We start from the raw sequence: 72089 nt of genomic DNA on the forward strand, positions 1-72089 counted from the left end.
ATAAAAAGCTTTACTCTAAACTATGGTATATCTTATTTAAACACTTAAATAGATAGAGCCCGTAATAAAAACGAAACAAGTCTTTTATTAATATCAATGAAATCAAAACAGATTACACAGGAAGTTATTCCTAAATCCTAATACATGATTGGACTTAGGACATATTCCTTTCAATCTCCCACTTGTACCAAAGCCAATCACTCTGGTATCTAATACCCATCTTGTCTTTATGACGATCAAAGTGACTTTCATAAAGTAGCTTTGTGAGTGGGTCTGCTGTGTTGTTATGTGTGTCAACTCTAATTCAATACAATATAAGAAATGTTACCGCGCTCCCACTAACCCTTTTGTAGACGCATGGTTCATCTACGTTTTTGATAAAATCAAACTCTTTGATTGTCTCATCAAAATGAATGTTCCATCTTTCGAGAGGCCTGCTTTAAACCACATATGGTTCGCAGCAGCTTACACACTAGGTTTTTATTTCTCTTGGAAAGAAAACCATCTGGCTAATTGCCAGATCTCATAATCGTAGTAAGCAGCAATCGCAAGCAAAATCCGAACTGATTTTAACAGGGCTACAGGTAAAAGGTTTCATCAAAGTCAATCCATTGCCTTTGTTTGAATCCTTTTGCCACAAGCCTGGCCTTATAGGTCTCCACCTGGCCATCTGCTATAATCTATCTTTTGTATACCGTATACATAGATTCCATTCTGGATTTCATGGCACTATGCCATTTCTCTGAGTCAACACTACTCTTAGCCTCATTATAGGTCACAGGGTCGTCATCATCAATGATGGACAACTCATTGTCATTCTCAATGACAAGGCCATATTACCTCTCAGGTTGGCGAGACACTCTCCCTGATCTATGAATGGGCTGTTCCACAAAAGGTTGTTCAGTCAGAACAGGTGTTTCCACTTGAACCGTAGTAGTTTGTGCTTCTTGAACTTCATCAAGTTCAATTTTGCTCCCACTATTTCCTTCAAGGATAAACTCCTTTTCCAAGAAGGTAGCATGTCTGGAGAAAAAACACCCGATGATCGGTGCAAAAGTAATACCCTAAAGTCTCTTTAGGATATCCCACAAAACTATATTTTACGGATCGATATTCCAGCTTATCTGGGTCAACTTACTTGACATAAGCTGGATATCCCCAAATCTTAACGTGTTTAAGACTCGGTTTCCTTTCTTTCCATATCTCATACGAAGTTTGAGGAACAGATTTGGAAAGCACCTTATTCAGTAAATATGCTGAGGTTTCCAATGCATAACCCCATAGGAATACTGGAAGATTTGCATAGCTCATCATGGACCGAACTATGTCTAACAAAGTTCGATTTCTCCTTTCAGATACCAATCTGGAGGCGTCCACTGAGAGACTATATAATTTACTTTGAGATAATCTAGAAACACTCCATTAAAGTATTCACCACCTCGATCTAATCGAAGAATTATAATACTATGTTTGGTTTGTTTCTCCACTTCATACTTATACTCTTTGAACTTTTCAAAGGGCTTCAGACTTGTATTTCATCAAACACATATCCGAATCTAGATCTATCATCTATGAAAGTAATGAAGTATGAAAATCCACCCATGGCTTGCGTAGACATTGGTCCACATACATCTGTGTATACCATTCCTAGCAAATTTGTAGTCCTCTCTCCATGTCTACTAAATGGAGACTGCAATGCCACTATAAAGTGAGATTTTCATCATCCCTTTTCTTTTATTAGTTTGTTCAATCTGAAGTAAATTATGTCACATATATACAGACCATTATTTAAAGCACCACGTCCATAAAGAATATTATCTCTAAGAATAGAACATTCATTATTCTTAATAATAAATGAAAATCCAGCCAAGTCTAACATGGGAATAATATTCCTCACAATCGAGGGAACAAAATAACAATTATTTAAAACAATAGTCTTGTCCATAGGCATATGTAAATGAAATGATTCTACATCTTCAGCAGCAACTCTTGCTCCATTTCCCATCAGTAGAATCACCTCCTCTTCCTCAAGAGTCCTACTTCTCCTTGGTCCCTGCAACAAATTGCAGATTTGAGAACCACAGGCGGTATCTAATACCCAAGTAGAAATTTGATTTAATGACATATTCACTTCTATCATGAACATACCTGAATCAGAAGCGGTAGTCTCACTACCCTTCTTCTTCTTCAATTTTGCAAGGTAAACCTTGCAGTTCCTCTTCCAGTGCCCCACCTTATTATAGTGAAAGCAAACAACTTTGCTCTTGGGGTCTTCAGCTTTTGGTGGAACCGGCTTTTCTTCACCTACTTTCTTCTTCTTGGAAGAGTTCCTCTTCCTTTTCTTAGGATTGGAACTTTCACCAATTAGAAGAACAGAACTCTTCTTAGGGGAAAATTCGATTCCGCAGTCTTCAACATGTTGTGGAGTTCAGGCAGGCTGACATCCAACTTATTCATGTGAAAGTTCACAACAAACTGCGAGAACGAACTCGGAAGCGATTGCAAGACCAAGTCTTGGCTCAGCTCCCCATCCATGGCAAAACCAAGTTGTCCAAGACGTTCAATTAAATTGATCATCTTAAGTACATGGTCATTCACAGATGATCCCTCAGACATCCTACAACCGAACAACTCTTTCGATATCTCATATCGAGCTGTCCTCCCCGCCACATCATACAACTCTTGTAGATGCATTAGGATAGTGTGAGCATCCATATGCTCATGTTGCTTCTGTAGCTCAATGTTCAAGGAAGCTAGCATGATGCATTGAGCAATATTTGCATCATCCATCCACTTACGATACACAACATGTTCATCATTATGCGCATCGCTAGCAGGTTCAGTAGGTTTAGGTGAGTCAATCACGTATTCCAGCTTCTCAATCCTGAGAACAATTCTCAAGTTTCGAAGCCAGTCAGCATAATTAGGACCAGTCAATTTGTGAGCATCCAGTATGCTCCTGAGTGATAGTGCAGAAGACATAACGTACAAAGTAAATATGTAAATGATAAACACATAACAACACTTAGCAAATAATCGATTTCATTTCAAAACACTATATGAATCGGGTCTTTATTCATAAGTGGCTCCCACTAGTTTACCTAATTTATTCAACCCCCTACCTGAAAAATTAAGCATTCATAATGCTAGTGGGAATAGGGATCCTACATTCCATTACACAACCCCGGCTGTGGCACGAAACGCCGTGTAATGTTCAATAGGCAGACAACTCTTGTCAATTACATCTAATGTTATTCCCTAATCAAACTTTAGCCTCTTGAATAATTGAGTCACGGCTGTGGCATGACAAACTCAATATTCTAAGTCAAGTCTAACCCAATATTCCGTACAATTGAATCAGTCCCCAAAAGCCCACGACCGTGGCACGTAACGACCTTTAGATTCTTATTCAATGTACACATCTCTATGTAATAGACAAGTATTTCTTATTTCGAAATCAAAGCCCTCGGCTGTGGCACGAAACGACAATGATTCAAAAATAAGAACTACTTTCTATCATGTTGGAAGGCTATGACCGACACAAGCCCGTTGTATCATTGGCCAATTACTACTTGATATTATTTAATTTTAGAGGGATTATATTACGTTACAATCATAATCATATTATAAAGAGATTCTTCCTTTTAAATTAAATATTTCAAATCAATAATCAATAATCAGATGATTCCCAGATCGGGTGGAGCATTGTCAAGAAGCGTCACTTAATAACCCTTTCTTACAGATAGAAATCTGTTATTGACAGAATCATCCTTTCTCTCATATCGAAAATTCATATTCAATTACGTGTTTTATAAACACAAGAATCTCATGATTGTATTCATAATATTGTTATTAAGGTTATGAAACAATTTCACTATACCAGGTTGTCTAACAAACGCCTTATGTTCATTTAAGTTCACCTAAATCTATCATCGCATGATAAACTAAGCATATATCACATATATAAACATGAATAAACATCAAGGTAGGCATGTTACATCATCTAGCACATTAGTCTAAGCATTATACATCTCTATGTATCACATGAAGCATTTAAAAGCAATTAAAACAGTCAAAAACAGCTTTAAAACACTTTCGGAAATATAAACAGTTCAAAAATTTTATATAAACTAAAATTGATCACTCCATTAGATCCGTCTCGGAAAAACGAATCCAATGGTATATTGCACGCCCAAAACGGAGTTACGAAACTCCCAGAAAATCAATTTTAATGTAAACAGTCGGGCTGTAACGCATTACAGGAACGCGTTACAAGCCCTGTAACGCATTCCGGTAATGCGTTACAGCCCTTTTAAGCCATTAAAAGGTGTAACGCATTCCGTGAATGCGCCACAGGTGTGTAACGCATTCCCGGAATGCGCGACACCCCTATATTTTTTTTTCTTTTTCAGCAGCCGCCGCTTTTTCCTCGAACTCCGTGCGCCGTCCTTCTCTGTCTTCTTCCGTGCAGAACAACACAGACAACAGCACAGCAGATGTACTAATAGCAGAAGTGCAGATGTACAGATAATACAAATATATATATATATATATATATATACTATATATACATATAATTATACTTATTAAATTACGAATTTTAATTATAAGAACTTCAAAAATTCATAATAAAAAATCTATACATCATAAAATTATGAAAAAAATACCCAGACGATCTACAACACTTGTAGAACCCAGATCAACATTCAAAATTATTCTGAGAAACGATTTTTCATCAGAAAAAATTAATCCATGATATAACTTGTAAAAATCATAATTAATTCATACAAGCACATAAAATTCTAAAATTTTTACCACAGATCTATATGCATACAACCTATGCTCTGATACCATTGTTGGATTTTTAACGTAGCGGGGCATGGAAAAACACTTTACACATATAAAATCCAAATAAAAGCATATAAATCGTGGTAAAAATATAGGAATCGAATCTAACCTTTTAAATAATCCGGAGACAACGATCAGAGATCCTTAGCAGTTGCTCCTCAAGTGTGAAGCACTCCACCGGTATCCACCAAGAAAACGATGTTAAGGAGGAGGAAGGAGGTGGAGAGAATTGGGTTTTCAAAACTTTTTGGGTTTTTGGGGCTCTTAGGTTCCAATAAAAATAGGCTCTATAATAGTGTATTTATAGGCAAAATTTTCAGCTGAAATTTTCCCATAAATATTATTATTATTATCCCATTTATTATTTTCATTAATAATTAAAACACCTTTTAATTATTAATCCTTTTTCTAAACACTTTAGAAATAATTCTCTCTCTTGATTTAATTTCCAAAAATTAAATCCTTAATTAATAATATTATGAACATTTCTTAATTAATTTATAATCAATTAAATCTCATTTAATCAATTATTAAATTTTCCAATTAATTATTTATTTCACAAATAAATAATTATTAGCCATTATTAATTAATTCCTCCACCATTAAATCATTCTCTTTTTATGGTGTGACCCTGTAGGTTCAATATTAAGTCGGTAGTAGAAATAAATAATAATAAAACTACTTTATCATTATTTATATAAATTCTCTAATTTATTAAATATGATTAATTAATTAATCACATTTATTCTACATCGTGAGGGATACTTCTCAGCATATCGCGACTATCCGGATAATATGAATTCACTGCCTAGAATACCAAGAACCTATTCAGTGAATAGCTATCGTACAATAAACTCCTTCTACCCTACAATGTTCTGATTAAATACAAGGCATGGATCTCGTGTCAAGCCTATCTAATTCAATCACTTGCTTACCATTTACTATGCGTAGTTCTATGCAAATTAGAAACTCATTTCTAATTTCATTCACTCTGGCCAGAGATTCCTGAACTAGCATAAGTGGATCAGCCTTGAACATTCGATTCCTTCACTGGAAGGGGTAGATCCTTTATTGATCATACACTATCTTCGTGTACAAATTCCTATACCCAGTAGAGCCCTAATAATTGTCTCTGGAGACTAAGAACTAAACCAAAGCATAGTTAAGTGTACACAAGATTACTATGATGACCTCAAGTCTAAGGATACTTGTACAACTATCACTATGTGAACAAATGCTGACACGTGAGTGAACTCCATCAGTTGTTCAGTTGTGCGAATCATGTTCAGTGAACTTATTTCATAATAAGCACCTACATACTAGCTATAGTGTCACCACACAAATGTCTATGAGAACAGACATCCTTCATAATGAAGCAAGCATAGTATGTACCGATCTCTGCGGATTATTAATTACCAGTTAGTAATCCTACGACCAGGAACTATTTAAGTTTAGAGTTATCATCTTTTAGGTCTCACTATTATGATCTCATCATAATCCATAAAAAGCTTTACTCTAAACTATGGTATATCTTATTTAAACACTTAAATAGATAGAGCCCGTAATAAAAACAAAACAAGTCTTTTATTAATATCAATGAAATCAAAACAGATTACACATGAAGTTATTCCTAAATCCTAATACATGATTGGACTTAGAACATATTCCTTTCAAACTTGTCCTCAGAATTTATGCAACTGACACTTAAACTGTTCATCTAAAACAACATTGATCACCACAGTAATTTTCATCATTTATATGGAGTGTAAGTGTGTGCTTTAAGCTAAATATTAGACAAAGAGTAAACTCTGATTCACTTCAGTACATCTTAGAAATAAGGCATAACTAAGAACTTTGCTCAAAATCTGTCATTAGTCTGAAGTCTACTATAGAATGAGTTCATGCATGAGTCCACCTCAACTGTTTTGTGCTCATTTTATGCATCTTTTCACATTCTTTTTCACAGTGGCTTCTCAGTGTAAGTGAGTCACAACTTCTATCAGAATTTATGATATTATCAGAGTATTTCTCCAGTAATCAGAGAATGTGAAAAGTCACCAAGAAAATTTTATTTTGCTTTTCCAATGCATATTACTTAATACCAGCAATGCACTTGGGTCTTCCCTTCCACATATATTTTTCTCTAGATCTCAAAGGAGTAACTGATATTTATTTCTTTTGATAAGTGAGACTTATCAGCACTTAGTACATCCATCAGATTTACAAACATCAGAACTTAACAGATAAGAAGCACCATTCTAGTTTTTGACTTTGTAATAAGATACACAAAGTAAACCTTACAAAGCTCAATATCAGAATTTGCTTGTGTTAAAAGATTTCCACATAAACAATTACTTCAACCATGGGATCTTTACTATATTAAAGACTACTAGGTCAGCATCTAGCACAGTTATCCTCATTGGATTGAATAGTCACAGAAACATTCATATCACTATTAGAGTTTAGAAGAACACATCAGACAACAATCAACACTTAAGTAAATTTCACTGTAAGCACAGATTACATAAAGATAATAATATTTGTAAATACTGATCATAAAGTTTGATGTATCAGAACATAAACTAAGTAGATTTAGAGAAAGAACCTGAAACCATTCCAAGTTCATTTACCAATCTTGTAAAAGTAGCTTCACACAGTGGTTTTGTGAAGATATCTGCTAGTTGTTGATCTGTTGGAATGCAATTCCACTGTACCTTTCATCACATGTTCCCTTATGAAGTGGTACCTAATGCTGATATGTTTTGTCATTGAGTGCTGCACTGGATTACCTGTCATAGCAATAGCACTTTGATTATCACAATAAATAGGGATTTTAGAAAATTCCAACCCATAATCCAGTAACTGATTCTTCATCCAAAGAATTTGTGCACAACAGTTTCCTGCAGCAATGTACTCCGCTTCTGCAGTTGATGTGGAAATTGACTTTTGTTTCTTGCTAAACCAAGAAACTAATCTGCCTCCAAGAAATTGGCAGCTTCTACATGTGTTTTTCCTGTCAATTTTACACCCTACAAAATCTGCATCTGAGTAACCTATTAGCTTAAAGTCTGATTCCCTAGGATACCACAATCCTATATCAGCTGTACCCTTAAGGTACTTGAAAATTCTTTTCACAGCTGGTAAGTGACGTTCTCTTGGATCTGCTTGAAATCTTGCACAAAGACATGTAGCATACATAATATTAGGTCTACTTGCAGTTAGATAGAGTAATGAGCCAATCATACCTCTGTAATCAGTAATATCTATTGATGTACCAGTATCCTTATCCAATTTTATTGCAGTGGCCATGAGAGTGGATGCACTTGAACAGTCTTGCATTCCAAATTTCTTCAACAAATTTCTGGTGTACTTAGATTGACAAATAAAAGTTCCTTCTTCATTCTGCTTGACTTGAAGGCCCGGAAAATAACTAAGTTCTCCCATCATACTCATTTGATATCTTGACTGCATTAGCTTGACAAACTTTTTACAAAGTCTGTCATTTGTAGAACAAAAAATGATATCATCAACATATATCTGCACCAAAAGTAAGTCTTTTCCATGGTTGAGATAGAATAAAGTTTTGTCAATAGTCCCTCTGTTAAATCCACTTTCCAGAAGAAACTGAGCTAATGTCTCATACCATGCTCTTGGAGCTTGCTTAAGGCTATAAAGTACTTTATCATCAAGTCTGTAGACATGATTAGGAAATTTTGAATCTAAAAAACCTGGAGGTTGTTCAACATATACTTCTTCTTCCAATTCTCCAGTAAGAAAAGCACTTTTTACATCCATTTGGAAGACTGTAAGCTTTTGTGAGCAGCATAAGCCAAAAATATCCTTATGGCTTCCAATCTAGCAGCTGGTGCAAATGTTTCATCATAATCAATTCCCTCCTATTGAGAATATCCTATTGCAACCAGCCTTGCTTTATTCCTTGTAATTATGCCATCATTATCAGTTTTGTTTCTGAACACCCATTTTGTACCAACAATTGATCTGTTCTTTGGTCTTGGCACTAGGGTCCAGACTTTATTTCTTTTAAAATTTATTTAACTCTTCCTGCATTGCTTGCACCCAATCAGCATCTTGAAGAGCTTCTTCCACTTTCTTTGGTTCAGTCTGAGAAAGAAAAGAATGATAGAGACATTCATTTGATGTTGTTGTTCTAGTTCTAACACCAGATTCAGGATTTCCAATAATCAAGTCAGGTGTATGTGCTTTAGTCCACTTTCTTGCAGATGGAAGGTGATCTCTAGAACTAGATTCTCCCCCATGATCCATGCTGTCTCCATCAACATTTTCTGATGCTCCCCCTAAAATTATGCTCTATGAGTTGGATTATTCAGAATTTGAGTTTCCAGAATTATCAGAACTTGGCCCATCAGAACTTGATCAATCAGAATTTGAGTTTCCAGAATTATCAGAACTTGGCCCATCAGAACTTGATGAATCAGAACTTGAAGAGCCTGTTCTAGGTTCTGATGCTTCTTGAGATGTGGTTGGATCTTCAATATGCTCCCCCTGCACAGGTGCATTTTCCTTTGGCGTAGTCACCACAGTTTTAATAACATCAGAGTTTAACCCATCAGAGTTTACAGTATTAGGATTTAGACTATCAGAATTTACAGAATCGGAATTTAAAACTTCATTCTCAAATCTCAGCTGATCATGATCATTGAAATCTTCAAGTCCAGTAATCTTCTTATCATCAAAAGAGACATTGATAGATTCCATAACAACCCTTGTTCTTAAATTGTAGACTCTGAAGGCTTTTGTGGAAAGTGGATATCCAACAAAAATTCCTTCATCAGCTTATAGATCAAATTTGGATAGCTGTTCAGGATGACTCTTAAGAACAAAACACTTGCATCCAAATACATGAAAGTACTTCACATTTGGCTTCTTTTTATTCACCATCTCATATGGTGTCCTTCCATGCTTGTTGATAAGTGTTGCATTCTAAGTAAAACAAGCAGTCTACACAGCTTCAGCCCAAAAGTAGGTTGGTAACTTTGCTTCATCAAGCATAGTTCGTGTAGCTTCAATAAGAGTTCTATTCTTTCTTTCAACAACTCCATTTTGCTGTGGAGTTCCAGGAGCAGAAAATTCCTGCTTTATTGCTTGGTCTTTGCAGAACTCTTCTATAATCATATTCTTGAACTCAGTATCATTATCACTTCTAATGATTTTCACAGAGTCTTTGACCAATTTATCCAGTTGTTTGACATGATCAATCAAGATAGATGCAGTTTCACTTTTTGTGTGCAAGAAATACACCAATATGTATCTGGTAAACTCATCTACTATGGCCATAGCATATTTCTTCTTTGCAATAGACATGACATTCACTGGACCAAATAGATCAACATGTAGTAGGTGATAAGGCTCAAGAATTGAAGATTCAGTCTTACTCTTGAATGAAGATTTTCTTTGTTTTGCCTTTTGACATTAATCACAAAGGCCATCAGGAGCAAATACTAATTTTGGCAGTCCTCTCACAAGATCTTTCTTGACTAGTTCATTTATATTGTTGAAATTTAAATGAGAGAGTTTCTTGTGCCAATCCCAGCTTTCTTCAATTGATGCTCTGCTTAACAGATAGATTGTAGAACCATCAGAACTTGTTGAAAGCTTGGCTTCATAAATGTTACCATGCTTGTATCCCTTTAGAACAACTTTGCCTGTAGATTTGCTTACAACTTCACAGTGTTTTTCAAAGAAATCCACATGATAACCTCTGTCACAGATTTGACTAACACTCAGCAGATTGTGTTTAAGTCCTGAGACTAGAGTTACTTTCTCAATGATGACATTCCCAAGATTGATATTGCCATATCCCAGAGTTTTTCCCATGTTGCCATCTCCATAAGAAACTTCTGGGCCAGCTTTCTCCACAAAGTCTGATAGCAGGGCTTTATTTCCAGTCATATGTCCTGAACATCCACTGTCCAGAACTAGGATGTTTTTCCTGTTGCCCTGCAATCACAAAGACTACTAATGATTAGTTTTAAGGACTCAGACTTGCTTGGATCCTTTGGCCTTATTAAGTTTATTAACATTTGCAGCGGATTTAACATCAGAGTTTACGTTAACATTTTGTTTATCAGAATTTACAATATCAGACTTTGCATCAGAACTTACACTAGAAGGAATTAAAGCAACTTTCTTCAAAGAAGGTTTTATTTGATAATAATCATAGTACAAACTATGATATTCCTTACAAGTATAAATGGAATGCCATAAACTACCACAATGAAAACAAGGATTTTGTGGCTTAAACCTAACAGACTGACTCTTAACTCCTGACTTAGAAGGTAAGGAGTTTATATTCTTATTCTTCATGCAAAAAGAAGCCAGATGGTTAGAATTTCCATAATTATAGCATTTCTTTCTAGGAGCATTAGGAACAGGCATATAATTATTGTTTTTATTCACACCTTCCTTTTCATTCCTATTTTTCATAGGTGGCTTTACCTTGTTTACATTCTTAATCTCTTTCAGCTTATACTTAAGCTGTTTCTTTGTCATTAAGCTTATGTTAACTTCAGCTGGCTTATCATGTTTTAATTTGTCAGAAGTTGACTTTGCCTTAACTTCTGTCTCAGTATCTTTCATCTTTTCAGAATCTGACTTTATAGTTTTTGCTGCAAACTTAACAGTATTTATCTTTGGCTTATTAGTATGTTTAACAATAATTGGCTTAATTTGTTCAGTTCCTGTTTCACTTTTATCATCTCCATAACCTAAGCCCTCTTTCCAGTTTCCACTACTTAGTAAATTCTGAGTTGTTCTTCCAGAGTTAGTCCAAGTCCTGATAATCTCTCTTTCCTTTTCTAACTCAGTTTTTAGAGATTGATTCAATTTTAACACTTCATCTCTAACATGAAAAGCATCATCTCTTTCTTTCTGAGTTTGATGGAACATAACTAACTCCTTTTCTAAATAGTCATTCCTTTTCTTAAAAGCCAGATTTTCAGAAGTGAACCTATCACATGTTAAAGTCTGATCTCTATAGCTAATGAACATGGTTTTAAGATAAGACCTCAACTCAGTAATATCATCAGTATGAAAAGCATAAGTTGTTTGAGGTACCTTTAATTCAGCAACATCAAAACTGCTATCAGCATTTGCCATCAAGGCATAGTTCACCTCATCTTCAGAATCTGAAGTGTCTGTCCAGCTTTTCTTCTTAGTGACAAGTGCCTTGCCTTTGTCACTTTTTTCTTTCTTGCAATCAGAAGATATTTGGCCTTTCTCACCACAATTGTAGCATTTAAAATTTGAGTAATCTCCTCTGTCAGACTTTCCTGCTTTGCCTTCAGATTTTCTGAATCCCTTCTTATCAGAACTTCCACTTTTCCTGGAAAACTTCTTTCCCTTTCTGAATTTCCTGTAGGCTATCTTTGTGATGCCCTTCACCATAAGAGCACACAATCTCATCATCTCTTCATCAGCATCCATCTCAGATAGACTTTCAGTTTCTAAATCCTCATCATTATCAGAACTTGATGACTCAGTATCAGACTTTGTGATGAGAGCCTTTCCTTTGCCTTTCTTTGAGACAACCACTTTGGAGGATTCCTCCTCAGCCTTAAGAGCAACTGTTCTTGACTTTCTCCCATGTCTCTTGCTTTTTTGATCCATCTCAAGTTCATGGGTTTTGAGCATACCATAAATTTCATCAAGAGTAGTTTCATCAAGAGCATAGTTATCTCTTATAGTGGTTGCCTTCAAATCCCAACTTTCAGGAAAAGCTAAAAGGAATTTAAGATTAGTATCTTCAAGATCATATTCCTTATCCACCAGTGACAAATCATTCAAGAGTTTGACAAATCTGTCATATAAACCAGTTAATGACTCATCAGGTTTTGAGTCAAAGTGCTCATACTCTTGAGTGAGTATAGTCCTCCTGTTCTTCTTAATTGCATCAGTTCCCTAGCATCTTGTCTCCAAGGCACCCCATATCTCCTTTGCAGTCTTGCAGTAGATTACCCTGTTTGACATGACATTATCAATGGCACTATGCAGCAAGTGCCTTACCTTTGCATCCTTGGCAATAGATGAGATATCTTCAGCTGTATAATTCACTTATCTCCTTTGGTACGATCTTTGCTGGCTGATCTGCAACTACAACAAAGAGCTTGGTTGGCTATATGGTCCTTCTTTAATTCTGTCAAGGTATTCTGGATCTGTAACTTCCAGAAACATAGTCATCCTCACTTTCCATATGGGATACTCAGAAGGTCTCAGCATGGGAACCCTAATAGTCTCATATCGACTGTGGATTTGAGTCTTTTGAGTTTCTTCAGTTTTGGTGGGCTTGGTTGGAGTTTGTTCTTCTTCAAACATGATTATTTTGGATCTTTACTGTATATGTGTTAACAGATAAGCTCTGATACCACTTGTTAGGTCTCACACACTGTAGAAGGGGGTTGAATACAGTGTATAGTACAATCAAATCGAATTAAGAACACAAGTATGAAACACAGAATAATCTTATTAATAAAACAGTATTGCAATGGAACCGTTCTCTCTCAGTGATGAACAAAAATCACGAGAGCTGCTAGGGTTACAAAGAATAATATTCTCGATAATGATAACACTTCTAGTGTAAACCCTATGCTGTGTTTATATAGACACACGGTTACAAGATAATCTTCTAATTGATATCGAATATGATTCTATATCCTAAAATACATCAATTAGTTATCTTTTCCTCCAAGTCTTCTATTCTTCATAGAATTCTTCTCCATGCATATCTCTACTTGTTTTAATCTTGATCTTCTTTCCTTTCAATCAGCTGTCTTCCTTATCTGAAAGTCTTCTTAAGTCTTGATATTATCTCTTGATGAATATCTTCTGATATCTTAAGTTCTGATAACTTAAGTTCTGATATCTTAAGCTCTGACTTCAGTATAAGTACTGATTTTCAGTTAAGTCCTGATTTGTCCTGTTAGCTAAGATCTGAAAACTAAACACAAATCATTATTAGACATGACATCACAAATATATCTAAGAATGATAATCTAATTGTATTCTGTAATTGTATTTCTTTAGTCTGTAAAAATGCTAAGTAGATTAGACTGAATGATTTTTTATGAACAACCATCAAGATAAGGAATAAACTTTGGAAGAAGATCAATCTTGCTCATGCTTTAGAGAGAAGTATAAAAGTTTGGAGTTGAATAATTTTGTTCTAGGAAAAATGTTTTAAGTCAGATATCAACAAGTCACATATCAAGAAATGTAGAGAAGTATGTCGAGAGGTCTAAAATGACTTATAAAGAAGTCCCAAGAGATATCGACAAGTCAATCTGCATATAGAGAATTGAAGATATCGACAAGTCAAAAAGTCCATGTAGAGAACTAGAGATATCGACAAGTCAATTTCTCATGTAGAGAACTAGAGATATCGATAAGTCAAATCCTCATGTAGAAAATTGGAGATATCGACAAGTCAAAAAGCCTATATAGATAACTGGAGATATCGACAAGTCCTTCTCCTTGTAGAGAATTGGAGATCTCGACAAGTCAAAAGCCCATGTAGAGAACTTAAGATATCGATAAGTCATTTTACTTATCGATATGTGACATCTCTTCACAATAAAAGAGATCTCGACAAACAACTTCATAATTCAGAATGCAGACAACTTGAAGATCCAAGATTATCAATCAACAAACAATTATATCACTATGGAAAGCCTACAAATGCAGTTTGAAGAATACAAGATCAAGGGACTGGACAAAAGAGGGTCACAGACCTGATAGATTCTGCACATATAAGCTTAACACTAGAAATGGAAATAGACAAAACAGTTTTAGAAAATGTGTTAGTCTATTTTAGTATAAGTTATGTAAACCGTGAATATTGATCTATAAAGCATGTCACAGGTTCTTTGTTTAAGATGTAACAAACAAATCTAGAAAATCTTGTAATTCTCTCAAGAAAAATAGTTGAGTTCTTATTTTCAAGAACAACAAGACAAATTTGATTTAATACAAATCAAATGAGTTTTTGATAATCTGATTGTGTGTCTACATCTAGTATTTTATCACTACAAATTTATATAAATTGTTTGTTCCATAAGCCAAAAACCATCACAATATAAAATCAAGAAAACATATTCACCCCCTCTGTGTTGCACTTCATACCTAACATATTCTCTCAAATTTCTATCTTTTCTTTTTCAATCCACTTACCATCTTGATATCCTCCTAATGTTTTTAATACTATTTCTCCTCTTTCTTCTAAAAGCAACTTAATATTATATATTTTTCTATTTTTTTTTAATTTGTAGCTTACAAAATATTATGAAATATTACAAAGACAAATATCTGTAAATATATTTTCTCAATATTTTTTAAATTTTTTATATCATTATATTATATTGATGTAAAGGAGAATACGAGGGTGGTGATTAATATTTCATTGGTTATTGACTAATAAGTAATATAATTTTATAATATTAAATTTGTGAATAACGAGACAGCGGCTCATTGGAGTAAACGTGTTTAATGAGAGAATAATTTTTAAACTTCTTGATTTTTTTTTATTTATTGATGATTCATAATTTCAGAATGACCAAGATTAGATACAAAATATAAAAAAATAAAATATTATTTTAGAAGAACGGTGCGAAGTCCGGCTCAGATACTAATATTCTAATACAATAAGAGATGATGTGAAATTTCGTGTTACAGCTCAGTAATATAATCAATAAATATAGTCAATATCAGGTTGGCTACAATTTTATTGAGGAAAGCACTTGGTTGTAGTGAAAAATATTATAACTATTATGTACAATTTTGATTGATGTTACCTGTTCTTCTTAATAAAATTTACTTTATTTTAATATTTATTTAAATCGAATGTAATCGGGTAGTCAAATTTGGTTCACTTGAAATTTACTGAATAAAAAGGGGAGGGTGGTTAAAACACTACTCCTCGCAAATAACATTGTCCTTGGATCCAACTCATCCCAATACACAAACTCTACGTACAAACTAAAAACACACACTCAGGTCAGTTGCTAATTATAGAACTCAGAGTTTAACGAATAACCGGACTTTTTGGCACTATAACTACCCCCCTCTCTCGTTGTCCATCATCACAACAACTAACTCCCTCCCCTTCTCAGCCATTCCCACCATTTGTATGTATACATTGTCTCTATATCTCTCCTCTCTCTTAACCAACTTAACCACCTGGGTATGCTAACATATTTAAACCCTCTCTCATTTCCCACTTTTTACACTCTCCCAGATCTGATCTTAGAGTAATTTATATGTTTATGTAAATTTATTTATAATGATTTGTTTTGGTGCTCATTTGTCTTATTGTTTCTTTGTTTTTTGCAGATCATTTACATTTGCATCATAAAGTTCTTTTATTCCTGGTAAACATCGAGCCTTTATTTAAATTAGCATTAAATGCAGTTGTAATCCATCAAGATTATACTTGGGCTTTCACAAGATTGTATTTTTGGATGATTGGATCTCTATTTGGTTGTTTCTGATATTCAATAGGATGGTTGCTTGATGAGTTTCGACTTTTTCGTAATTTAGTTGTGTAATTATGGTGGGATGATTAGTAGGCTTTGTGATTACAACTTGTTTTAATGCCTAAGGAAGTTTGTGATGAGATACTTCACAGCATTTATGTTATGATTGGTTATGGTTTTGATACTTTCTGGAAATTTAGGGTGAAAAGATAGTGTTTTTTAGGGGTTGTCCAATTTTGATATGAGAGGCCCCTGGTTCAAGAAACTCTCTCAAGTTTTCGGTCCTAGACCTCCACGTACCTTGTTAATATTATGTGTCGTTTGTGGTTTTGTACTTATTGCGTTGTTGGGGCCATCAACATCTAGGGACATTGACCGTATTACTTCTACTGCAAGACTAGATATTTACTCTGGTTATAGAAGGTTAAAGGAGCAAGCAACAAGCGATTATTTAGAATTGAGGTCTCTGTCGTTCGGAGCTAATCGTTTGAAGGATGTTCCTCTTTGTAATAAGGAAAGAGAGAATTTTGTACCATGCTATAATGTGTCGAGAAATTTATTATGGGGTTTTAAAGATGGAGAGGAGTTTGATCGTCATTGTGGTATATCAAGTGATCGTCAAAACTGTTTGATTCGTCCTCCGTATAACTATAAGGCCCCCTTGAGTTGGCCAGCTGGCAGAGATATTATATGGAGTGCAAATGTGAAGATAACCAAAGATCAATTTCTTTCTTCTGGAAGTATGACAAAAAGGTAACCATAAGCACTTTGGATATTTTTCTCGACTTTAACTTTAATGGAATAATGACCTTATCCTGACCACTACAAGCTTAGGATTTCAGGTTGCTTATACTCCACCACATTAGTCTTTACATTTTTTGTCTTTTGTACTTTTAAGGCTAATGTTGCTAGAGGAAAATCAAATTGCTTTCCACTCAGAAGATGGATTGGTCTTTGATGGTGTTAAAGATTACTCACGTCAAATCGCAGAGATGATAGGCTTGGCGAGTGATTCCGAATTTCTTCAGGCTGGGGTAAGTACTACTATCTCTTTTTAAATATTTCTGCATCCTTTTCTTGACATTTTATTTCTTTATGGGGTCTGGAAATTTTCTGAAAGTTCGTAATTAGAAATCTAGAGTACTCGATTTTCCACTTAAATTGGCTAATATAAATAAGTAATTTAGCATAGAGACGTGACCTATCACTTATTTCCGGAACTGCGGTGGAAATGTCTGTATATTGACGGTCTCTTCTTGACACTTATCACAGGTTCGCACTATATTGGACATTGGCTGCGGGTTTGGTAGCTTTGGAGCCCACTTGCTCTCACTTAAGTTGATGGTTGTCTGTATGGCGGCATATGAGTCAACTGGTAGCCAAGTTCAATTATCTCTGGAAAGAGGTCTTCCTGCTGTTATCGGAAACTTTATTTCCAAACAGCTTCCATTTCCATCTTTGTCGTATGACATGGTTCACTGTGCTCAGTGTGGCATAATTTGGGAGAGCAAAGGTATTGCTGTAGGTATTTATAGGGATTCCAGTCCTGTTTCTTTGATTGAGATGTATCATGTTTGGATTTACTTTGCCTCTGTGATACTAAAATCCTTTCTTTGTTGTGTACTCGTTGCCTCTCTTTATTACTAATATTGTCTTTGTGGTGTGTCTTGGTACTTCTTTATTACTGATATTAATTTTTGTGGCGTGTCTTGTTTTTTCAATTTTTTGAAAATTTACTACTCTTCTTCTAGCCACAACATTTTCAGAAGTACAAACCTACTTTTCCGGCCTACCTGTACATGAACTCCCTGCTTGACTTTTACCAGAACATATAGTTCTCCCAGTCTTTGTGCCAACCACATTGTCTTTCTGTCTATAGGTTCTTTAGGAGCATTTAGCACCCAGAAGTCCATGACCTTCTGCATGTATACAAATCGGCACAGAAGAAGGAAGTATGGAGTAGATCTTCTGATAACTGTGGCATTAAGGTAGTGTTGGATATGGGGACTTTAAGGAGATTGATATTTAGACTAGATACAAGGAAGGAATGCAAAAACTTAAGATACATATATAGTGACACATCCAATTATTAAGTATTTTGGGATCAATCATTCGGTGCTTACAGTTCATGTCAAATCGTGGGGAGTTGATTAATCTTAAGTCTGTACCAAAAAGTTTTGTTGACCTCTTTGCTAGTATTCTGTAAAAGATGTGTTTTAGCATGAAAATTTATTTATTCGCGTAGGGGAGTTCTTGGTAATCGTCGAGCAATTTTAAATATTTGGTGGGATACACTTCTGAGAGGCTTCTGAGAGGATCTATTACTCTATCAGAAAGACAAATACGAGTTCTATACTTGTTTCAATCATTTATAAGAAACTTGACGGTTTGTTAAAATTAGCCTCAATTACAATGACAAGATCTCACTTTTACATGTCTTCAAGCTGGAAATCTATAGAATTTACGGAATGTTGAGGGGAATAACTAATGGGGGAATGCAGTAAATCACTGTGAGTTGCACAGCCTGGATTCTTTTTATTAATAATGGAATAGGTAAAGTGGATTCTGTTGTCCTAAATCATGTTTCTTATTGCTAAATATAGTAATCAGTCAGTCTATCTAAAAAGGTGTTGGTGAAACTTTGCATTCATCTCCTATCTTAAGGTTCAGGCCGGATTGTAGGAAGTGGGCGATCCGTTTTTGTATTTCTATGAGAAGCTCTACGAAAGAGTTTCATATGCTGAACACTCAAAATGGGTAACGACATGGAACAAAAAATCTTGGAAATTACTACTTACTCATCCTTTAGAATTATATAGATTTTGTGAATTAGTTGTAATTGATTTATTAATAGATTAATTATTGTTGAATTGGATTTTTTTCCCCTTATTATATTAGTGGATATAGTTGCGAGAATTTTCAATCTTATCACCGGAGTCTCCATTTTTCGTTCATATTTATGTCAAAACAACTAGAGCCTACCTTTCCTTGTTTTTCTAATATTTAGATTTATTACCTTTGTTTCCGTTTCTTAAATAATATAACTAGTGGATTTGGTAGTTTAAATTTATGACTTAACATGTATAGTGGTTTGTGATGAATGATATTGTAGAATTATCTTGATTGCACGTTCAAAATTTTTGTATGCATAAGTTATTGCATTTGTTTATTAGTAACATGCATTAAAATTATTCAATAAGCTACGGATGTTTAAAATTTACATGCCGAATCTCTGTACATGAGTCCAATATAGGACCTTATCCAAGATTCATAAATTTTCTTACAATGAGATGCTGATACTAGAATCCGGGTAACGTAGCCTCTTTTTAATAATTTCCTTATTTTCAAGTTTTTGGAACTTCTTTTTCGACTGTTGCGTAGTCTCCCTTAATAGAGAATGGTCATAAAAAATAGATGAATAGCTTAAAATAACTTTGAGTACTAATTATGTTTTCTTTCTAACTATTCTCTGTCAAAATATAGGTTCTCTAGCTTATTTTACCCCTTTGTGGCCTATCTTTACCCTTTCAGAAACATGTCCTGTCTCGGATATCAGAAGCTTTTTATTTGAGCAAAACGACATCTTCAGATTCTCAAGCGGTAGTTGGAATTCGCTATGTTATGGGCGAACATACAGTCTAAATAAAGTAGAAATTGGTGTAGAAATTTTAGATTTAGTCGCCATCATTTATTAGAAAGCTCTATTTAATAAATGGATAGATATTTGAGAATAACTGCGAGGACTTAATGGACTTTTTTTTACCAATTCTGTGCCAGAGATAGGCCCTATAGCCTTCCTTTGGTGAGTATAGTCTGGCACAGAGCAAGAAGTTGCTACTTTACGCCACTAGCATAAGATGAAGTGTTTTTTTCTTAACTTCTTCCAGTTACTTCACGGATAATTGACAAGCTTCTTTTAATCAGATGGCATGTTCCTTATAGAAGTTGATCGCCTTTTAAAACCTGGAGGTTACTTTGTCTTAACCTCACCAACAAACAGAGTACTAGGAGGTTCTTTAAGACGAATTGAAGTCTTCACACAGAATCTTTGTTGGAATCTCTTAGCTCAGCAAGAAGAGACTTTTGTCTGGCAAAAAACAGCAGATGCTCACTGCTATAGTAGGTGAGTCTACTAATGATCTAATACTTTTGTCATGAATTCAAATATCTACATATTCAATGTAAACATTGATGAGTAGCTTTGGTTTTATTCGAAGACCTTAACAGAAATCATAATTTTTTCTTTAGTTCCTTTACCTTATCCAACCTCTTCCCTTTATTAAAGATTCAACGAAATCATCTAATATGCTTTCGACACAATGTAGCAAGCTGGGTGCCATAACTACTTGTGAAGAAGAACGTGAAATCACATCGTATTACCAGCCACTAGCATCTTGCATAAGCGGGACTGTTAGTCAACGATGGATTCCAATTCAGAATCGGTCTTCTAGCTTCGCATTGAACTGTACTGAAGTTGAAATTCATGGTAACTACTTTTCAATTTTAGCCTCATACTTGTTTGATTTTCTTCTTTGGTTTTGCAAAGTAATATTGTGCAATGTCTAATGTATCGAATTTTCTCTTGTTAAGTAATCCTTGGTCACTTATCGCTCATATTATAGATTATCTTCTACTATTGCAGGAATTCTTCATGAAGAATACCTTGAAGACTTGGATTATTGGAAATCAGTGCTAAGAAATTACTGGTCTTTGCTTACACCCTTGATTTTCTCAGATCACCCTAAGAGGCCAGGTGAAGAAGATCCATTGCCTCCATATAACATGATAAGGAATGTGTTAGACATGAATGCTCATTATGGAGGTCTAAATGCTGCATTTCTTGAAGCTAGAAAGTCGGTGTGGGTGATGAATGTTGTTCCTATTAGGAAACCTAATACACTTCCTCTTATAACTGATCGAGGCTTTGTCGGTGTATTTCATGACTGGTAATGACCTAGTTTTCTTTTCACATTTGAATTCAAAATCTAATGTCAAGTGTACTTGCATACTCATGGCCAGGTCTATTTGTCAATAATATAAAGAGAAACTGTGCTCCGCGCTGTAGTTGTTAGTCAAAGATATCCATTTTACCTTTATAACATAAATATTTTCCCTTTGTAATTCAGTCTTGCATTTTCATTGTATTTGTGCATTTTCATGCTATTGTAATCACTATTTTCATGTTTTTTGCAAGATCTCTAAGCTAAATTGAATTTTTGCTATTAACCTCCATAGGTGTGAGCCCTTTCCAACCTACCCACGAACATATGACATGCTCCATGCGAATGGACTCCTTTCACACCTCGAGTCGGAAGGATGCAGTTTAATAGATCTACTCTTTGAAATGGACCGTATTCTGCGGCCTGAAGTAAATTACCTTCTCATTCTTTATCTATTGTCTTTTTCAATAATAATCTGTGTTTTAAAGTGAAATATTGTTTCCTGAAATGATTTTATGCTATTTTCGGTTTTTTTTTCTTGTTTACCAATGAAACAGCTTGTCAAGGGCACAGTTTAGGTGGATTTGCTCCTGACATATCTTTTTGTTTTTTTATTCCTACACTTCATATGACATTTTTTGACTAATTGAGAATCATTGATTGGCAGGGGTGGATAGTTCTTTCGGACAAATTGGGGCCTATAGAGAAGGCTCGCATGCTTGCTACAGAGATACGCTGGGAAGCAAGGGTGATTGATCTTCAGAATGGCAGCGACCAACGGCTGCTTGTTTGCCAAAAGCCGTTTGTGAGGAAATAATTGTTTAATTTAAGGAAGGTTGACTTCCTAGAGCTCCTTCAGTTCTTTCGTCTCTGGTAAGTATTACTTGAGTCAACGTTCATGAGCTTATGAATTAGTATTGTAGCTACTAGGGGTTGATGCACATGTCTCTTGTTCCTTTTGGAGTATTTATCTGTCTCTATGTCCATTTATAAATTGGTTCTGAGCCTTCTGGCCCTCTGCATAGTTTATTAATATAATGATAATTTATAATAATAATAATAATAATAATAATAATAATAATAATAATAGGTAATTGATTAGGCATGAGACCTGCACACCGTTGCTTTCTCTCAAAGTGAAACCTACACTGCGCTGTTTAACGTGGTCAAGATTCTGAATGAAACAATAAAGTCTGAATTATGTCTCCTTTTCATTACTTGAAGCCAAGTGTGGATTTTGGGCTAGCTATGGGAAAGCTAAGTGCTTGACATCTGAAGTTCATATCTGAAAGCATGCGGGATTTATATCTCAATTCAGCAATATGAAATTCTTCAAGGCACTGGTAGATATGGGATCTATAATGACAATGTATAATGATTACTGAACGACAAAGTCGGACTTGCCAATCGATCGTTTTGCTTGCACAGGCTCGCCATGATCTTTCAACACAAGGTTTTGCATATATTATAGTTTCAAGCAGAAGTTTGTGAGAATCTTAGTAGAGGGAAAGTTTTGCTTCAGATGTAGCTGCAGTTAATTCTTCTCTGGAGGACTTTGTAGCAATATCTTTCATCCATCCATTTTTCTCTTTTGGCTTTCTTTGTATGGGTTTCCTTTAAATTGTTTGATAGTTTAGTAATTCAAGTCATTTTTTGTACTAAAAATATTAATAGAGTTCGACAAGGTGTAATGAGTCGGGAGATGTACTGATGATAATTGCCAACATGATCAAAACACAGCTCACAATAGACATTTGCACATGTAACTTATTTTTTTACCAAGAGCTGTAGTCAAATATATTATCTATCTCTTCTATATATAATAAAATAAAAGAACAAGGAGATAATATTTGAAAAGATCTATCTCTTCTATATATAATAAAAGAACAATGAGATAATATTTGAAAAGACTAAAAGATGTGATTTGTGGGAATCGAAATTGAGACATACATAATATATAATATGTACGCGTGCTAAATGAATATTTTGTTTAACTTTAAAGATAGTTACTTGAATTGCGCAAAAAAAAGGATAGATACTTGAATATTTGTATAGTTAATTTTAAAAAATTGAATTACAGATATAAAGTTAGGCATAGTACATTAATAAATTATTATCTTATTTATTAATCAATTTTTAGTTTTAAAATATATCTCATATATTTTTAACATATTTTTTATTATAAAAAGTAATTAAAATGTAAATATATAATTTTTAAAAAAACGTCGAAAATAAAATCGTTTATATATAAATAATCTATATTGGTATTACATATTTAGATAAGTTCGAGTCAATGCATTTTAGTTTATTTCGAAATTGAAATCCGAACTTGGCCCATTTTTCAAAAAATACTCGAAATTTGACTAAATGACCCAGCCGAAAAATATCGTCAAATTCTACGTTTAGTAAATTTAAATTAAAAGCTAAGCGAGAATATCATACCAATAATGTGAATTTTTTTAATATCTCATGTTAATATAAATTAATGTGTTTGAGGTATTTATAAGATCAAGTCAATTGATTATTTATATTAAAATGACTATTTTCACTCGTAACGCATTATTATTTTTGGGATTTGACCCGATTTTAAGAATATTCGAAATTTGATATGGGATCTCACAAGATTTGTTAAAACTTTGATGATAAATTAATTAGATTTATTTTTTATTTTTCACTTTAAAAAAACTAGCTTTTTAAAAAGAATTATTTTAGATAAGCAATATTCATTGATCAAGATAATATTGTACAAATATTTTGAATTATTTTGATATTTTAAAATTTTCAAATAAAAGTTATATCTATACTATATTGTAGCATTTGATTCAATGCATTTTATATTATTTAAAGAAATATATATATTTTTCATTAAAATCAACTTTAATATTAACAGTAATGTAAATTTTACATTATTTTATATTATGATTGCAAGTCATTCTGATTTCAGTTATACATTTTTTATCTTTTAAAATTGAGTAAGTTAATTATAAGTTAGTAGCGAACTCAGTAATAATATAGACCAATACATGTAGTTTATTTAAATAAAATTCAAATTTTTTTGTTAACTTTGTATTCAACATATATGTTATTTTTTAACTTTTTGTTTGTAAGCATACTACCGACATTCTATATATTAAGTTTAATCGTTTCGTTTTAAACGTACACTGACTACCCTGTTTATATTCATTCATTAAATACAAATTATACAACAGAAATAAGAATATATATATATTCTTATATATATATATATATATATTGCTTAATGAACTATATTAGAAATGTTTTGTAATTTGGTAATGTCTTATATGAAAATAATACACATTGATAAACAATCAATTTGTATTTGATATACGTTATACATTGTACAACATTTACAAATAAGAAAACAACGAAGAGCAACTCCAACAATCTCCTTACATTTTCACTTCAAATAATATAAATAAATGAGCTCCTAATTATTTAGAAGCCAAAATCAAACAATTTATCCAATAATTCTCCTTAAACTCACTCTCTATCTATCTTTTTACTCATTAAAGTCATTTATGTTAAATGGACGGGCAAAAAAAATATAATATAATAATAGTTGAGGAGGAGGTATTCACTCCTAAAAGTGAGGAGGCATTCTAAGCTCCTAATGTTATAGGGGGGCAATGAGTTTGTTGGAAAGAAATTTTATCTTCATTTCTTCAAAATTTGACTTAATAACCTATACAAGGATAATGTTGGAGTTGCTCTAAGAACATTATAATTGCATGATGCATAAAAAAACTGAGACACGGGTTATTATGCTGGTTATATATATAATAGAGCAACTAGGGGGTCAATTGAGACAATTTAATAATTTGAAATTACTTAAGTACCCCTCATGAATATATTTAATAAATATCAATTTAATAACATATATGTATATATTAATTACATCTATCTCATTAATTAGTAAATTTATATATTTATTACTACTCCATTATTGTATATTAAAAAGTTATAATTATAACTACATACATATTTTTTTTATAAGTATAGACTAAAATTCTAATATTATTATAAATTTATATATTTATTATTATTGCATTTAATATATCGTGTGTAATATTTTAATTATTCTGATTACAGTACAAGAAATTCTATTTCAAACGAAAAAATAAATATCGTATTCTTATTTAGATACGTATAATACTTGAATTATAAGTTCATAACACATATGTACTCTTATGTCAAACTAATTATCCTATAACTCATTTTCACATAATTAACATTCAAATACATACGTACATACATAGATACATACATATATACGTACATACATATAAACATACATACATATAATATATAAAAAATTAAGGTAAATAACACAAATGAACTCAATTTTTTTGTAATCGATTAACATGATCTTGTCAAATAAAGAATTTCCATGTTCTATGGTACCAAATATGAAATTTAATTTTTTTAAACATTTTCAAGTATATCTTTTACGAAAATACAAAATTGAAAAGAAGTGCATATCACATTATACCATATTTTTCACTTCTATAACATTTATGCATTTCATTAACATATGAGTTTTAAAATGGCTGTATCACATATGTGTTATAGAATACAAAGACCGAAAAAACTCATCCTTACAGCAAATACTATACAAAATTAATAATAAATTCTAGTAAGAGGAAATATATTTTATTTCATAAACACATATACAAATTTTATAATAGTTGACGTTAGATTATGCCCGTACTTCGCACGAGTTATAAAGCTAGTTATACTTATTATAGGCCAACATGGCATTTCAAGCTATTTAGTAAATTAATCATTTACCCCTCTTTCATATTAATTGTTGAAAAAAAATGTTTGTCATGAGAATTAAACCCATGACCATTTCATTATGAAAGGATTATGTTCATATCTCCAACCACTACGCCAAAAATATTAATGATACTTTTTTAAAAATCATTAACTACATTCACAAAAGACTCACTAACTACATTCAATTTAATAAATATAAAATTATCATAACAATTTTTCCACTAATAAATAATATTTTATTTAAATGAATTATGTTGCCTATATATTATATGTAGTACAGGCCGACATGTTTTTTCTTATCAGTTATGAAAATACTATTATACACCTTATATTAATTTACAACTTGAGTTTTTGACCAATCACAAAACAACTGAAGTACTCAGACTATTTTTGCAAATAACTTTCAGGTTATAGCAACTTTAATGTTCAATTCAGATAAAACGATAATATATTATATATAATACACAAATAATGATAATTGATAATTTGAATTAATATATAAGTATATTAGTTGTACTTGAAAAGATAAATTCTAAAATAACCAATTAATTTTATTTATTAACTTTCAAGATTTTAGGTTAATATAAGTGAATTTTTAATGTAAGACTATATGAAATATATATTTACACACATATATATAATTATTATAGAGTTTTAGGGAAAAAGAATTATATGTAAAATTATATATAACATATTGTATTATTCATTATTATATAATAAAAAAACTATATATAAGTTGAGTAATATATTTGTAAATCATTTTTTGCGAATATAGAAATATCACCACCCCTTTCACCATGACTATCACACGATCACTACCAAGCAGCACTGCCAAAATTGTCAAAATCAAACTGAAATTGACAAATATTTTTATTAAAACCACGTCAACACCACCTAAATGAAAGTAAAAGCACTAAAATCTGAAGTCAAGTACCTAAAATTTGAAAAACAAATTACCACAATTTTTCATATTTGGAGGTGCTGGTTATAGTGATACTGATGGTAGAGGAGGAGAAATGGGATTTAACTCATATATATTATTGGGGGTACGAAAAATGATATAAATGAGCTTACGGAGGTGTGGTCTAGAATGAAGCTGAAATTCGGAGACAAATTTGACCGTAAGTTGTTAGGTCACACACACACTGTAGAGGGGGTGAATACAGTGTATAGTACACTCAAATCGAACTTTAAGAACTTAAGTAACAGAAAACAAACTTTATTGAAATAATAAACTCTGTTACAGTATGGAACTGTTACCTCTCAGTGATGAACAAATATCACGAGAGCTGCTAGGGTTACAATGAATAATATTCTCTAATAATGATAACACTTATAGTGTAAACCCTATATCTGTGTTTATATACTACACAGTTACAAGATAATCGCTAATTGATATGGAATATAATTCTGCTTCCTAAAATATATCAATCAGATATCTTTTCTTCCAAGTATTCCATTCTTCACGGAATTCCTTCTTCATGCATATCTCTTCTTATGTTTATCTTGATCTTCTTTCCTTTAATCAGCTACTATCCTTATCTGATCGTCCTTCAGCACTTAAGTTCTGATATCTATCTTCTGACGATTATCTCCTGATAATATATGTACTGATATCCTTAAGTCCTGACTTCCAGTATAAGTACTGATCAACAGTTAAGTACTGATTTAGCCTGTTAAAGTAAGATCTGAAAGCTAAACATAAAACATATTAGCCATGACATTATCAAAAATATCTAACAATCTCCCCCAACTTGTAAATTAACATAATATACAAGTTTAACAGATATTTGATGATGTCAAAAACATTAAGTACAAATGCATGAGAATTAGACTAGATAACTACAACTTACAGTCCTTAAAGCTTTTACCAATTTCAACTTCTGATAACAACTTCAGTCTGTATAAATATCAGAATTTAAGCAGTTGTAGATCTTTGACTTGGCTTCATCATTTTCTGATCTCTCTGATGTCAGGAGTTGTTATGAGATAGTTCTTCAACAAATATTTCTCAGCATATCTGAGTTCATCAATCATTCTCCTTTTGACATTTTTAAGCTCTGCAGTATCTTCACCAGTTTGAAAGATTGCAGCTCTGAGATCATTGATCTTTGCTTTTCTCAACTCCTGATCTAGTCTTATGACATAAGCTTTGTCAGACTCTAGATTGAATTCAAGTCCCTTAATACCAAGATATGTTCTGATCTGTGCAGTATTAGGCTTCATATCCACAATATCACCATTGTGATCTCTGTACTTTGGAACATATATGCTGTCAGACTTAACAGAATAAAGCCTTTTCTGTCTCTGAATCTGTTCTTTTAAGTAGTTTGCAGCAGTCTCTGTTATCCTGTCATCCACTTGAAGTAAGAAAAGTACATGCTCCAATTCTTCAAAATACTTCAATGGAATGGCATTTTATCTTATATGATAAACCCTACCATCTGTCATGAAATACAACATGATGTATTCTTTCAAGTAGGTATGGTAAACCATATGTACAGATTCCAGTTGATTCAATCTCTCAGGAGTTGCTCCAATACCTGGTTCACTCAAGGAAGTTGGATCATTGGTAGTGTTGTGTACTCTTCTTTCATCAGTACTTCCCAATCCAGTTTTATCTCTAGCTTCCTTTCCAGTAACTACTCTTGCTTCAAAACCACTTGCAGTAGTCTTCAAAGACTGAGTCTGTTTTGCTTTAGTGAATCCTGGTAGGAGTGTCTTTGATCTATTTTCTGATATCAAGTTAACTTGAGCTCTGTCAGAGGTTACTTGCTTCTTCTGAATATCAGAACTTACAATTTCTTGACTCTGAACAACTTGAGCCATGTCAGAGGTTGTTTTAAGAACTTTTCTTGACGTCAGAGCAAGATCATCTTTTTCATCAGTAATTTCTTCTTCCTCAGGAGGTACATAAACCTTGATAGGTTCACCAACCTTTTCTTTACCCTTGGATCTTGGATCTATCTGTGGTTGTGATCTAGCCAACATTGCTTCAGTATGTGTCCTTTCTTTGATCACAATGCCTTTGATTTTTGGAAGTGACTTTTTACCAGAAACTTCAGATTTAGATGTGACTTTCTCTGATTTAAGTCTGGCTTCTTCTTCCTTTAAACTTTTCAAGTTCATTCCTGGATTTTCTTGAAGAAATAATTGTCTTGACATTTCCTCATCAAGATCTAGAAGTTCATCAGAACTTATCCTTTTACCAGCAGCAGAACTTATTCTTTTACCAGTATCAGAACTTGTCCTGTGACTAGATTGTCTTGATGTAAACCTTCTACCTTGACTATGACCGCTACCCATTCCAGAGTATCCTTGATCATCATTTCCATCATCCTTTCCTTGCAGTGTCTTGTTAGTGTTGCATTTGGACTTAATTACCTTCTCCCCCTTTTTGGCATCAGCAGGTAGTAAAAGAGAGATAAGTAATTCCACTGAGGATTGGATTTCAGTAAGTTGCGATTGCTGAGAAGCTTGATTTGTCAGAATGTCATCAATCTGAGCTTGTTGCTTCTCTTGAGTTTTCTCAATATAAGCAATCCTGTCAATGGTAGGTTAAAAGAACTTTTTCTTATCAATTTTCCAAACTTGTTCTTGTTTGATAAAGTTCTCCTGAATCTTGTGTAGCTCTGCATGAGTAGTTGAATGAAGACCTTGTAGATGTTTAATACTCAATGCAGTGACTCTAAGCTGGGTTTTTAAATCATCAGAATTTAACATTTCATCAGCTTTAGTCAAGTGCTCAGCAAGATGTATTGCAGTTGGAACACATGAAACTGAGTTCCATTCCTTAGTCTACTCCTGACCTGCAGGAGTTTCACTCCAAGGTACTGGTGCAGCCCCGGTAACAAACTTCTCTACCAGTTCAGACTTAGGAAGAGTTTGTTGAGGAGTATGTCCTGAAGGACCTGCTTCATCAGCATCTACAGTTGGAGTAGCATCACCAGTATCTCCAGCATTTGCAGCATCAGAACTTAAAGAATCAGTATCTTCTGATAAGACAACAGTGTGAGTAGCAATGGAGGCTTCAACATCCTCTAATTGCTGATCTGATACTAAGTTCTGATCAACAGCCATATCCTGATGCTCACCTAAAGTCTGATCATCAGCATCGTGATGCAGAGAAGGTGTTGTTGATAACTCTAGAGTTTGAACAACATCAGTAACAGGTATTGTGGAAGGATTATTTGCTGTTGGAGCTTCTAAGAGAAATACTTCAGACACAACCAAGTGTTGAACATCAATATCAGCACTTGTGCCTGGATCAACAAGAGACACAGATGGTGAGTTAGCCTTGTCAGATACAGCTTCCTGAGATGGAGTTGATGGAGAAGAAGTGACTGGAGCAAATTCCTTGTCTTGTGAGATCAGAGATTCCTGATCCCCTTCCTTAGCTGCTTCCTCTTCATCATCTGAAACTGGCCTTTGTGCCCTCTGTTTCTTGTACTTCCTTGTTGATTTGGATTCCTTGGGAGTTTCAGGAACTATCATTCGTCTAAGCCTCTTGAGAAGCCTAGAACCCCCAATTTCAGAATCCTTCTGAGAAACCTCTTTCTCAGCTTCAGAAACAGCAGGTTCTCTAGCAGGAACCTGTTCCTCAGAATCAGATTCATCTCTCAATACAATCCTCCTTCTCTTTTGAGATGTTTGAGGAACATTCTTTGTCCTCTTTGGCTTGGAAGATGAAGGCTTCACAGTAGGTGCTGAAGATGAAGGTTGAGCAGTCTGTGAAGTGGAGAGATAGGATTTGAGATATGTTCTGAAGGTAGGTTGAGTAGAATGAGAGGTAGGTACTGAGGTTGATGGATTTTGGGTGTTTGGAGTTGGTTGGACATCAGAGTAAACAGATCTATAAGTATCAGGATCAGCATTTACCAGGATCTGTTTTACAGACTTAGGAATCTGTAATGGTCTAACCACTTTTTTCTTAGTATCAGCATTTACCAGGTCATTAAAGTATCATTTTGTAACCTTAAAAGGTGGGGTTGAGTGCTGACTAAATGAGGTTCATCAGTACAGTAAGTGTAAATAAGTTGATAGAATCTAGCAAAATAAACAACATCTCGATCCTCTGTCATCCTATCCCCAATAAAACCAATTATTCCAGTTGCAAAATCAAAATGAGTTTGATGAATAATAGCATACCCTATGTGCTGACTCAGAATTGGGATAGCATCAAAATTTGAACATTTGTTCCCAAAAGCTTTGGTGATGCAATCAAAGAAGAAACTCCATTCTCTTCTGATATTAGCCCATTTTAACTGTCCAAGTTTCGTCAGACTTTTTTCATATCCCAATTCATCCATTAACTCCCGAAGGGCTGAGTCCTCTGGAATTGAGAAAGTACAATCTTCTGGAAGATGTAAAGCCCTGCGTACTGTACCGGGAGTGACTACAAAGGATGAATCATCCACTTGGAAGATAATACTAGGAGTTCCACGTTGACCACCATCATCAAAAAGTCCAGTCCTCCAAAACCTCAGAACTTGTTGGCTTGAAAAGAATTCAGGCTGTGTTAATGCATACCCAACCTCACTATGTGCAAGAAGATCTTGCACAAAGTGCAATTCAGATGGAGCTTCAGTGTGATCAAGAACTGCAGCATAGTTGTTGGGGACAAACTTAGCTCCATCAATGATTAAATCCTTTGGTGCCATGTGAAAAAAAATTGAGATTCAAATATGCCTGTTAGGTGTTTGAGATAATGTCTGTATGAAAAACCAACGTGAGAAAGAAAGAGAAAGAGAGTAAAAGTAAGGAGAGAGATAAAATATAAAGAAAATAAAAGATTAAAGAAATCTTCTCTCTGTTGTACTTATACTCTGAACAAAAATGTTACCGTTGGACACCTGTCAGACATGCAGTAATAACGGACAGTTACTGGGCTCGAGAAAACATGAATCATTACTTACCCAGTTGCCTAGTTTCAAGGAAAAACCGTTCCATTTATCAAGAGAAACAGTTTTAATTCAAAATTTAAACCGTTAGCACTGATTGAATTATTTTTCACTGCATCATTGATATTCTGAAAATACATCACATGAAAATGACCAAGAGAAATTAGATAAGTAAGTGCTGAAAATGAATCAGAACTTAATATAAAACAAAATTTATATGGTCATCAGAATATCAATCAGGATTTATCAACACAAGATAAAATAACTCAGAGACAAAATCTTGAAGTAAAAATAACTTTCATTAATATATCAAGACAATACGTTTATGAAATGGAAATTACATCAATACTTATACAAGATTTTCCCTAAGCTTCTAATCCTAACATCAACAGCCTTAGTCCTAGCTAAGAAGCCTGACAAAGCTGATGATGAAGAAAAACAGGAAGAAGACGAGATTAAGTCATCTTTTTCTTCCTACTCTCGACAAACAGAATGGCGAGTCGGATGATTCGCTCTTGCTGGCGGAGAGCTTCCAGCCTTTCCTCCTCCAATCGCTCCAGATGGCGATGGTAGTCCATATAAAAGAACAGAAGGTGTGTCAGTACCTCCTGTGGGACAGAGTCCCATATCTCCTCAGGAATGGCTGTGACATGCCATTCCTGCTGCCACTCGGCACAACTTAGCTCAATATTGAAGTTTTGGTAGTTCAAAAACATGTTGTATCTGACCATTATGTTTTTGAAAGAAGAAGTATGAAGATAAGTGTGTGAGAAGAATTTGATGGAAAGACTGATGTGAAGTGGCTGCTTATATAGGCAAGAGAATGCCAGGAGACGCAAAGAAATTGAATGCTGACAGGTAGAATTAATTCTACCTCGTCTCCCTAGACTTTGAAAAAGAATAACATTCATTGGAAAGAGGAATCATGGTTTAAAACGTACAAGAAACAAGAAACAGTGGACTGTTCAAGTACGAATACCATTAATCCTAATCATAGTGACTATTAATCTTCCACTTCAACATATTCTAGTTCGAACTGAGACTGTTATCAAATTTTATTCACAGATAAGCCAAGTAAAGGATTAGACTGAGAAATCAGAACTTAGACCTATACCAGAACTTAACAGTCATCAGAACATAATTTCTTAACTCGAAAAAGGAATGCCCATCTCAGTAAATCTTCATACAAGTTCTGAGTTATAGAGTTCAGAACTTAATCATCAGAACGTGTAACTAGAACTTGTCCTCAGAATTTGTGCAATAATGACACAATGACTGTTTATCTAAAATAACATAGACCACCACAGAAATTTTCATCACTCAGATGGAGTGATTAGTGTGTGCATTAAGCTAAATAACAGACAAAGAGTAAAGTCTGATTCACTTCAGTATATCTTAGAAATAAGGCATAACTAAAATTGTGCTAAAGAGCTGTCACTGTCCTGAAACCTACTGATGAATGAGTTCATGCTTGAGTCCACCTCAACTATTTTGTGCTAATTTTATGCATCTTTTGAAATTCTATTTTACAGTGGCTTCGCAGTGTAAGTGAGTCACGACTGTGTATCAGAATTTATGCTATTATCAGAGTATTTCTCCAGTAATCATAGAGTGTGAAAAGTCACCAAGAAAATATTTTGCTTTTCTAATGCATATCTACTTAATACCAGCAATGCACTTGGGTTGTCCCTTCCACATTTTTACTCTAGATCTCAAAGGAGTACCTGATTTTATTCTTTGATCTTTTTGCTTTTTCTTTTGATAAGTGAGGTTTATCAGCACTTAGTACATTCAGCAGTTTTACTAGTATCAGAACTTAACAGATGAGTAGCATTATTCTAATTTGTGACTTAGTAAAAAGATATACAAAGTAAACTTAACTAAGCTCAATTATCAGAATTTGCTAGTGTCATAGGGTTTCCACTGAAATAATTACTTCTTACATGGAATCATTTGTTTATTGAAGACTACTAGGTCAGTATCTAGCACAGTTATCCTCATAGGATTGAATAGGTACTTGAACAGACATATCACTTATCAGAGTTTAGAAACATATATCAGACAACAGTCAGTACTTAAAGACATTTATCAATTAAGCATAGAATACACAATGAGATTAATTCTGTAAATACTGAGCATAAAGTCTGATAACACAGAACAAGACTAAGCAGATTTAGAGAAAGAACCCGAAACCATTCCAAGTTCATTTACCAATCTTGTAAAAGTAGCTTCACACAGTGGTTTTGTGAAGATATCTGCTAGTTGTTGATCTGTGGGAACAAAATGCAATTCCACTGTACCTTCATCCACATGTTCCCTGATGAAGTGGTACCTGATGCTGATGTGCTTTGTCATTGAGTGTTAAACTGGATTACCTGTCATAGCAATAGCACTTTGATTATCACAGTAAATAGGGATTTTGAAATATGTTAACCCATAATCCAGTAACTGATTCTTCATCCAAAGAATCTGTGCACAACAGCTTCCTGCAGCAATATACTCTGCTTCTGCAGTTGATGTGGAAATTGACTTTTGTTTATTGCTGTACCAAGAAACCAATCTGCCTCCAAGAAATTGGCAGCTTCCACTTGTGCTTTTCCTGTCAATTTTGCAACCTGCAAAATCTGCATCTGAGTAACCTATTAGTTTAAAATCTGATTCTCTAGGATACCATAATCCCAGAGCAGCTGTTCCTTTAAGATACTTAAAGATTCTTTTTACAGCTGTTAAGTGAGGTTCTCTTGGATCTGCTTGAAATCTTGCACAGAGACAGGTAGCATACATGATATCAGGTCTACTAGCAGTTAGATAGAGTAGAGAGCCAATCATACCTCTGTAGTCAGTAATATCTACTGATTTACCGGTATCCTTATCCAGTTTTGTCACAGTGGCCATTGGAGTGGATGCACTTGAACAATCTTGCATTCCAAATTTCTTCAGCAAGTTTCTGGTGTACTTGGTTTGACAAATAAAAGTGCCTTCCTCATTCTGCTTGACTTGAAGGCCCAGAAAATAGCTAAGTTCCCCCATTATACTCATCTGATATCTTGACTGCATTAGCTTGGCAAACTTTTTGCAAAGTTTGTCATTTGTAGATCCAAAAATGATATCATCAACATAAATCTGGACCAGAAGTAAGTCCTTTCCATGGTTGAGGTAGAACAGTGTTTTGTCTATTGTCCCTCTGTTGAATCCACTTTCCAGAAGAAACTGAGCTAAAGTCTCATACCATGCTCTAGGATCTTGCTTAAGTCCATAAAGTGCTTTATCAAGCCTGTAGACATAATCTGGATGTTTGGTATCTACAAAACCTGGAGGTTGTTCAACATATACCTCCTCCTCCAATTCTCCATTGAGAAAAGCACTTTTCACATCCATTTGAAAGATAGTAAACTTTTTGTGAGCAGCATAAGCCAAGAATATCCTTATGGCTTCTAACCTAGCAACTGGTGCAAATGTTTCATCATAATCAATTCCCTCCTGTTGAGAATATCCTTTTGCAACCAGCCTTGCCTTATTCCTTGTAATTATGCCATCACTGTCAGTTTTGTTTCTGAATACCCACTTTGTACCAACAACAGATCTATTCTTTGGTCTTGGAACTAGGGTCCAGACTTTGTTTCTTTCAAATTCATTTAACTCTTCCTGCATTGCTTGCACCCAATCAGCATCTTGAAGAGCTTCTTCCACTTTCTTTGGCTCAGTCTGAGAGAGAAAAGAATTGTAAAGACATTCATTTGAAGTACCTGTTCTAGTTCTGACACCTGCATCAGGATTTCCAATTATCAAATCAGGTGTATGTGATTTTGTCCACTTCCTTGCAGATGGAAGGTTTTCTCTAGAACTGGATACTCCCCCATGATCCATGCTATATTCATTTTCATTTTCTGATGCTCCCCTGAAACTATGCTCTCTGAGTTGGATTCTTCAGTATTTAGATTTTCAGCACTATCAGAACTTGGCTTATCAGAACTTGACGAATCAGAACTTGAAGAGCCAGATGCATGTTCTGATGTTTCTTGAGATGTGGTAGGATCTTGAGTATGCTCCCCCTGCATAGGTGCATCTTCCTTTGACGTAGTCTCCACAGTTTCAATAACATCAGAGTTTAATCCATCAGAGTTTACAGTATCAGGACTTAGACTGTCAGGATTTTCTGTATCAGAATTTGAGTCTTCATTATCAAATCTCAGCTGATCATGGTCAATGAAATCTTCAAGACCAGTAATCTTTTTGTCATCAAAAGAGACATTGATAGATTCCATGACCACTTTTGTTCTCAAATTATAGACTCTGAAGGCTTTTGTGGAAAGTGGATATCCAACAAAGATTCCTTCATCAGCTTTTAGATCAAACTTTGATAGCTGTTCAGGATGAGTCTTGAGAACAAAACACTTGCATCCAAATACATGAAAATATTTCAGATTTGGCTTCTTTTTCTTCACCATCTCATATGGTGTTTTTCCATGCTTGTTAATGAGTGTTGCATTTTGAGTAAAACAAGCAGTCTGCACAGCTTCAGCCCAGAAATAGGTTGGAAGCTTTGCTTCTTCAAGCATTGTACGTGCAGCTTCAATGAGAGTTCTATTCTTCCTTTCAACAACTCCATTTTGCTGTAGAGTTCCAGGAGCAGAAAATTCCTGCTTTATTCCATGGCTTTTGCAGAACTCTTCCATTATCAAATTCTTGAACTTAGTACCATTATCACTCCTTAAAACTTTCACAGAATCTTTGACCATTTTATCCAGATGTTTGATATGATCAATCAAGGTTGATGCAGTTTCACTTTTTGTATGTAAGAAATACACCCATGTGTATCTGGTGAACTCATCCACTATGACCAACGCATACTTCTTCTTTGCAATAGATATGACATTTACTGGACCAAATAGATCAACATGTATTAGATGATAAGTGTTAGGTCACACTTTCACTGTAGAGGGGGTGAATACAGTGTTTATCACAATCAAATCAAACTTCAATAACTTATGTAACAGAAAACAAACTTTATTTAAACAATAAACTCTGTTACAATCTGGAACTGTTATCTCTCAGTGATGAACAAAATATCACGAGAGCTGCTAGAGTTATATTAAATAATATTCTCGATAACAATAACACATATAGTGTAAACTCTATTTCTGTGTTTATATACTACACAGTTACAAGATATTCGCTAATTGATATGGAATATAATTCTGCTTCCTAAAATATATCAATCAGATATCTTCTATTCCAAGTATTCCATTCTTCACGGAATTCCTTCTTCATGCATATCTCTTCTTATGTTTATCTTGATCTTCTTAACTTTAATCAGCTACTGTCCTTATCTGATCGTCCTTCAGCACTTAAGTTCTGATATCTATCTCCTGATAACATAAGTACTGATATCCCTTAAGTTCTGACTTCCAGTATAAGATCTGAAATCTAAACATAAAACATATTAGCCATGACATTATCAAATATATCTAACAATAAGGCTCAAGAATTGATGATTCAGTCTTGCTCTTGAATGAAGATTTTCTTTGTTTGGCTTTCTGACATGAATCACAAAGACCATCAGGAGCAAATACTGTGTTTGGCAATCCTCTCACAAGATCTTTCTTGACCAGTTCATTTATATTGTTGAAATTTAAATGAAAGAGTTTCTTATGCCAATTCCAGCTTTCTTCAATTGATGCTCTACTCATCAGACAGATTGTAGAACCATCAGTACTTGTTGAAAGCTTAGCTTCATAAATGTTACCACGCCTGTATCCTTTCAGAGCAACTTTGCCTTTAGATTTACTCACAATTTCACAGTGTTCTTCAAAGAAATCAACATGATAACCTCTGTCACAGATTTGACTTATACTCAGTAGGTTGTGTTTAAGTCCTGAGACTAGAGCTACTTGTTTAATTATGACATTTCTAAGATTGATATTGTCATATCCCAATGTTTTTCCAATGTTTCCATCTCCATAAGAAACACTTGGGCTAGCTTTCTCCACAAAGTCTGATAGCAGGGCCTTATTTCCAGTCATATGTCCTGAACATCCACTGTCCAGAACTAGAATATTTTTCCAGTTGCCCTGCAATCACAAAGACCACTAATTATTAATTTTAAGGACCCAGACTTGCTTGGATCCTTTGGCCTTATTAAGTTTGTTAACATTTGCAGCGGATTTAGCATCAGAGTTTATGTTAACATTTTTCTTATCAGAACTTACACTATCAGACTTTGAATCAGAATTTATACTAGAAGGAACAATGGAAACTTTCTTTAAAGAAGGTTTTATTTGATAATAATCATAGTACAAACTATGATATTCCTTACAAGTATAAATGGAATGCCATAAACTACCACAATGAAAACAAGGATTTTATGGTTTGTATCTAACAGACTGACTCTTAACTCCTGATTTTGAAGGTAAGGAGTTAATATTCTTATTCTTCCTACAAAGAGAAGCCAGATGGTTAGTACTTCCACAGTTATGACATGTTTTCCTAGGAGCATCAGGAACAGGTTTATAATCATTGCTTTTATTCACACCTTCCTTTCCATTCCTATTTTTCCTAGGCGATTTTACCTTGTTTGCATTCTTGACATCTTTCAGCTTATGCTTAAGCTGCTTCTTTGTCATTAAGCCTATGTTCACTTCAGCTGTCTTTTCCTGTTTTAGTTTATCAGAAGTTAATTTCTTTGTAACTTCTGATTTTTCATTTTCATACTTTACAGTTACAAACTTAACAGGTTTTAACTTTGGCTTTTGTTTATCAACAGACTTAATTTCTTCAGTTCCTTCATCTTTCTTATCTTCTCCATAACCTAAGCCCTCTTTCCAGTTTCCACTACTTAGCAAGTTTTGAGTTGTTTTGCCAGAGTTAGTCCAAGTCCTGATAATCTCTCTTTCCTTTTCTAACTCAGTTTTTAGAGATTCATTTAATTTTAGCACTTTATTCCTAACATAAAAAGCATCATCTCTATCCTTCTGAGTTTGATGGAACATGACTAACTCTTTTTCTAAGAAATCATTTCTTTTCTTAAATGCAAGATTTTCAGAAGTTAATCTTTCACATGTTAAAGTTTGATCTCTATTGCTAACAAACATGGTTTTAAGATATCTTCTCAACTCATTAATATCATCAGTATGAAAAGCATAAGTAGTCTGAGGTACCTTTGTTTCAGCAGCTTCAGAACTGCTCTCAGCACTTTCTCTATCAGCATTTGCCATCAATGCATAGTTTTCCTCACTTTCAGAGTCTGAGGTGTCTGTCCATCTTTTCTGCTTTGTGACAAGAGCCTTGCCTTTGTCACCCTTTACCTTCTTGCAGTCAGGAGATATGTGGCCTTTCTCACCACAGTTATAGCATTTAACATTGGTGTAATCTCCTCTGTCAGACTTTCCTCCTCTGCCTTCAGATCTTCTGAAATTCTTCTTATCAGAACTTATGCCTTTCCTGGAAAACTTCTTTCCCTTCCTGAACTTCCTGTATGCAATCTTTGTGATTCCTTTCACCATAAGAGCACACAGCTTCATCATCTCCTCATCAGCATCAGTCTCAGGCAAGCTTTCAGAATCTGAGTCATCATCACTCTTAGAACTTGATGACTCAGTATCAGACTTTATGAAAAGAGCTTTACCCTTGTCTTTCTTTGAGGAAGCTGCTTTGGGGAATTCTTCTTCAGCCTTAAGAGCAACTGTCCTTGACTTTCCTCCTTTCCTCTTGCTTCTTTGTTCCATCTCCAGCTCATGAGTCTTGAGCATTCCATAGATTTCGTCAAGAGTTGTTTCATCAAGATTGTAGTTGTCTCTTATTGTCGTTACCTTCAAATCCCAGCATTCAGGAAGAGCTAACAGGAACTTAAGGTTTGAATCTTCAAGATCATACTCTTTATCAACCAATGACAAATCATTCAAAAGTTTGACAAATCTATCATATAAATCATTCAATGACCCATTAGTCTTTGAGTCAAAGTGTTCATACTCTTGAGTGAGTATTGTCTTCCTGTTCTTCTTAATTGTGTCAGTTCCCTGACACCTTGTTTCCAGAGCATCCCCTATCTCCTTAGCAGTCTTGCAGTTGATTACCCTGTTTGACATTACATTATCAATGGCACTATGCAGTAAGTGTCGTACCTTAGCATCCTTAGCAATTGATGCTATGTCTTCAGCAGTATAATCACTCTTCTCCTTTGGTACGGTCTTTGCTGCTTCACCTGCAACTGTAACTGCGAGTTTGGTTGGTTTGTGAGGGCCTTCCTTGATTCTATCAAGGTATTCTGGATCTGTTGCTTCCAGGAACATGGTCATCCTTACCTTCTATATGGGATATTCAGATGGTCTCAGTATGGGAACTCTGATGGTCTCATACCGACTCTGAATTTGTGTCTTTGGTGGTTCCTCAGTTTTGGTAGGCTTAGTTGGAGTTTCTGTGTCTGACATGATTATGTTTGGATCTTTAACTGTATGTATGTTAACAGATAGGCTCTGATACCAATTGTTAGGTCACACACACACTGTAGAGGGGGTGAATACAGTGTATAGTACACTCAAATCGAACTTTAAGAACTTAAGTAACAGAAAACAAACTTTATTGAAACAATAAACTCTGTTACAGTATGGAACTGTTACCTCTCAGTGATGAACAAATATCACGAGAGCTGCTAGGGTTACAATGAATAATCTTCTCTAATAATGATAACACTTATAGTGTAAACCCTATATCTGTGTTTATATACTACACAGTTACAAGATAATTGCTAATTGATATGGAATATAATTCTGCTTCCTAAAATATATCAATCAGATATCTTTTCTTCCAAGTATTCCATTCTTCACGGAATTCCTTCTTCATGCATATCTCTTCTTATGTTTATCTTGATCTTCTTTCCTTTAATCAGCTACTATCCTTATCTGATCGTCCTTCAGCACTTAAGTTCTGATATCTATCTTCTGACGATTATCTCCTGATAACATATGTACTGATATCCTTAAGTCCTGACTTCCGGTATAAGTACTGATCAACAGTTAAGTACTGATTTATCCTGTTCAAGTAAGATCTGAAAGCTAAACATAAAACATATTAGCCATGACATTATCAAATATATCTAACATAAGTATTGGATGGAATGGTGGTCAATTCCGTGATATGAAGGAATGGTTAAGGGAAGATGGTGTACACACATAATATACATAGGTGTGTAGCAGGAACGATAATGACGATGAGGATGTACAAGTTGATGATATGTAATGATAATGTCACTGTTGTCGAAAATGGTATAAAATTTGGAGGATGCGCGATGATGAAGGTGAAACATATATAAGATTTGAATATGTTATTATGATTAAATATATTTATAAAGAATAAGAGCATATGATTAGTTCTTAATTGTACTTTGAGCATTTAGACACACCAACACACGTCAATCTACTAACTCAAGGATATGCCATAAGTTTTTTAAAAAATGTGTTTTTTTTTCTTTATAAGTTATATTTTTTAAATGATATATAAGATTCCTTAAAAAATCTGACATTAGAGTATATCGTTGTGATTACATATAAAATTCATATAAAAAATTCAAGTTAGTATCACTTTTTATAAAATAATTTTTTTTACCAAATATATCAACTAATAACGTATAATATTTCAAAAATTACGAATCATCTATTTCAAAAATCAAAATGATCAAATTATAGGATTTAAATGGATCCCGTGCTTTGCACGGGCTATGATGCTAGTTTATTGTTTGTACTACAGCTATGCTTTTAGTGCACTTGGTATGCCTCAAAATTTAGAGAGCACTTGCACCTAAATTTAAATTGTTTGTATTGGTATGCAAAATTGCACGGGTGATTAGAGATAGGGTAGAGCATGGTTCATGTCACCTTCATTGTGGAATAAAACCTAAACCAAAATGATAACATTTATGAATTCATGGTTCACATTTAGTTTTGTAGAGTAAAACCCTTTTACAAAGATATTGTTGACACGCACAAATAAGTGCATCTATTCCATGTGTTCATTTTTTTTCTCGAAATCTCAAAAACACTGGATCCAAGTAGACTAATAGTATTGGGCCTGATGGGAATGCTACCGGGCTTTTTTTTTCTACCAAGAACGCATCAAAAGAATGCATTTTAACTTTTTTTTCTCAAACAACGCAAATGAAACATAAATTTCATGTTACATTTTTTTAAAAAAACGCATGACCAAATTGCGCTTTGGAGAAACACAACTTTTAGTTGCATTTTTATGTTATAAAATAGGCCATTTTCATGAGTTGATATTTTGTACTATTTTTTTGATGAAATGCAATTTCATTACTCCAAATCATGCTGAATACAATTTCTAACATTAACTAGAACTGAACTCCAGTCAAAAGTACGATCAGGGTACACATGCAACACATGAGCAAGTTCGTGTGCTGACATATTCGCGGACCATTTTATAAAATACAACTTACAGTTGTTTGTTTCTCTTATTAACTCCCTACATTCTTCAATAACTTGTCCAAGTCTTGAGCGCATAGGGGTTGTGCTTCTAATCATCTGGACTACCACCAAGCAGTCAGATTCGATAATGACCCTAGACCATCCCATGTCTTTCGCCCAGCTTAAAGCTTCCTTTACTGCCTTAGCTTCTGCCAGCGTATGATGCATTACTTCTGACTAGCTTTTAGACTTAGCCCGGAGCAAATAACCATCCTGAACACGAGCAATAAGGCCTATACCTGAAATTCCTCCATTCGCAAAAATTGCTGCATCAATTGTGATCTTTACTTCATTCTGATGTGGCTTGACCCAGTAAATTGCACCATCTCATAACACAAGAGGCTGAAGTGATGCTACGAAGGATCGACTTGAGTCCCTGTCCACTGTGAAAGATACTCCCACGCTTTAGCAACAATTCTCATGATTGGCCAACATTTTTTATTCCAAAAAAAGTCATTTCTTGATCTCCAAATGGACCAACAAAGGGTAATGATTTTGGCTTTGGCGTTTGTTGGCTGACCTGTTAAGTGTGTTCCAACCAAACTGAAAACTCCATATTTCCATCTGTAACAATGCTTGGGTTAAATACCTGCCAACACATAACTATTGTTTTATATTGAACTAGAGCATGACTGATTGATTCCACCTCCTCATTACACATCGGGCATACATTGTCAATCTACATGTGCTTAACTTGCAGTTGAGCTTTCATTGGAAGACAGTGATTGGCAGCTCTCCATATAACATTAAACACCTTTGGGGGAGCTTTAATTTTCTACAGCATCCTCCAAAGCACCATGTTGACTCCTATATTTCAGTCTCATTTCTGTTATTGGAGAAGCTTATAGGCGCTTCTAACTGAGTATTGACCAGAGTTTTCAAATTTCCAACACAAAACATCCCTTTCAAGCTCTTGTTCTATGATTGTATTGACAATACATTGTTGATCTCTCTCAACAAAAATGTCTCTAATAACATCGAGATCCCATTCCTTGGTACCAGTACGAAGCAATGATGCCACTTTTTGATTCACTATCGAAGGAGAATCAGTGCTAATATAGCAGTTTTTCTCACTGGATAACCAAGGTTGATGCAATATTGAAATGTCTTCCCCTTAACCTATCCTCCAATTCGACCTTACACTGATAACTTTTCTAGCTTCAAGAACACTCCGCCAGATAAAGCTAGGGTTGTTACCTAAACTGGCTTCCAAAAAATTCTTATCTGCATAGTACCGAGCTTTATAAACACGGGTCACCAAACTGTCCTCATTTGTGATAAGACGCCAACAAATCTTCCCTAACATAGTTATATTAAAATCCCGAAGGTTTCCAAACCCTAATCCACATGTATGCTTATGTTTAGCCATTTTGTCCCATGACATCCAGCTGATTTTGGAACTATTTTTCGGAGAAGTACTCCTGAAAAACATGGAAATATATTTCTCTATCTCACGAGTAAGTTCCAGTGGAAGTAAGAAGACATTCATAGCATTCGACCGAAGAACCTGTGCCACCATTATGATTAGAACATCTTTTATGGGTATAGATATCTTCTTTTCATTCAACCTTTGAACACTAGTTTTCACCTTATCTCTTAAGTAGCCAAAAACCAGAGATTTATTTCTCCCCAATATGTTAGGCAATCCCAGATATTTTGATGAGTTATCTGCTTCATTAATTTGCAACACCTGACAGATCATCTCCTTGTTATACTGAATGACATTCACATTGAAAAAGACAGTGGATTTACCTCGATTAATTTTCTGACACAAAGTTTTCTCATACACAGTTAATGCCTCCAAAACTTTTCGCGCCTCTTCTGTCTCCGCTTTACAAAACAAGTAATTGTCATATGCAAATAACATAAAAACTGAATAACGGGGCCTTTCTACAGATTTTAATGCCTTTCAACCACCTGTTTATTTCATAATGTTTGATTAGAGCTGATAATCCTTCCGCATATAAAGGTAGGGAGACAAGGGGTCTCCTTGTCGTAAACCTCTACTAGGAATGATGGGATCAACTTCAAAATCACCATGAACTATGTTGTACTTCACCGTAGACATACATCGCATTTTCAAGAAAGTCCTCTCACTGCTAAATCCCATTGCCAACAACATTCCTTTTAAAAATTTACATTCTATACGGTCATAAGCCTTAGAAATATCCAATTGGAGTGCCATATAACCTTCCTTACCAAACTTCTTGCGTTTCAAATAGTGCATGATCTCAAACAAAATCATGATATTATCAGTAGTCAGTCATCCTGGGAGAAATGCACTCTTAGTGTCCGAGATTACAGTTTCTAACACCTTTTTCAATCGATTAGCATTTACCTTCGTAATGATTTTTATCACAATATTACACAATGCTATCAGTCATAGATCTGATAAGATAATTGGGTGCTTTTTTTGGGATAAGCAAAATATTCGTAGCATTCATTTCTTCTCCAATAAGCCCTATTGTGAAAAAATTCCTTGTCATATAGACTAAATTTTTCCCTACAACCGACCAATTCTTTTGAAAAAATGCCGGGGTCATGCCAGCGGGCCCTAGAGCAGGATGTATGTGAAATATTTCCTCCTTCACTTTCTCATCAAATATTGGCTTCAACAGCTCGGTAATTTGCTGCTCGGAGATAGAGTGTGGAATATGTTTGAAAATAGCCTCAATATGGTGTTGATCTGAAGTGAACAACTGTTGAAAGTACCTTTTAATTACCTCATGTAGCCCACAGTTCCAATCAACCCATCCTCCTTCCTCATTTTTAAGCCTCTGAATATGATTGTTTCGTTTTTTGCTGTTACGAGAAGCGTGAAAATACTTAGTGTTCTTCTCTCCTTCCTGTAACCATAACTGTTTTGACCTTTGACACCAAAATATCTCCTTCTGATCTAATACCAAGTACAACTTCTTCTTTACAGTATCATACTCTGCCAATGATTGAGCATCATGTTTATTTCTCAGCAACTTTATTTTCGATTTGCACTATTTAATACGTTTACTAAAGCAGCTTGTTATTTCTCTCCCCCACATTTCCAAACTTTCTGCACAATTGTTAACTTTCTTCAAGACACCACTGTTAGTATATTCCTCCCAGCAATTCTTTATAATTTGAAAGCACATGGGCTCTATTAGCCAGGCATTTTCGAAGTGAAAGTGTCTTCTCTTATTGCCTCTAGTTTGTTGTTCAGGGATTAAGAGTAACGGGCTATGGTCTGAAGGAGATCCTTCAAGATTATAGACTTTAGCCATTTAGAACATAGTCAACCATTGTGCATTAACAAGGACTCTGTCAAGTCGAATTTCAATCTAGTGCTCAGTGTTACGACCTCTCTCCCATGTGAATTGGTGTCCAGTTATATCGAGATTAATAAGTTTTGTATCATGTAATCATTCGTTGAACCCATCTATCAGATGATCAGGATATGAAGCACCACCTCTCTTATCTGCATGTGAAGTGACATTATTAAAATCACCAACTAAACACCATAGTAGATTTGCACCCCGTGCCAGATTTCTCAATAAATCCCATATTTTGTACCTCTAAGATCTCGTAGGCTCACCGTATACCCCTGTTACTTGGTAAGTTGCTCCTACATAGAAGCACACTCACATAATTTAACTACTCAATTTTTACTGTATAATTCAGGATTATTAGTTAAACTCGTCTGGTATTTTTGTTCATGTGTTTCTCCTCCGTAACCATTTTATCCCTATATCTCAAAAAAATGTATAAAAGCAACCTAGATATATTCTATTTATAATTTACACAATCGGCTTAATCTAGATTAAATTTTACAATCCTATCTTGAATTGGTCAAATCCCGATCAGCCTCATATCTTGACGACCCATCAAATCCTGATGACGTCAACAGTCAAACTTGATCAATTCCAGCTTCAACTCCTCATCATCATTGAATCAGTTTTTCCAACAATCTTCCACAAATAAATTCATGATTAAATGATGCCAAAACTATACAATAAAATGTATATGAATGGAGAGAGTGAAATAACAGCAACATGTCTTTTATCAGTCTATATGATCTCATTGTAAAATATATGCATCTATGCCTTGTTCTTTTGATTAAAGATTATGTACAAGCCTTGCCTTCATATTTTTGTATTCCTCGGTTCCCTCACATAACCGATAAATAGCTGATCTTAAATTATGAATGAAACTTCTTACAATTTGCAAATTATCAAGTAAGATGTAATTATCCTTCATGTTGTCATGATTGAAGGACAATTTTCTTGTGTTTAGAAACACTTCAAATAAGGCAGCATTCCTTTGCATTTCAATATTTTTGCCTTTGAAAGTTAAATACACAGGCTTATACATACTTGTTTACCTTATCCAGAATCCTTTTCTCGATTGTTTCTAGGATAATGTCAGACCAACATCTAGTTGTCTGATTATGAACTATGTGAAGATAGTTAACCTATTTCAACTCTTTAATTGACTTTATAAATAGTTCATCTATGGAGGGTACCTTTACTTCTCCACTTTTCAAGTAGTATAACATCTTCTCTTTGACTTTAACACTATCAAAAGTATGAACAATTTTAATAACTTCAAGCTTTTTCAAATGTGATACAACAACTCCTTCATTAACCTTTACATACTTAAAAATTTAGCTTCATTTTGACCAACTCCTCCTCTAGTCATAGGTTGCATCATCTTCATATGTTTGTAGCATTCATCCCAGCTAGCATTCTTAGTAGATTTAATAATTCCATTTGTTGGCATGCTAGATCTGGTACCTCATGTTACAAAGTTAGTTCTTCTAGATCAATTAACATTGTCAATTTTCTTCCACTTCTTGTCTTTCTCTTTGACAGCAGCGTAACTTTTCTCTAACTTATATTCCTCCGTATCTTTGTCATACCACATCGTACTGTTCAATCTAGCAACTTTACTCATGTAAATATCACTTGCTCTGTGCACTGTTCTTCTAACAAGATCTTCTTTTATCCTATCTTCATCCTCAATCTCTGCATTATGAGAGTCTACCACTACATTAAGCACCAACACCCTTACAACATCAAAATAATTTTTATCTTCATTAACATCAACATCAGGATTTTCAGCTGTGTCAGGATCAAGATTTGTTTAAGTATTTTAAACTGTATTACTAGTTGGTTCTGAGGGTATGATGCCTTACTTCTTTTGGGCATTATTTGTTCTTATTTACTCACATTGCCTTCTTTAGTACCTTGAACTACATAAAAAATTTCAATAGGTTGACCTATAGATGTTCAAGAGCAGCTAAGGCTCTAGTAACTTGAGGCTGTTCATTTACCTCCTCAATCTAGATACCACTAAACCTAGTCCTCCTCTTTATAGGTTCAATTAACTGATCATTAGTTAAAGTTATTTCTGATCCTTCTCTAACTCTTCCTTTTCTACCTCCTCTAGCTTTTTCTCTATCTCTAGCAGGAGCATTTGCTTGCCTTTCAATTTCTCTCAAAATTTCATTTTTTTGCAACCAATTATTCAGCAGATAAATCTGGTAAGTCCTTCTTTTCATCAAAATTTTCCAACTTTTTATCTTTGTGGTACAAAGAGATCATTCTTCCATCTTTGGTTCTTAATTGTTGAAAGAACTTTATTGAATCCTCAGGATTATCAATTATGATCTCCTCATCCTCTTCAGGAATTACAGATAGAGTTTGATCATAACCAATGACAGGATTCGATCTCCTGTCACTACTGGCTCTCTCGTCAGTATTTGAGATTGAGTCACAATTTCAGTTCTAACAGGTTTAACTCCTGATGCAAAAACATGAGTTGACTATTAGGTTTGTGATTGAGACCTTTTCTGAGTTTTGAAAGTCACCAAAGCAGTATTAGAGGTTTCCTTTACTTTATATATCTTCATCATTACCAGTATTATCATCATCATTTCTCAATACTTGTTATGGAGTGCATTTTGCTAGAGCTACCTTCTCCCTTTTTTATCATCATTATTCTGTTAGAGAGTGAGAATGCCAACCAATTTCTCAGGTAAGCCATTCACCTTGATTTTAAGAGAGCTCATCATGGTGCCCATAGAAGCTTGATTTTATCCAATCTCGGTAATTTTATCGAGAACACAAGTCATTTGATTTTGTAGGCGTGCATTAGCAGTAAATGTATCAACAGAGGCCTTCATTATAACGACTCGTACATTTTTGTAATATTTAAATATGTAATTATTGCGTAAATAAGTAAATAAAGAATTTTATATTAATTATGGTGCCTGTGTCTGACTTATTATTGTTTATATACGATTGTTGGATTGCGTGGTGTGTTTTTATGATTAACTGTTGCACCATTTTATTTTTATTTCACTTTTAAAAAGTGATTTTTATGACAATCTTATTTTCAAAAATTATTTGGGTTGTCTCTAAAATTGTTTTTATGATTTTATAATTTCAATGATTATTTTTGGGATTTTATAAAACTTACAAATCAATATTCTGTTAATTATTTATTCTTGAATGATTTTCTGCTTTAGTTTAATTGTAAAAATCCATATTTAATTCTAGGAATCTTCAAAAATCACGAAACTCATATTTTATTAAGTTCATAATTTTATGAGAATTTTAAAATTATTTTGGTAATTTTTGAGATTTATTTTATTCGCACATTATTTCGTTTATTCGTTAAATGCGGATATATGTGTGTTTGTAAAATGCTTTAAAAATTATAGAAATTTTATTTTAGTAACTCCAAAATTATTTGTGATTATTCAAGACTATTTTAGATATTTTTCTGATTAATTTTTCGCAGGCGATATGTATTGTTAATTTTATAACTCGAAGTATAATTCATTCCAATCCAATTAAAATGACCACGCGTCCTTAATTTTGGACACGCGGCCTTGCATCAAATATTGGGGCAGTGTATTTTCTTTTCCTTTCTTCTTCTCACCTCCTCCTCCTTCGATTATCTCTCACCTCTCTACTCTCTCTCTCTCTCTCTCTCTCTCTCTCTCTCTCTCTCTCTCTCTCTCTCTCTCTCTCTCTCTCTCTCTCTCTCTCTCTCTCTCTCTCTCTCTCTCTCTCTCTCTCTCTCTCTCTCTCTCTCTCTCTCTCTCTCTCTCTCTCTCGATTCTCTCATATCTCTCTTTACCTCTCTATTCTCTCTCCCTTCCCTCGTTTCTCTGGCCTTGCTACTCCCTTTTTCCGGTAATTACTCTCACCGCCCATTTTTCCTGTTTTATCCCCGTGTTCTTCTTATTTTACCGCCGTTTCCGTCAGTTTCCGGCGTGGTGGCGGTGGTGTGATTGTGTTCGGTATATATATGTATATGTATATGTATATATATATGTGTATATGTGTGTGCCTGTGTGTGCATTTGTGTGTGTGTGAGTTGTGATGTGTGTGTGTGTGCTGCGGCGACAGCCGCATGTGGCCGTGTGGCGCCGTGCTCCTGTTTTCTCCGGTTGTTGGTTTGGACTGGTCCTATTTGCAGTTGGGCCTGTAATTTGGGCCTGGCTGTTGGATTTTTGTGTTGGGCTTTTGTTGGGCCCGTGTGTGCAGTTGGTCTGGACTGTTACAAATTTTAATTTTAATTTCCTTCTTGCTGCAGGAAATTCTTGATTAAAATTCTTGATATTAAATTATAAATTAAGTGAGCGATAAATTTTAGTCGGTGAAATTTATTCGGACACCCGTATATTTTTCGGGCACCAATAAGTTTTACCGTGTGCGATGAATTCTTTTACGAGCGCACGGTGGACGGTGATGACCCTGTTCTGAGTCCTAAATATTTTAAATTAATAAACAACTCGTATAAATTATTTTCGGGACTATAAATTTATTTATGTGGCAGTTCGAATTGATTTGTTGGGAATTGACGTCAATTAATGTTTCAACGGGTAGGTCTATAAACAGAGGAGTCGCTGTCCAAATTTTTCTAAAAATTATCTTTAATTACGAATCGAGTGTATATCTCTCGTTTAATATAAATTGAACCATGGTTGCTATGTGCACTATTATTACGTGGATATTATTATTATTTGAATGCATACGAGTCGGGAATTGTATCGTTGGGTAATTAGTTTAGTGAGGAAAAGTCAAGCATAATCAGTCATTTAACCTAGGTTGTTTCGATTTCTTAGGTTCAAGTCGAAGGACCCCGTAGTTGAAGTCAAGTAGAGTCGAGCCAGTGTTAGTACAAAGCTTCGCAAGGCAAGTACCCCTGAACTAATCTTTTACAGTTCAGTATATATGAATAGTTGTTGATTTAAATTATGTACTGGAACAGAACGTTTTAAGTTACGTATTCCCCGTATTTAAATATGTTTTATTAACTGATGTTTTGGGGAAAAGTAACTTCTGAAAATGCCTATCTCTAGATTGTGATTAAAATTAAAAAGGATTTTTGAACGTGTGCTGTAATCGTTTAAAAAGAGATAGGTGTACTTAATTTTGAAAACTGGATAAACATGAATCAGATATTGGATGGTCAATGGCGTAAGAGGCCCGTTATTAGGTAACGGCCCAGCATGGTTGCGTAAAAGGCTAAGTCGGATGCGCGTACTGGTAGGCCGCTTAGTCCAGCATAACAGAGACCTAGCTAGTCTCTGAGTTCCAGAACAATTTGTGGTGGGTAGACTGATCAGCTGTCCCTAGAATTCATCCACTTTTATATCTGACTTTGGTTTAATGGTTCCCGTAACGGAACAAATGGTTTATGGTCCCCGTAACAGGACAGATGATCTATGGATCCGGCAATGGACAATGGTTTTGGAATGGAAATAGCATGCTAAAATTGGACTCTGGTATTTTGACACAACACACTATAAATGATATTATTTTGCAGAGCATGCTAGTTTTGATATCCAGTTTATACCTGTTTATGAATTTTTCGTAAACTAGTTTTGATATCTGTTCCTATATTGTTTTTATATATCCTGTTTTACTGGTTATTCATATAGAGGTACTGTTGAGCAATGGATTGCTCACGCTTGCTGCTTGTTTTGTACTTAATTATTGCAGATGTCTAGAAGACCAGGTCAGCATAGAACGTCAGCCCCTTCCGGTCCCGGCTCCTCTGAGGTAGTTTGTATCAGACCCTAATGTCTGATGAGTTACTGTAATAAGTTAGGATGTCGGATCTTGAATAAGTTAGTGTTGTTTTGTAATCTAAATAATACTTGAACCTGCATCAGCTCCTGGTTTGGGGTCGTGTGTTATAATAAAGTTTATTTAGTAGTTTATATTGTAGTTTATTATATTTTGGTAACGTCAGCCCCTGACCCCGGGGTTGAGGCCGTCACAGTTGGTATCAGAGCTACAGGTTCAAGTCCCTAATTTAGGTAAAGGATTGAGTCAGAAAGGTGTAGGAAGTGTGTCTTAAGGTGTGAGTCAGTAACTCATTTAGAAGAGCAACCCTAAGAGTCAGTCGAGGGTTCCAACGACGTTACCCTAGCATCTATTAATACTTTAATAGGCTTGCCTTAACCTTGTTGTATCTTCCTTGTATGTTGATATGGATGTCAGTGGCCCATAGTGTGACGGCCTCAACCCCGGGGTCAGGAGTTGACGTCACTAAACACAATTACCAAAAATATAAACAACAGAATTATTATTAAAATATACTAACTCGACCCCGAACCAAGATCCGATCCAGGTTCAAGTATAATTCAGGTTTCTCATTATTACAAACTCTTTATTCACTATCTACGACGCACTAACTTTATTCAGCAACTCTTCAGACCTCATGGTCTGATACAAACTACCTCATAGGAGCCAGGTCCAGAAGGGGCGGGAACACGGGTCGGTCTGACAGATCTTCTAGGCATCTGCGAAATATACGTAACAGTTTGCAAGGGTGAGCATAATCGCTCAGCAATACCAAATATGAATAACAAATTAAAACAGTAAAGTAACAATAATGGGAAAAGAGCTGTAATCACGATATCAACATTTCATAATGATAATCAAAGTAACTGGATAACACTAATTAACATGCTTTGTGAAAATAACAATATAGTGTGCTGCGTAATACCAAAGTCCAATTTTAGCATGCTAATCATTTTATAAAACCGCTCTATCAATAAATCATGCTTTCATATAATTCACAAATCCCAATCAGATACATAGCGGATATGTGAAGACAGCTGATCAGGCTATCAACACCAGACAGCTCTAACTGCCATCCCATTTACCTGTTCCGGAACTCAGAGACTAGCTAGGTCTCTGACCTGCCGGACTAATCGGTTTTATAATGCGCGCAACCGAATTAGCCTCTTACGCCACCTCAATAGGCCTACTCTGGCCCCAATGTATCCCATATCTGACCGTTTTATCCAGTTTTCAAAACACTTGTACCCATCTCATTTTTAAAATCATTTATTTAGCCAGCACACATATAAAATCCATTTTGCAATTCATTTCATTTGAGATAGGTACCTTTTGAAGTTACTTCTCCCCAAAACAATTCAAAAACGGTGATTTTATAACTACGGGGAATACGTAACTTAAAATGTTTCTGTTCTATTACGAGAATAAAACATTTAGCTATCCATATACACTGAACCATAAAAGAATGGTTAGGGGTACTTGCCTTGCAACACTTTACAAACCCTAATAGCTTTCACGCTGATTTCGATCCTGGAACGACTCGATTGGGATCTATAATTACAAAATACCCTAATTATTTATACCGACATGCTTGACATCCTCAAATCCTAATAACCCAAATCCGACAACCCGACTCGTATTATTATTATACACATAACCTGTAATCACATAGTCATATAGTCGAAAATATTGTTAAGATAACATATAAATATATATTTTCGAACATATATTTAGGAAATTTTGGCAGCATCTTATTTATTTATAGGACTACCCGTCGATTGCAATCGACGTCAACAATCACACAATTCACCATATTACTTCGTCCTTTTATACAACTTGCATCCCAACACCAATCACAATTAATCATTTAAATCCGGAAATATTTTATGAAAAATCATTTTATTTATTTATAAAATTTAGGACTCAGAACATCGTCATCACCGTCCACCGTTGACTCGCCGAAGTTCATCGTCAACGGCGGCACAATTTATTGGCGCCCGACATATTACGGGTTCCCAAATAAATTATACCAATATTTTAAAACCATTTCCAACACGAATAATTAATATCACGAATATTAATCAATAATTCCCTGCAATAAAGGAATTTAAACAAAATTAAAATCTGTAATAAACCAACCCAACAGAGCATAAACAGCCCACCAAATCCAAACCACAAGCCCAACAGTTAACATAACTGTAAGGCCCAACAACAAAACCAAGGCCCGAATACACAGGCCCAACCGAAAACCACAGAGCAGCAACCGCAGACACACACACGGCCACGCGCCACCCCCCACACACACACTGCACACAGCACAGCACACACAACACAACACATATGCACACACAGAGCACACACAAGTATATATATGTATATGTATACCAACTGAGCAAGAATTGAACCAAGCCAAACTGAAAAACACAGCGGCGGCTCACCGGAAAAACAAGCCAGAAAGAAACAGTAAGAGGAACGAAGCCTAGGGAAGCGAAAAGGAAGAAGATGATAGCCGAGAAGAAAAAAAAACGAGCAAACTCGAAGTATTCGAGAGAGAGAACAGAGAGAATTGAGAGACAGTCGTGAGAGAGAGACAAGAAAAGTGATGTTTATCCCCTCTCCCAATTTGATTATTCAGCCTCCTGACTTAACCAACGCACGGCACGTGTCCAACTTCGTTGGATACGTGTCGATTTATTTTCGTTTTAACTGACTGCAAGCCCGACACGCTGTTTTAATCTATTTTTAAGGGTCCATTTTATAAATAAATATTAATCAGAACATCGCCTTAACAGAGTTAATATGATACAAATATTCTGAAATTATTTAAATCATAAGTTTCAGAATTTTAAAACAATTCTGGGTTGCGCTGCATACCCGCTTTTTAATAAATAACGAAACGACGCGCGCATGAAACGATTCCTGAAAATTCCCAAAATAATTTTAAAATTCTCCGAATAATATGAACTTAATAAAATGTAAATTTTATAATTTTTAAAGATTCCCATAATTAAATATGGATTTTAGCATTTAACACACTCAGAAAATCATTTTAAAAAATAAATAGTTAACAAAATATTGATTTCTCAATTTTTATAAAGTCCTAAAAATAATTATTGAGATTATAAAATTAGAAAAACCAATTTTAAAGACAACTCAAATATTTATGAAATTAAAATTACCATAAATTCACTTTTGCAAGCGAAATAAAATCATATAACTCGCCAATAAACCACATAATTCCAAGTCCACATATTAACAAATCATAAATATTTAAATAACAATCAGTAACTGCTGCCAAAATCAATACACACCTTTATTTATTTACTTAAACTTTTATTACACTTCCAAATATTAAAAATAAAATAAAAATACACGAGTCGTTATATTCTCCCCCTTAAAAAGATTCTGTCCCCAGAATCTGACTCAGCTAAATAAATGAGGATATTTATCAAGCATGTCTGACTCTAATTCCCAAGTAGACTCTTCTACTCGAGGATTCTTCCACAAAACTTTTACTATAGGAATCGATTTATTCCTAAGGACTCGTTCTTTACGGTCTAAAATTTGGACCGGTTGTTCCACATAAGACAAATCTGGTTGAAGCTCAATCGGTTCGTATTCTATGGCTTGATTCGAATTAGGGACATAGGGCTTCAACATAGACACGTGGAACACATTATGAATGTGCTGCCACTGCGGTGGTAACGCTATCTCATAAGCGACCTTTCCTACTTTCTTCAAAACCTCAAAGGGTCCTATGAATCTAGGGCTAAGTTTACCCTTCTGACCAAATCGTACTAACCCTTTTCAAGGCGATACCTTTAGTAACACCAACACTCCTATTTCAAAGTTCATGTCTTTCCTATGCATATCTGCGTATTTTCTTTGTCTATCTTGAGCTGCTTCCAATCTTTTCCGAATCAACACTATAGCATCTCTAGTCTGCTGAACCAACTCAGGGCCTAACACTTTCTTTTCTCCTACCTCATCCCAGTACAATGGTGACCTACATTTTTGACCATACAAAGCTTCATAAGGTGGCATCCCTATACTGGCATGGTAGATGTTATTATATGAGAATTCAATTAAAGGTAGGTGCTCATCCCAATTACCCTTAAAATCTAGAACACAGACTCTCAACATATCCTCTATGGTCTGAATTGTCCTCTCACTTTGGCCATCCGTCTGAGGATGATAAGCAGTGCTCATATTCAATTTCATTCCTAGGCACTCTTGGAATTTAGTCCAGAACCTGGAATTAAATCTCGGGTCTCGATCCGACACTATAGAAACAAGAACTCCATGTTTGGTAACTATCTCATCCAAGTATAACTTAACTAATTTTTCCAATGAATACCTTTCATTAATCGGAAGAAAATGCGCCGACTTAGTCAATCTATCAATGATTACCCAAATAGCATCATGATTCGCTCTCGTCTTTGGCAATCCTACTACAAAGTCCATAGCAATGTCTTCCCATTTCCATTGGGGAATCTCCAAAGATTGTAACAATCCACTTGGTCGTTGATGATCTGCTTTCACCGTCTGACACACGTGACATTTACTTACCCAATTGGCCATATCTTTCTTCATTCCTGGCCACCAAAAATTTTTCTTCAAATCCTGGTACATCTTGGTACTATCAGGATGGATAGAAAACCTAGAGTTATGTGCTTCCTGTAATACTTCGTTCTTCAACTCTGTTACATCAGGAATCCATACTCTGCACGAAAATCTATATAAACCTTGACTATCTTTTTGAGTACACAACTCTTCTCCTGTCAAAGTATCCAACTCTTGCTCTATAACTCTTTCTTGACATCTTCTAATCTTTTCCATTAATTCTGGCTGGAAAGTAACTTCATATAGCTGCTCCTGAATTTCATTTGGTACTCGAACTTCAATTTCCATTCTTTCTAAATCTTGCGCCAACTCTTCCATAATCTTAATCATATTCAGCCTTTCCTTTCTACTCAAGGCATCAGCTACTACATTGGCTTTACCTGGGTGATAGTTAATTGAACAATCATAGTCCTTAATCAACTCCAACCACCTTCTCTGTCTCATGTTCAGATCTTTCTGCGTGAATATGTACTTTAGACTCTTATGATCGGTGTAAATATCGCATTTCTCTCCATACAAGTAGTGACGCCATAACTTTAAAGCAAATACTATAGCCGCCAATTCAAGGTCATGAACTGGATATTTTTGTTCGTGAGGCTTTAGTTGTCTGGAGGCATACGCAATCACTTTGTCATGCTGCATTAACACACATCTCAATCCTTTCAGAGAAGCATCACTATAAATTACAAAGTTTCCCGTCTCATCTGGCAATGCTAACACTGGAGCCGTCACTAATCTTCGCTTTAACTCCTGGAAACTCTCTTCACACTTTTCCGTCCAAACAAACTTCTCATTCTTCCTGGTCAACTTAGTTAGTGGGGATGCAATCTTTGAGAAATCCTTTACAAACCTTCGATAATATCCTGCTAATCCAAGAAAACTTCTTATTTCCGTGGGTGTCTTCGGTTGCTCCCATTTTGATACGGCTTCAATCTTTACCGGGTCTACTTTGATACCTTCCTTACTCACCACATGTCCAAGAAACTGTACCTCCGTCAACCAAAATTCACACTTAGAAAATTTAGCATACAATTGCTTTTCTCTTAACTTTTGAAGGGCAATCTGCAGATGCACCGCGTGATCTTTTGGATTCTTCGAATATATGAGGATGTCATCAATAAATACAATAATAAACTTATCCAGATACTCCTTATATACCCTATTCATCAAATCCATGAAAGCTGCTAGCGCATTCGTCAATCCAAACGACATTACTAGAAACTCGTAATGGCCATACCTTGTTCGAAATGCAGTCTTGGGAATATCCTCGGGCTTTATCTTCAATTGGTGGTAGCCGGACCTTAAATCAATCTTTGAAAAGTAACATGCTCCCTTAAGCTGGTCAAACAAGTCATCGATCCGCGGCAAGGGATATTTATTCTTTATTGTCAACTTATTCAACTCTCTGTAATCAATACACAATCTCATACTTCCATCCTTTTTCTTCACAAATAACCATGGAGCACCCCACGGGGAAACACTAGATCGAATAACTCCTTTATCCAATAACTCCTGAAGTGCTTAGCCAATTCTTTCATTTCAATCGGGGCCATTCTGTATGGAGCCTTAGAAACTGGTTCAGCTCCAGGTATCAAATCAATGGAAAAATTTATCTCACGATCAGGTGGCAATCCTGGTAATTCTTCTGGAAAAACATCAGGGAATTCTCTTACTACAGGGATGTCATCCAAAATAGGGGTCTCTTTCTTCGTATCCACTACATGAGCTAAGTACGCTTCACATCCTTGTCTCAGCAATTTTCTTGCTTGCATCACTGAGAGAAACTTCCTATCTCGCCTCTGCCCTTGGTAACTGATCCTTCTATTATCTGAGGTGCACATAACAACTCTCTTTTTCTTACAATCAATGTTTGCCCTATATCGAGACAACCAATCCATACCTAGAATAACATCAAAGTCTCCCACCTCGAAGGGTATTAAGTCAAGAAGGAACATATACCCCGAAATCTCTAGGGAACAACTAGGACAAAATTGTTTTACAAGTACTTTATCCTTATTAGCCACTTCTATAGTTAAGGGTTCATCTAAATCTTCTAGCATTAATTGCATTTTATTCACACAACTCACAGATATAAAAGATTTGGACGCTCCCGAATCAAACAAAACGTTAACAGGTACGGAATTAAGAATAAGCGTACCTGCAACCACATCAGAGTCATGAACTGGAGACTTCTGGGTCATCTTAAAAGTCCTAGCTCTCGCAGTACTGGTTGCTGGTCCTTGAGACACACTCCTTCCCGCATTACCTTGGGTCACTGACTTGCAATTCCTAGCTATGTGTCCCACTTTGCCGCAACTAAAACAAGTAACTCCTTGAATCTCAGACTTACATTCCGTGGAATAGTGGCCTTTCTGTCCACACTTAAAACAATTAACATTCTCTCGGCACTGTCCACTGTGCCTTTCCCCACACGTCTTACAATCAACCACTGGATTACTCATCCTCGTCGGGGCAGAGTTAACTGATGTTGTACCTGAAAGGAATATGTCCTAAGTCCAATCATGTATAAGGATTTAGGAATAACTTTTATGTAATCTGTTTTGATTTCACTGATATTAATAAAGACTTGTTTTGTTTTTATTACGGGCTCTATCTATTTAAGTGTTTAAATAAGATATACCATAGTTTAGAGTAAAGCATTTTATGGATTATGATGAGATCATAATAGTGAGACCTAAAAAGATGATAACTCTAAACTTAAATAGTTCCTGGTCGTAGGATTACTAACTGGTAATTAATAATCCGCAAAGATCGGTACATACTATGCTTGCTTCATTATGAAGGATGTCTGTTCTCATAGACATTTGTGTGGTGACACTATAGCTAGTATGTAGGTGCTTATTATAGAATAAGTTCACTGAACATGACTCGCACAGCTGAACAACTGATGGAGTTCACTCACGTGTCAGCAGTTGTTCACATAGTGATAGTTGTACAAGTATCCTTAGACTTGAGGTCATCATAGTCATCTTGTGTATACTGAATTATGCTTTGGTTTAGTTCTTAGTCTCCAGGGACAATTATTAGGGCTCTTCTGGGTATAGGAATTTGTACACGAAGATAGTGTATGATCAATAAAGGATCTACCCCTTCCAGTGAAGGAAGCGAATGTTCAAGGCTGATCCACTTATGCTAGTTCAGGAATCTCTGGCCAGAGTAAATGAAATTAGAAAGGAGTTTCTAATTTGTATAGAACTACGCATAGTAAATGGTAAGCAAGTGATTGAATTAGATAGGCTTGACACGAGATCTATGCCTTGTATTTAATCGGGACATTGTAGGGTAGAAGGAGTTTATTGTACGGTAACTATTCACTGACAGGTTCTTGGTATTCTAAGCAGTGAATTCATATTATCCCGATAGTCGCGATATGTTGAGAAGCATCACTCACGATGTAGAATAAATGTGATTAATTAATTAATCATATTTAATAAATTAGAGAATTTATATAAATAATGATAAAATAGTTTTATTATTATTTATTTCTACTACCGGCTTAATATTGAACCTACATGGTCACACCATAAAAAAGAGAATGATTTAATGGTGGAGGAATTAATTAATAATGGCTAATAATTATTTATTTATGAAATAAATAATTAATTGGCAAATTTAATAATTGATTAAATGAGATTTAATTGATTATATATTTATTAAGAAAAGTTCTTAATATTATTAATTAAAGGATTTAATTTTTGAAAATTAAATCAAGAGAGAGAATTATTTCTAAAGTGTTTAGAAAAAGGATTAATGATTAAAAGGTGTTTTAATTATTAATGAGAATAATAAATGGGATAATAATAATAATATTTATGGGAAAATTTCAGCTAAAAATTTTGCCTATAAATACATTATTATAGACCCTATTTTATTCGAACCCACATCAAACCCGAAAACCCAAAAAGTTTGGAAAACCCAATTCTCTCCACCTTTCTCCTCCTCCTTAACATCGTTTTCTTGGTGGATACCAGTGGAGTGCTTCACACTTGAGGAGCAACTGCTAAGGATCTCTGATTGTTGTCTCCGAATTATTTCAAAAGGTTAGATTCGATCCCTCGAATTTTTATTCACGATTTATATGCTTTTATTTGGATTTTGTATGTGTAAAAGTATTTTACCATGCCCCTGCTGCATTTAAAATCCAACAATGGTATCAGAGCATAGGTTGTTTGCATATAGATCTGTGGTAAAAATTTCAGAATTTTATGTGCTTGTATGAATTAATTATGATTTTTACAAGTTATATTATGGATTAATTTTGTCTGATGAGAAATCGTTTCTCAGAATAATTTTGAATGTTGATCTGGGTTCTACAAGTGTTGTAGATCGTCTGGGTATTTTTTTTCATAATTTTATGATGTATAGATTTTTTATTATGAATTTTTGAAGTTGTTTCAATTAAAATTTGTATTAAATAAATCATATATATATAAAAATTGTTTATAAGTATGTATATATATCTATACATCTGTGGTTTGTACTGCTGTTTGTCTGTGATGTCTGCTGTACGGAGAAGAACATAAAGAAGACGGCTGTCAGGCGCGGTTTCCGAGAAAAAAAAAAGCTGTATGCTGCTGCAAAAAAAAATAAAAAAATAGGGGTGTAACGCATTCCCAGAATGCGTTACACACCTGTGACGCATTCACGGAATGCGTTACACCTTTTAAATGGCTTAAAAGGCTGTAACGCATCACCGGAATGTGTTACAGGGCTTGTAACGCGTTCCTGTAATGCGTTACAGCCCGTCTGTTGATTTTAAAATTGATTTTCTGGGAGTTTCGTAACTCCGTTTTGGGCGTGCAATATACCGTTGGATTCGTTTTTCCGAGACAGATATAATGGAGTGATCAATTTTAGTTTATATAAAAGTTTTGAACTGTTTATATTTCCATGAAGTGTTTTAAAGCTGGTTTTGACTGTTTAAGTTGCTTTTAAATGCTTAATGTGATACATAGAGATGTATAATACTTAGAATAATATGCTAGATGATGTAACATGCCTACCTTGATGTTTATTCATGTTTATATATGTGATATATGCTTAGTTTATCATGCGATGATAGATTTAGGTGGACTTAAATGAACATAAGGCGTTTGTTAGACAACCTAGTATAGTGAAATTGTTTCATAACCTTAATAATAATATTATGAATACAATCATGAGATTATTGTGTTTATGAAACACGTAATTGAATATGAATTTTCGATATGAGAGAAAGGATGATTCTGTCAACAACGGATTTCTATCTGTAAGAAAGGGTTATTAAGTGACGCCTCTTGACAATGCTCCACCCGATCTGGGAATCATCTGATTATTGATTATTGATTTGAAATATTTAATTTAAAAGGAAGAATTTCTTTATAATATGATTATGATTGTAACGTAATATAATCCCTCTAAAATTAAATAATATCAAGTAGTAATTGGCCAATGATACAACGGGCTTGTGTCGGTCATAGCCTTCCAACATGGTAGAAAGTAGTTCTTATTTTTGAATCATTGTCGGTTCGTGCTACAGCCGAGGGCTTTGATTTCGAAATAAGAAATACTTGTCTATTACATAGAGATGTGTACATTGAATAAGAATCTAAAGGTTGGTACGTGCTACAGCCGTGGGCCTTTGGGGACTGATTCAACTGTACGGAATGTTGGGTTATACTTGACTTAAAATATTGAGTTTGTCGTGCTACAGCCGAGACTCAATTATTCAAGAGGCTAAAGTTTGATTAGGGAATAACATGAGATATAATTGACAAGAGTTGTCTGCCTATTAAACATTGCATGGAGGTTCGTGCTACAACCGGGGTTGTGTAATGGAATGTAAGATCCCTATTCCCACTAGCATTATGAATGCTTAATTTTTCACGTAGGGGGTTGAATAAATTAGGAAAACTAGTGGGAGCCACTTATGAATAAAGACCCGATTCATATAGTGTTTTAAAATGAAATCGAATATTTGCTAAGTGTTGTTATGTGTTTATCATTTATAGGTTTACAATATACATTATGTCTTCTGCACTATCACTTAGGAGCATACTGGATGCTCACAAATTGACTGGTCCTAATTATGCTGACTGGCTTCGAAACTTGAGAATTGTTCTCAGGATTGAGAAGCTGGAATACGTGATTGACTCACCTAAGCCTACTAAACCTGCTAGTGATGCACATAATGATGAACATGTTGTGTATCGTAAGTGGATAGATGATGCAAATGTTGCTCAATGCATCATGCTAGCTTCCATGAACATTGAGCTACAGAAGCAACATGTGTATATGGATGCTCACACTATCCTCATGCATCTACAAGAATTGTATGATGTGGCAGGGAGGACAGCTCGATATGAGATATCGAAGGAGCTGTTCGGTTGTAGGATGTCTGAGGGATCATCTGTGAATGACCATGTACTTAAGATGATCAATTTGATTGAACGTCTTGGACAACTTGGTTTTGCCATGGATGGGGAGCTGAGCCAAGACTTGGTCTTGCAATCGCTTCCAAGTTCGTTCTCGCAGTTTGTTGTGAACTTTCACATGAATAAGTTGGATGTCAGCCTGCCTGAACTCCACAACATGTTGAAGACTGCGGAATCGAATTTTCCCCTAAGAAGAGTTCTGTTCTTCTAATTGGTGAAGGTTCCAATCCTAAGAAAAGGAAGAGGAACTCTTCCAAGAAGAAGAAAGTAGGTGAGAAAATGCCGGTTCCACCAAAAGCTGAAGACCCCAAGAGCAAAGTTGTTTGCTTTCACTGTAACAAGGTGGGACACTGGAAGAGGAACTGTAAGGTTTACCTTGCAGAATTGAAGAAGAAGGGTAGTGAGACTACCGCTTCTGATTCAGGTATGTTCATGATAGAAGTGAATATGTCATTTCTACTTGGGTATTAGATACCGCCTGTGGTTCTCATATCTGCAATTGTTGCAGGGACCAAGGAGAAGTAGGACTCTTGAGGAAGAGGAGGTGATTCTACTGATGGGAAATGGAGCAAGAGTTGCTGCTGAAGATGTAGAATCATTTCATTTACATATGCCTACGGGCAAGACTATTGTTTTAAATAATTGTTATTTTGTTCCCTCGATTGTGAGGAATATTATTCCCATATTAGACTTGGGTGGATTTTTCATTTATTATTGAGAATAATGAATGTTCTATTCTTAGAGATAATATTCTTTATGGACGTGGTGCTTTAATAATGGTCTGTATATATGTGACATAATTTACTTCAGATTGAACAAACTAATAAAAGAAAAGGGATGATGAAAATCTCACTTTATAATGGCACTGCAGTCTCCATTTAGTAGACATGGAGAGAGGACTGTAACTTTGCTAGGAATGGTACACACAGATGTATGTGGACCAATGTCTAAGCAAGCCATGGGTAGATTTTCATACTTCATTACTTTCATAGATGATAGATCTAGATTTGGATATGTGTTTGATGAAACACAAGTCTGAAGCCTTTGAAAAGTTCAAAGAGTATAAGTATGAAGTGGAGAAACAAACCAAACATAGTATTATAATTCTTCGATTAGATCGAGATGGTGAATACTTTAATGGAGTGTTTCTAGATTATCTCAAAGTAAATGGTATAGTCTTCCAGTGGACTCCTCCAGATTGGTATCTGAAAGGAGAAATCGAACTTTGTTAGACATAGTTCGGTCCATGATGAGCTATGCAAATCTTCCAGTATTCCTATGGGGTTATGCATTGGAAACCTCAGTATATTAACTGAATAAGGTGCTTTCCAAAATATGTTCCTCAAACTCCGTATGAGATATGGAAAGAAAGGAAACCGAGTCTTAAACACGTTAAGATTTGGGGATGTCCAGCTTATGTCAAGTAAGTTGACCCAGATAAGCTGGAATATCGATCCGTAAAATGTAGTTTTGTGGGATATCCTAAAGAGACTTTAGGGTATTACTTTTACACCGATCATCGGGTGTTTTTCTCCAGACATGCTACCTTCTTGGAAAAGGAGTTTATCCTTGAAGGAAATAGGGGGAGAAAAATTGAACTTGATGAAGTTCAAGAAGCACAAACTACTACGGATCAAGTGGAAACACCTGTTCTGACTGAACAAACTTTTGTGGAATAGCCCATTCGTAGGTCAGGGAGAGTGTCTCGCCAATCTGAGAGGTAATATGGCCTTGTCATTGAGAATGACAATTAGTTGTCGATCATTGATGATGACGACCCTGTAACCTATAATGAGGCTATGAGTAGTGTTGACTCAGAGAAATGGCATAGTGCCATAAAATCCAGAATGGAATCTATGTATACGGTATACAAAAGATAGATTATAGCAGATGTCCAGGTGGAGACCTTTAAGGCCAAGCTTGTGGCAAAAGGATTCAAATAAAGGCAATGTATTGACTTTGATGAAACCTTTTACCTGTAGCCCTGTTAAAATCAGTTCGGATTTTGCTTGCGATTGATGCTTACTACGACTATGAGATCTGGCATATAGCCAGATGGTTTTCTTTCCAAGGGAAATGAAAACCTAGTGTGTAAGCTACTGCGAACCATATGTGGTTTAAAGCAAGCTTCTCGAAGATGGAACATTCGTTTTGATGAGACAATCAAAGAGTTTGATTTTATCAAAAACGTAGATGAACCATGCGTCTACAAAAGGGTTAGTGGGAGCGTGGTAACATTTCTTGTATTGTATTGAATTAGAGTTGACATACATAACAACATAGCAGACCCACTCACAAAGCTACTTTATGAAAGTCACTTTGATCGTCATGAAGACAAGATGGGTATTAGATACCAGAGTGATTGGCTGTAGTACAAGTGGGAGATTGAAAGGAATATGTCCTAAGTCCAATCATGTATAAGGATTTAGGAATAACTTTTATGTAATCTGTTTTGATTTCATTGATATTAATAAAGACTTGTTTTGTTTTTATTACGGGCTCTATCTATTTAAGTGTTTAAATAAGATATACCATAGTTTAGAGTAAAGCTTTTTATGGATTATGATGAGATCATAATAGTGAGACCTAAAAAGATGATAACTCTAAACTTAAATAGTTCCTGGTCGTAGGATTACTAACTGGTAATTAATAATCCGCAAAGATCGGTACATACTATGCTTGCTTCATTATGAAGGATGTCTGTTCTCATAGACATTTGTGTGGTGACATTATAGCTAGTATGTAGGTGCTTATTATAGAATAAGTTCACTGAACATGACTCGCACAGCTGAACAACTAATGGAGTTCACTCACGTGTCAGCAGTTGTTCACATAGTGATAGTTGTACAAGTATCCTTAGACTTGAGGTCATCATAGTCATCTTGTGTACACTGAACTATGCTTTGGTTTAGTTCTTAGTCTCCAGGGACAATTATTAGGGCTCTTCTGGGTATAGGAATTTTATACGAAGATAGTGTATGATCAATAAAGGATCTACCCCTTCCAGTGAAGGAAGCGAATGTTCAAGGCTGATCCACTTATGCTAGTTCAGGAATCTCTGGCCAGAGTAAATGAAATTAGAAAGGAGTTTCTAATTTGCATAGAACTACGCATAGTAAATGGTAAGCAAGTGATTGAATTAGATAGACTTGACACGAGATCCATGCCTTGTATTTAATCGGGACATTGTAGGGTAGAAGGAGTTTATTGTACGGTAACTATTCACTGACAGGTTCTTGGTATTCTAAGCAGTGAATTCATATTATCCGGATAGTCGCGATATGTTGAGAAGCATCACTCACGATGTAGAATAAATGTGATTAATTAATTAATCATATTTAATAAATTAGAGAATTTATATAAATAATGATAAAATAGTTTTGTTATTATTTATTTCTACTACCGGCTTAATATTGAACCTACAGGGTCACACCATAAAAAAGAGAATGATTTAATGGTGGAGGAATTAATTAATAATGGCTAATAATTATTTATTTATGAAATAAATAATTAATTGGAAAATTTAATAATTGATTAAATGAGATTTAATTGATTATATATTAATTAAGAAAAGTTCTTAATATTATTAATTAAAGGATTTAATTTTTGGAAATTAAATCAAGAGAGAGAATTATTTCTAAAGTGTTTAGAAAAAGGATTAATGATTAAAAGGTGTTTTAATTATTAATGAGAATAATAAATGGGATAATAATAATAATATTTATGGGAAAATTTCAGCTAAAAATTTTGCCTATAAATACACTATTATAGACCCTATTTTATTCGAACCCACATCAAACCCGAAAACCCAAAAAGTTTGGAAAACCCAATTCTCTCCACCGTCTTCCTCCTCCTTAACATCGTTTTCTTGGTGGATACCGGTGGAGTGCTTCACACTTGAGCAGCAACTGCTAAGGATCTCTGATCGATGTCTCCGAATTATTTTAAAAGGTTAGATTCGATCCCTCGAATTTTTATTCACGATTTATATGCTTTTATTTGGATTTTGTATGTGTAAAAGAGTTTTACCATGCCCCCGCTGCGTTTAAAATCCAACAGTACCGGGCTTAACTTGGGGAAAGTTTTGCCCTTTAAACTTTTTATTCTTATTCCTACCGAACCAACGCTGAAACTTCCGACTCGCTATTCCTGATTCTGATCTAGCGGGTCCACTTTCAAATTTTCTCTTCTTCTCACCCTGCTCCTTTGCAGCTAATTTCTGATCACTCTCTATCACCAGGGCAGCCTGAACTACCGAAGTATATGTCTTGAGTTGTAAGGCTACAACTCCACTTCTTATTTCTGGCTTCAACCCTTGTTGAAACCGCTTCGCTCGTTGAGCTTTTGAACTTACATATTCCGGTGCTATACGGGCCAACTCCGTAAACTTCGCTTCATATTCCGTAACACTCCTATTTCCTTGTTTCAACTCCAAAAATTCCATCTCCATTTGACTTTGGAGACAGGCTGGAAAGTATTTTTCCAAAAAAAGTTCTGTGAATCTGGCCCAGGGAACTGGACCTTCTCCTTCTAGGGCTCGCGTAGATTCCCACCAATAATTCGAATCATTTCTCAGAAAATAACTAGCATAATCAGTCTTTAAATCCTCACTCACCTTAGTGAGTGCAAACGCCTTTTCCATTTCCTTTAACCATATCCTGGCAGCAACAGGATCTACCTCTCCTTTAAACTCTGGGGGCTTCACTGCTTGAAAAGACTTAAAACTAACACCTTGATTTGCCCCTCTCATTTCATACTGCTGTTGGATTTGTAGTTGCTGCTGTTGGATTTGTTGTTGTTGTTGCTGTATGAGCTGCTGTTGCTGTTGTTGTTGCTGTTGCAATTGTTGCTGCTGTTGCTGGAATTGTTGTTGCTGTTGGGCCAGCTGTACAGTCTGCTGACGCAACAAGTTCATCAAATCACTCATGGAAGGATCCCCAGCAGATCCGTTATTGGGCTGAGAATTTTTCTTTGATGGCATCTCCTGAAATATAATAGTCATATATAAGAAAATGGATTGCTCCAGCAGTTTATATTTATGCATCAGGAGAGCGTTGCCACTAAGACAATATTCTCATCCCCCATTATAATTGGATCCGTCCTGAGTGAATGATTATAATCTAAACATGCCAGCAACAGAAACAACAATAATAATAGCAACACAATATATAAAAAAAACTGAACGATAATATAAAGCAGCTGAACTACAGTAACCAACAAAATCTAACTAGTACAACTGAAAATCCAAATACAAAGAACCATCCGAATACACACCAAAATTGGCTGTCAAAACAGCCTCGCCTACTACAAACTATCACAACATAATGTACATATACAAAGTGAATAACCACAGAACTCCTAAAAGTCAATTCTAAGCTCTGCATCCCTCTACTGCAACTCTGTCTAGTCTCTACCACTGCCACCAATAGAACCTAGCTCAAACATTAGCCAGTTCACTAGATCCTGATACTGCACAGCTCTGAACTCTGAAATAATGAAACGGTCAACAGATCTAGCCCTCTCTACAGCCATCTGGGTCAGTGCTCTCACACGGGCTCGCACCTCAGGGGAAGGGGCAGAAATACCCTGAAATGGTGCAATAGGTACCTGGTCCAACTGGGCAGCAAACTCTGGACTCTGGTCTCTGATAAAGGAAGTATTCACCGCCCTATGCACATGATAAGGGATTGGTGAAGAAATACCACTAGGGGCCACAGGAGGTGCCAGAGGTCTCATCATGGAAGAACTGGGACCGCAGCCAGGAGGGAAATCCCTGACAGCAGACACAGACCTACGTACCCAACGGGGACGAGGACCAGATCCAGGAATGTCTCGAGGTACATAAGAAGGAACTGGTGGAGGAGGCATAGGGGTCTCCTCGACAACAGCATCAAGGGGTTTCTCCGAATCTGAGCTATCCGAATCAGAAGCCCAAGATGGAGAACTCGAAATCGTAATAGGCCACTGTCAACATAATAGCGTACAGACAAGACACAACCAGGTCAAGGCAATTCTATCAAAACATTGAATAGATGCCAGGGTAACGCCGTCGGAACCCTCGACTGACTCTAAAGGTTTGCTCCTCTATATGAGTTGCTGACTCACACTTAAAGACTCACATTATCACCTACTTGACACAATCCCTAACCTGAATCAGGGACTTGAACCTGTAGCTCTGATACCAACTGTGACGGCCTCAACCCCGGGGTCAGGAGTTAACGTCACTAAACACACTTACCAAAAATATAAACTATAGAATTATTATTAAAATATAATAACTCGACCCCGAACCAAGATCCGATCCAGGTTCAAGTATAATTCAGGTTTCTCATTATTACAAACTCTTTATTCACTATCTACGATGCACTAACTTTATTCAGCAACTCTTCAGACCCCGTGGTCCGATATAAACTACCTCAGAGGAGCCAGGTCCAGAAGGGGCGGGAACACGGGTCGGTCTGACAGATCTTCTAGGCATCTGCGAAATATACGTAATAGTTTGCAAGGGTGAGCATAATCGCTCAGTAGTACCAAATATGAATAACAAATTAAAACAATAAAGTAACAATAATGGGAACAGAGCTGTAATCACGATATCAACATTTCATAATGATAATCAAAGTAACTGGATAACACTAATTAGCATGCTTTGTGAAAACAACAATATAGTGTGCTGCGTAATACCAGAGTCCAATTTTAGCATGCTAATCATTTTATAAAACCGCTGTATCAATAAATCATGCTTTCATATAATTCACAAATCCCAATCAGATACATAGCGGATATGTGAAGACAGCTGATCAGGCTATCAACACCAGACGGCTCTAACTGCCATCCCATTTACCTGTTCCGGAACTCAGAGACTAGCTAGGTCTCTGACCTGCCGGACTAATCGGTTTTATAATGCACGCAACCGAATTAGCCTCTTACGCCACCTCAATAGGCCTACTCTGGCCCCAATGTATCCCATATCTGACCGTTTTATCCAGTTTTCAAAACACTTGTACCCATCTCATTTTCAAAATCATTTATTTAGCCAGCACACATATAAAATCCGTTTCGCAATTCATTTCATTTGAGATAGGTACCTTTTGAAGTTACTTCTCCCCAAAACAATTCGAAAACGGTGATTTTATAACTACGGGGAATACGTAACTTAAAACGTTTCTGTTCCATTACGAGAATAAAACATTTAGCTATCCATATACACTGAACCATAAAAGAATGGTCAGGGGTACTTGCCTTGCAATGCTTTACAAACCCTAATAGCTTTCACGCTGATTTCGATCCTGGAACGACTCGATTGGGATCTACAATTACAAAATACCCTAATTATTTATACCGACATGCTTGATATCCTCAAATCCTAATAACCCAAATTCGACAACCCGACTCGTATTATTATTATACACGTAACCTGTAATCACATAGTCATATAGTCGGAAATATTGTTAAGATAACATATAAATATATATTTTCGAACATATTTTTAGGAAATTTTGGCAGCATCTTATTTATTTATAGGACTACCCGTCGATTGCAATCGACGTCAACAATTCACCATATTACTTCGTCCTTTTATACAACTTGCATCCCAACACCAATCACAATTAATCATTTAAATCCGGAAATATTTTATGAAAAATCATTTTATTTATTTATAAAATTTAGGACTCAGAACATCGTCATCACCGTCCACCGTTGACTCGCCGAAGTTCATCGTCAACGGCGGCACAATTTATTGGCGCCCGACATATTACGGGTTCCCAAATAAATTATACCGATATTTTAAAACCATTTCCAACACGAATAATTAATATCACGAATATTAATCAATAATTCCCTGCAATAAAGGAATTTAAACAAAATTAAAATCTGTAATAAACCAACCCAACAGAGCATAAACAGCCCACCAAATCCAAACCACAAGCCCAACAGTTAACATAACTGTAAGGCCCAACAACAAAACCAAGGTCCGAATACACAGGCACAACTGAAAACCACAGAGCAGCAACCGCAGACAGACACACGGCCACGCGCCGCCCCCCCACACACACACTGCACACAACACAACACACACAACACAGCACATATACACACAAAGAGCACACACATGTATATATATATGCATATGTATACCAACTGAGCAAGAATTGAACCAAGCTAAACTGAAAAACACAGCGGTGGCTCACCGGAAAAACAAGCCAGAAAGAAACAGTAAGAGGAACGAAGCCCAGGGAAGCGAAAAGGAAGAAGATGATAGCCGAGAAGAAAAAAAAACCGAGCAAACTCGAAGTATTCGAGAGAGAGAACAGAGAGAATTGAGAGACAGTCGGGAGAGAGAGACAAGAAAAGTGATGTTTATCCCCTCTCCCAATTTGATTATTCAGCCTCCTGACTTAACCAACGCACGGCACGTGTCCAACTTCGTTGGATACGTGTCGTTTTATTTTCGTTTTAACTGACTGCAAGCCCGACACGCTATTTTAATCTATTTTTAAGGGTCCAATTTATAAATAAATATTAATCAGAACATCGCCTTAACAGAGTTAATATGATACAAATATTCCGAAATTATTTAAATCATAAGTTTCAGAATTTTAAAACAATTCTGGGTTGCGCTGCATACCCGCTTTTTAATAAATAACGAAACGACGCGCGCATGAAACGATTCCTGTAAATTTTATAATTTTTAAAGATTCCCATAATTAAATATGGATTTTAGCATTTAACACACTCAGAAAATCATTTTAAAAAATGAATAGTTAACAAAATATTGATTTCTCAATTTTTATAAAGTCCTAAAAATAATTATTGAGATTATAAAATTAGAAAAACTAATTTTAAAGACAACTCAAATATTTATGAAATTAAAATTACCATAAATTCACTTTTGCAAGTGAAATAAAATCATATAACTCGCCAATAAACCACATAATTCCAAGTCCACATATTAACAAATCATAAATATTTAAATAACAATCAGTAACTGCTGCCAAAATCAATACACACCTTTATTTATTTACTTAAACTTTTATTACACTTCCAAATATTAAAAATAAAATAAAAATACACGAGTCGTTATACATAGTGATCTCTAGTTCTTCTTCTCGGGGGAATCAGTCAGATTCAGATGATTCAGACTCTGAGCGGACTTTGGATGTCTTAGCTGAGGAGACTCCCATGCCTCCTCCACCCGTTCCTCCAGTTGCACCAGGAGGTGTGTCGGGACCTAGTTCCCGTCCTCGCTGGTTACAAAGGTCAGTGTCGGCTGTTAGGGATTTCCCTCCAGGATGTGGTCCCAGTTCCTCCACCTCGAGACCACCTGTTCCCCCATCCATTCTTTCAGGTGCATCCTCCCCGATCCCTTACCATGTTCACCGAGCGGTGAACCAGTCTTTGATCAGAGAGCAGAGCCCAGGGTTAGCAGCACAGCTTGACCAGATTCTGGTCGGGCCTTTTCAGGGCATCCCTGCCCCTTCACCAGATGT

General features: G+C 35.2%; 2 protein-coding genes across 4 annotated transcripts; one reads left to right on the top strand and one right to left on the bottom strand.

The window, feature by feature from the left end:
- The first annotated feature begins 15821 nt into the window (after positions 1–15821).
- On the top strand, positions 15822–23097 carry LOC141677758 (putative methyltransferase PMT5). Of its 3 annotated transcripts, none has more exons than XM_074483805.1 (10): positions 15822–16060; positions 16210–17105; positions 17251–17386; positions 17625–17865; positions 20277–20475; positions 20678–20838; positions 20995–21298; positions 21588–21720; positions 21960–22165; positions 22517–23097. In XM_074483805.1, the coding sequence occupies exons 2-9, from the start codon at positions 16594–16596 to the stop codon at positions 22107–22109; spliced, it is 1836 nt and encodes a 611-aa protein (XP_074339906.1). In that variant the 5' UTR covers positions 15822–16060; positions 16210–16593; the 3' UTR covers positions 22110–22165; positions 22517–23097. The 3 variants fall into 3 exon arrangements, with proteins under 3 accessions (XP_074339906.1, XP_074339908.1, XP_074339909.1); XM_074483807.1 differs by having other exon boundaries at positions 15822–16004; XM_074483808.1 differs by having other exon boundaries at positions 15847–15873.
- A 21730-nt stretch (positions 23098–44827) lies between these two features.
- On the bottom strand, positions 44828–45721 carry LOC141680143 (uncharacterized). The gene is made up of 2 exons (XM_074486446.1): positions 45511–45721; positions 44828–45399 (listed from the first exon to the last, which is right to left on the bottom strand). The coding sequence occupies exons 1-2, from the start codon at positions 45719–45721 to the stop codon at positions 44828–44830; spliced, it is 783 nt and encodes a 260-aa protein (XP_074342547.1).
- Between the last annotated feature and the right edge of the window lie 26368 nt (positions 45722–72089).

The sequence above is a fragment of the Apium graveolens genome, chromosome 8 (assembly GCF_009905375.1).
Source record: "Apium graveolens cultivar Ventura chromosome 8, ASM990537v1, whole genome shotgun sequence".
Lineage (NCBI taxonomy): Eukaryota > Viridiplantae > Streptophyta > Magnoliopsida > Apiales > Apiaceae > Apium > Apium graveolens.

Bases quoted from the DNA above. Each gene is read 5' to 3' on its own strand.
- LOC141677758 (XM_074483805.1), top strand. From the start codon at position 16,594: ATGAGAGGCCCCTGGTTCAAGAAACTCTCTCAAGTTTTCGGTCCTAGA. The intron at 17,387-17,624 runs GTAAGTACTACT...CACTTATCACAG, and splicing joins CCGAATTTCTTCAGGCTGGG to GTTCGCACTATATTGGACAT. The intron at 20,476-20,677 runs GTGAGTCTACTA...GACACAATGTAG, and splicing joins GATGCTCACTGCTATAGTAG to CAAGCTGGGTGCCATAACTA.
- LOC141680143 (XM_074486446.1), bottom strand. From the start codon at position 45,721: ATGGCTAAAGTCTATAATCTTGAAGGATCTCCTTCAGACCATAGCCCG. The intron at 45,400-45,510 runs GTTTGGAAATGT...AATCATTGGCAG, and splicing joins AGTTAACAATTGTGCAGAAA to AGTATGATACTGTAAAGAAG.